The sequence below is a fragment of the Osmerus mordax genome, chromosome 17, assembly GCF_038355195.1.
Source record: "Osmerus mordax isolate fOsmMor3 chromosome 17, fOsmMor3.pri, whole genome shotgun sequence".
NCBI lineage: Eukaryota > Metazoa > Chordata > Actinopteri > Osmeriformes > Osmeridae > Osmerus > Osmerus mordax.
In genome coordinates, this window is record NC_090066.1 from 1,682,177 (window position 1) to 1,734,676 (window position 52,500).

At 44.9% G+C, this 52,500-nt stretch overlaps 2 protein-coding genes and 1 long non-coding RNA gene across 3 annotated transcripts; 2 read left to right on the forward strand and 1 right to left on the reverse strand.

Annotated features, from left to right (window-relative positions):
• Window positions 1-14,898: 14,898 nt before the first annotated feature.
• On the reverse strand, window positions 14,899-18,597 carry LOC136960055 (troponin I, slow skeletal muscle-like). Its single transcript, XM_067254372.1, has 8 exons — window positions 18,539-18,597; window positions 18,294-18,316; window positions 17,444-17,485; window positions 16,973-17,014; window positions 16,717-16,848; window positions 16,501-16,590; window positions 15,978-16,163; window positions 14,899-15,634 (listed from the first exon to the last, which is right to left on the reverse strand). Exons 3-8 carry the CDS (start codon window positions 17,462-17,464, stop codon window positions 15,539-15,541), a joined length of 567 nt encoding a protein of 188 aa, XP_067110473.1. The 5' UTR covers window positions 17,465-17,485; window positions 18,294-18,316; window positions 18,539-18,597; the 3' UTR covers window positions 14,899-15,538.
• A 3,392-nt stretch (window positions 18,598-21,989) lies between these two features.
• On the forward strand, window positions 21,990-32,750 carry st8sia1 (ST8 alpha-N-acetyl-neuraminide alpha-2,8-sialyltransferase 1). The gene is made up of 5 exons (XM_067254702.1): window positions 21,990-22,680; window positions 23,568-23,712; window positions 26,667-26,776; window positions 27,791-27,883; window positions 28,842-32,750. Exons 1-5 carry the CDS (start codon window positions 22,502-22,504, stop codon window positions 29,320-29,322), a joined length of 1,008 nt encoding a protein of 335 aa, XP_067110803.1. The 5' UTR covers window positions 21,990-22,501; the 3' UTR covers window positions 29,323-32,750.
• Window positions 32,751-40,066: 7,316 nt separating this feature from the next.
• Window positions 40,067-41,557, forward strand: LOC136960106 (uncharacterized). The gene is made up of 3 exons (XR_010878814.1): window positions 40,067-40,622; window positions 40,716-40,890; window positions 41,049-41,557. It is a non-coding gene; the product is annotated as an uncharacterized lncRNA (long non-coding RNA).
• Window positions 41,558-52,500: the final 10,943 nt, after the last annotated feature.

Consider the following 52,500-nt stretch of genomic DNA (forward strand, 5'->3'; position numbering starts at 1 on the left):
AGCCGTCTTGATTTCCATGAAACTGAAATTACACACACAGGCACTGAGTATTGAAGTGACCCATATGAGGTTGTGGAGCCAGGTGCTAAATGTGAATACGCAGTGCAGACCTAAATGTGTATGTTTGTTTCCTTCCTGTGACTACAAAATAATAATTATACTCTACATACCCTAACCTCCTCTCCCTCCACACGCCATTTTGTTTTTTGAAGCCTAACCCCAGGAAAGCCTAACCCTCCTGGCTCTCCTCTCCTGCTACACAGCCTCGGATGATATAATCAGGGGGCAGGGGGTCTGCCAGGCGAGCAGTGATGATGTAATCAGGGGGCCTGTCAGGTGAGCCAGTGATGATGTAACAGAGGGCAGGGGTGCTCAGAGCCAACACACACGCTCCCGCGCACTCACAGGCATCTGTTCCTCTGAGGCAGGGGTCTCTGACTCTAAGGCAGGGGGTCTCTGATTTAAGGCAGGGGTCTCTGACTCCAAGGCACGGGTCTCTGACTCTAATGCAGGGGTCTCTGAACTCCAAGGCAGGGGTCTCTGACTCTAAGGCAGGGGTCTCTGATTTAAGGCAGGGGTCTCTGACTCCAAGGCACGGGTCTCTGACTCTAAGGCAGGGGTCTCTGACTCTAAGGCAGGGGTCTCTTCCTCTGAGGCAGGGGTCTCTTCCTCTAAGGCAGGGGTCTTTTCCTCTAAGGCAGGGGGTCTCTGACTCTAAGGCAGGGGTTTCTGACTCTAAGGCAGGGGTCTCCAGCTTGTAGGCTTTCCTCCAAAGCTAATCAACCACACCTGATTCTGATAAACAGCTGGTTGATCAGGGTAACTAACTAGTGCTGAATCTGGTCAAATAAGTGTGGTTGGGTAAACACCCACAGGCAGGTAGCTCTCCGGGAACAGGGTTGGAAACCCCTGGTCTCAGGTAAGGCCTTAGCTCATGGGGTACGCACTCTACCCTGTGAAGGTACCAGGGCGACCCCAGGAGATTTCACTCTTAGAATGAATCTCTGCGTTCTCATCAATAAATATTATGAAGATATATACTGTATATGTGCTTCATAATTCATAACAAATATAATGCAATTTTTTCGCTCATTACCTATGTATGAAGTCTGCACTTGCTGCATGACAACCACATACGAGTGTGTGTGTGCGAGTGTGTGTGTGTGTGCGTGTGTGTGTGTGTGTGCGAGTGTGTGTTAGAACTCGAGGATGAACAGTTGTGGGAACAAAAAAGCCCGTCGGACATTCAGGGTGTATTCTGATCTCATATGCCATGCCCTGGAGCGCTATGTAGCGTAGATGCATGTGAATATTATCAGCAGTCAGACATCAAATCATAGCTGACATTTCATACGTGAGAAAGTGTTAGCAAGGGAGGCCAGCTCAGCAGTTGGTTTCCACAGCCAATATCCAGGACGGCCCGAACCTTCAAACTGGACATTTACATTTAGTCATTTAGCAGACGCTCTTATCCAGAGCGACTTACAGTAAGTACAGTGACATTCCCCCCAAAAGCAAGTAGGGGTGAAGTGCCTTGCCCAAGGACACAACGTAATTTTGGCATGGCGGGGAATCGAACTGGCAACCTTCAGATTACTAGCACCGACTCCCTCACCGCTCAGCCATCTGACAGACATGAGTGAGACCAAACCAAACTCATTTAAACTGACAGTGCTGATTATATTTTTATGTTTAATCTTCTGCATTAACCTTCTGCATAATAGCTAAAACATAAGAGGCTGGGTGCAAGCACTTACGTACACGCACACACACACGCACACACACACACACCCGCACACAACCTGACAGGAACAATGACAGTTGTTAGCTTAGAGATTTCCTAGGCCAGGGGAACTGAAATCCCTGGGCAGATGGGTGCACATTATTCTGGTGCTTGTACTTGAAAGACTAATTTCCTGTTTGAGAAAGGGCCAGACATCAGACTATAAGCATTCCATGAAACAGAAAAACCATTGACTTTGAGGAATTATGGCATAATCGGCGCTCACCATCCAATAAAAAATCTTGAACAGGATGGAAGAGGATATTCAGTATCTCAACTATGGAAAATGGCTTCCCTGTACGCAGTGAGAAGGGTAGTCCTTTAGTTAGTCACGTGTTGGCTTGGCAACTTATTTCAGTTGTGTCGAACAGAACAGAGAACTGGATCAGAGTAAGTAAACTTCCTGTTACAAAACACGAGACAAATGAGACAAAACAAAACAACACTGATTTCTCACCACTAACTCGTTTGCATACAGAATGCTTAGATTTTTCTGGGACACAATTTCCCTCCGACTGAGGGTTTTGTGGCGTAATTTAACGTATCGACGCTGCCCCCATGAATAACAACAATGTTACCATATTCAAATTCCAAGCCCATCACCAAGCGTTTCTGAATGATATTTCCATAAATGCGTTTCTGAATGATATTTCCATAAATGTGATTGTGTAATCATCTTAGGCACTATCTTATCTCGTCTTGAGAAAAAGCTGATCTGGTTTTGACTCTGCAAAATCACAGAGCCAGTGTCTGCCTCAGTCACGAACCAGTGTGACAGGATGGAAAATACGTTTATTTTTGCAAAGTCATGACACGTTAGTATGACAAATTTGACCTCACTCATGCTCAGGTTTATCCCAGAGTTCATTTCGTGACTGCGGGCCAAACAGACAAAGGACATCTCGTCCCTGACCTCTTCTCCCATATCTCTCTCTTTGTGGATGTGTGATTGAAAGTCATGCAGTTTAATGAGATGACCTAGTGTGACATCAGCTATCAAGGAAGTCCTTCACATATTATTGGTTTGAAGTTACTGTGTCTAGACAGCCAATACCCTGAGCTGTATGATGATTACAAACACACACATGTGCACACATACACAAGCCCACCAGCAAAGAAACACACACCTTATGCCTGTCATCCTCGTAATAAGGAGTCAGGTGGCCGAGCGGTTAGGGAATCGGGCTAGTAATCAGAAGGTTGCTGGGTCGATTCCCGGCCGTGCGATATGACGTTGTGTCCTTGGGCAAGGCCCTTCACCCTACTTGCCTCGGGGGGAATGTCCCTGTACTCACTGTAAGTTGCTTTGGATAAGAGCGTCTGCTAAATGACTCAAATGTAAATGTAAATGTAGTCTATGAGGGAGCCACACTTCCAGCATCTTCTAACTAGTCAGCTGCTGAGCTATGAAGCAGTGGAAAAGCACTCCCAACAATGTGATATTCATGATTTGGGTTCCTGCGGAGCCAGAGTCACGATACCCTGAGTTCACCCAGCAAATGTGTCTTCTATTCAGGCTGGTGGAGGTGACAAGAGGGGGGGGGGGGGGGGGGGATTTTAAGTCAATTTAAAATCCTGAGAGGTTCCAAAGAGCAATGTTCAGACATTGAATGTTGATTGTAAAAGGGTTATCTGTGTCAAAAGCCAACCACCTCTCTCTCTCTCTCTCTCTCTCTCTCTCTCTCTCTCTCTCTCTCTCTCTCTCTCTCTCTCTCTCTCTCTCTCTCTCTCTCTCTCTCTCTCTCTCCTCTCTCTCTCTCTCTCTCTCTCTCTCTCTCTCTCTCTCTCTCTCTCTCTCTCTCACACACACACACACACTCTCTCTCTCTCTAACATACGAACAGGCAATCACGCTAGCACATCATACGCACCCTATTGCTCGCCCGCACAACCACACACCCCTGTTTGGCATTAGACACCCGCAGCGACGCCACAAGGAGGCTAGCGCTGAGCCTAGCCGTAGCACCCGGCTGTGCCACAAGGAGGCTAGCGCTGAGCCTAGCCGTAGCACCCGGCTGTGCCACAAGGAGGCTAGCGCTGAGCCTAGCCGTAACACCCGGCTGTGCCACAAGGAGGCTAGCGCTGAGCCTAGCCGTAACACCCGGCTGTTCCTGGCAGGAGATCAGGCCTCATTGATCACAGAGCAGCAGACGAGCGCCACGCTAGCAGATCCTACAGCACCCTGCGGTCAGCGAGCAGGGAGCCATGCTAATGTATGCTAACGTTAAAGACACAGCTGGCGAAGCTCTCTCTCTCGACGGCTAGCTCCACAACCTGGCTCTCTTGGGAAACTATGTATGGTTGGCACTGGGAGTAAGGTGGCATACATTCAGACCCTGCATTGGCAGAGTGCCATGGTGAGCAGAGAGGCCAGGGAGGGAGGGATGGATGGGGTGATGGGTGCCAGCCAATTTGGGGGAAAAGCAACATGCTGACTGCCAGGTGGTGAGTGTATGTGTGTGTGCATGTGTGTGTACATGTGTGTGTGCATGTGTGTGTACATGTGTGTGTACATGTGTGCGTGCATGTGTGTGTACATGTGTGTGTACATGTGTGTGTGCAGGTGTGTGTGCATGTGTGTGTGCATGTGTGTGTACATGTGTGTGTACATGTGTGTGTGCACGTGTGTGTTGAGTGGACGCACATATTTGAGTCTGTGCCCGGCATCGATTACAAGCAGCCTAATCATCTGTGTGTGAGTATATTTGTATATGCTTGTTTATGCAATGTGTGTGTCTCTGTGTGTGTTCCTAGTCACAGACTCTGTGAGTCTATATGTGTGTAGTTTTGTGTGAGTGTGTATGTGTGTGTGACTGTGGGGGGGCAAAGAACATGAAGCTGTGAGAGAAACTCCCAAGGCTTCCCCTTAGGCTGGAAACCCACCTCAACAACAACCACACACACACACAACACAGCGGAGACACAGTGGCTGACAGCATGAGGCACTTCACTGAGAGTTAGATAACCAGAGGCTGAAGGGTCAGAGAGAACAGCACAGCCCAGTCAGGAGGTAGCGAGTCTGGGGAAAGAGGGGGAGTCAGCCTGGTTGGGGGGAAGGATGAGGGATGGAGCTGAATACTGATAAACACTACTGCAGAGGATGCTACTGTTGGGAAGTTACAGGAAGGAGGGAGAAGTTGAAATTGTGTGATTGGATGGCCGGGGATAGAGATGAGAGAGAGAACACGGAAACGAAGGGGGGGAAAGAGCGGTCTGGGTTTGAATCCGGACCAGGCCCTTCACTGCATGTCATCCCCTTTCTCTCTCTCTCTCTCTCTCTCTCTCTCTCTCTCTCTCTCTCTCTCTTTCTCTCTCTCCCCACATGTCCTGTCCCCTCTAGATTCACTATCTCTATCAAAAATAATAAAGGCATAAATTCCACAAAAATATGTCTGGAAATTCTTTTTTTGATTGATTTGGAGAGAGATCAGCAGAGGAGAAGTTGGAGCCGGAGACCGACAGAGACACAAAGGGAGTGAAGTAGAGGAGATCGAAGTAGAGGAGAGTGAAGTAGAGGAGAGTGAAGTAGAGGAGAGCGAAGTTGCCGCCTCTCCAGCAGCCTCTTTCAGATCAAACGGACTCCTCCAGACACGACGCAGACAGATGCGGGCTTCGCAGAGAGAGAGAGTGAGAGAGAGAGAGAGAGAGAGAGAGAGAGAGAGAGAGAGAAACTGTGTTTGTGGAGGAGAGTGTGTGTGTGTGTGTGTATGTGTGTGTTGGTGTTAGAATTCAGCACCATGGACAGCTCCAACTGTTAATTAAACAGGGATGGATGGATGCCATTTGATGTACAATAAAGTACATTTAAATAAAGTTTGAACTCGCCTAAAGTCTGTTATGTAACCAGTCAGAAGCACGTATCACCCTGTCAATCATGTGGCATTTAGAGCTATCACATTGTCAGCTGTATCCATCCTTCAATGGTGTCGGCTCTTTAGGAATTAGGCCTTAATGGCATTGTAAATCACTCTGGAATAAAAGCAGCCATATGGAACAGATGGGGTTTGACTTTGTATGTGTGAGCCTTGTGTGTGTGCGTGTGTATGGTGTGTGTGTGTGTGCGTGTGTATGGTGTGTGTGTGTGTATGGTGTGTATCACGTGTGTGTGCGTGTGTATGGTGTGTATCGCGTGTGTGTGCGTGTGTGTGGGGTGGGCGCAGCAAGTTTGGTCCATCAAAAGCTTTTCCTGTGGTATCAGATTGAGCACATCATTTACAGATAATACCACAATGCAGCTTTTCATTTATACAGCGTAATTCATTTGAAAATGTCTAAATAACATAATATAGATCATTGGAATATTAATGGAAACATTAGGACATTGCTGAATTAAGTAGGCCTGTGTGCAAATTCAACATCTTATGGGAGGAGGAGGAGGAAGAAGAGGAGGAGGAGGAGGAGGAAGAGGAGGAGGAGGGGTGACCATGTTTAAGTGGTCGTTGTTTGTTTCACTACAAACTACAAACGTGATTTATCGCCAGCAATTCATCTCTGTCCGTTCCTTCAGTAAACATACGGTTCAACTGTGCCACCGGATACAGCTATGCTGCTGCCACCAACAGCCAAATCCTCCTCATTGAGAGACCGTACTGTGATAAGATGAAAGTTTATCGGGGAGCCTACTTTTAGTGTTTGTGTCATTCTTTCCGTTTTTTGGTTTTGTGATAAGTCGTCAACGTTTCGCTGTCAGACCTATTAAAGATAAGAGCATTGTAGGTATTCTTAAAACTAGTGAGTATTAACGGTGAAAAGAAGGATTTCGTTTCAAGTTAATCACTAGCAATCAACATGATCCAGTTCACGTGCGGGATTGTTACCACGTTAGAGAGAATATGTTCATCTTTTAAGGGATCAAATAATTGGTAACATACTTTGGGTTGGAAGGTTTAGTTTGGGCATTTTTTTCTTTCAGATAACAAAATATGAAGCTATACGTGTTTTAGACCGCCAAAAATCGCCAATATTAGCCTTCTGTTGGTAAATGCAACATAGACGCCGTAGCCGAAAAGCTAGCTACCCTGTTAGCCTGAATACTCACTCAGCCTTCCTCGCAAGTCCAACGGAGCGACAGAGTGTGGTGGGTGTTTGCGGAACCAGGGATTTGCAGCAGGGGCTTTTCTTATCCTCTTCCGCGGAATCGGGACTGGACTGACCCGCTTTGGGAGACGGTGGAGAGGTGGGTACAAGCTGCAGCTGCTGTGGATGGTGAACTAGCGGTGCTGGAGGGGGAGGATGCTGCGGCGGCTGAACCTGTAGAGGTATTTGCTGTTGCGGGGGTTGCGGCTGTTGTTGTCCGGGATGAGCAGTGGCTTTAGTCGCTCCCGGGTGCTGGTGATGATGGACGGGAGGCTGAGGGCTGGTGTTGTGGTGGGACGGGTGGTGATGATGGGGGTGGTGATACTGAACGGGGTCCCGCAGCTGGCGGTTCTCCCCAATCAGATCTTCCACCTTCCGTTCGAGCTCGTCGATGCGCTGACGTTGCGTTTGGATCAAGCTTTGCTGGTTCTGTACAATAGTGGTGAGTTCCTTCAGGTACAGAACGGCTTTCATAGGATTATCCAGCAGGCTCTCCATACCTTCTTCCTTTCGAGTACAGCGGCTGAAATTATCGGCCTTTTTTGGTTCGGATTCCTGTCCTCCAGTGTTGTCAGTGAGACGCTCTTCCGACTCTCTCGGCTGTGTGCCGCGCGCGACGTTTGGATGCTCTCTCGACCGTCTGATAATGCCGTTCAGACTCTCTCTCTGTCTCTCTCTCCGTATAGCTCTCTCTCTCCGTATAGCTCTCTCTCCCCCTCCTCGTGCACCGTAATGATGCGTGGAGGGTTGAACTGGTGCTGATGCAAGCGGATCAACATCAGAGAGGTGGGGGAGGGGGGCGGAGGCGGAGCTGTGGGCTGGTGGCTGATGATGTCAACACGACAGCATCAACCTAGGAGCGTGCCGGCCGAGTCTCATATTAGGATGACATACCTGGGTGTTCTCATTAAGACAACACAGTAAATCTATGTTGCTTGTCACCGCACAGTTTAGGTAAAAGGGGCGTTTCATAGCTTCTTGACTGTCCTTACACAAACACATGAAACACATACACATATGCAACGCTCACACACATTCATGGGTGTAAGGACAGTCTGAATTATTTCCTATTTCCCTATTTCCTATTGTTGAGGGTCATTTCTCCTACAGAGGTTTTCCTTCTGTCATTTAAGTAACACGCCTCACCCATGACAACATCGCGATGCTAAATATATTATGGATTTAGGCTATTAGTTCACTACGTGTAGTTATTTTTTGAGGCATGACTCAAAAGACAAAACGGACACAGAAGCCCGAGGCTGAGACTCATTAAAAGTATACACACACAAATGTTCAGTCACTAACCCGCAGTTGCGCACAGTAACAGACACGTGTAGCAGTAAAATGACCCACACTCTAGTTAGGACCGCTAATAAAAAATCTGATTCATGCAAGTCAGGTGTCAGTTGAGGCCGTTGGAAAACAACGGTTAGATCCCTGGATTGAGTCAATACCGTAGAGGTTGAAGGTGCACTCTTTCCTGATGACTGATTTGTAAGAATACTGAACTAATTGGATTTGACTTTATTTACCATCCATGGGTAAACATGTTCAGTTCATTTATTATTGAAATAAACGCCAGTGAAAGATGGCTCAGTGGCATTCCCTGAATCTGACAGCAAACCCACACGATGATGTAGCGATTCATGTTCCTCAATGACACCTTTTACGTGTTTACCGTAAGGCGGCTTTTTCCGTTTGTGTGGTGCAGTTATCACCCTTTCTCTGTCGTTACCTGGGTGTGAAACTGACATATTGCGTAAACATTGGAGTCGCAACCGAATGTTCCATTCGTGCCAACGTTATTTGGTAAGCAACCACATGTGGCCTAATCAGCTAGAAGCAAAAACAAATACATTCTGAGACATGAGAAGTACAGAAAACATTCAATTGGAGACACTTTGATGTGAATTTGAACAAATTGAAAGAGGCAGGAGAGACAGCTCTTCGGTCTAGGCCCTCAAAGTCTTGATCAAAGCATGATGATAAATAAGTCAACCAGATGGATATTGTGGTCAACTAAGCATATAAAACAGATCTCCAATTAGAATCTCCAACGACATGGAAAGTAAGCTACATTAATGCATTCCGTTCCATGTCTGTGTTTTTAACATTCTTCAGTCCAGACTTAAAATATAGTATAATATAGTAGCCTAACCCTCAGCCGACTTGACGTTTGAATACCGTAAGAAGCTCTTATAAAATGGAGTACAGGGTTAAAGAATGGACAATTAATTTAGCTATTACTTGTCAGAACATGTTGTCTCAGAAAAATGATCTAACATGGGCAAACTTAAGTCACGCCCTCATGGCCTCATCTTGTTAACCAGCTTTGTGTGTCACTATAAAGCCAATGTCTTCATTAAAATGCATTAGTTATTCCAGCCCTGTCATTTCTAGCTCCAACGGCTCCATTCCCCTTAAATTGTGACCGTGAATTACTTTTAATCAGCGTCAAAGCCATACTGAAGCTAATAGTGTCTTCAATTCACTTCCAAAACAAGTAGGTTATAGACAATTTGCTACATCAACCACATCCACTTGCAGATAGTTAGAGAAACTCCCTTTTTGTTCGTTCAACTACAAAATAAAGAACGATTGAAAAAGTTCCGTACAACACCTGAGGTGAAAACCATAAAACAGCCTGACCTTGAAACTCAGTGAAGGATTAGGCCGGCGACAGCAAGCCAATGACAGTGCAGCCGGGTCCCTCGTTCCATATGGCCGCCGCAGAGTGACAAATTGCTGCCTAGACAGACTAGCAAAACGTGGCGCGAGAGAGGAGGCTAAAAAGGAGATGGCTAACGTTTTTTTTTTTTTTTTACTTTTTGGGGGTATTGGAGCCAAAGATGACTTCTAGTTTGGGAAATCCACTTAGGATGGCCCACGGCGTGTGACTGGCGACCTAGTCACACTCATTATGTACCACAGGGGGAGGTGGAACCCACCTTTCTCGCCAACTGCCTTTCTGACGATTCGGTGTGATGTGTTGTTAAATGAAGACGGTTATTCTACAACCTTGAGATTTGGTGGAAAGGCAGTACATTTCATTTCGTCATTTAGCAGACGCTCTTATCCAGAGCGACGTACAGTAAGTACAGGGACATTCCCCCTGAGGCAAGTAGGGTGAAGTGCCTTGCCCAAGGTCACGTTGTGTCCTTGGATTAGTCTGTTGGCTGAGCGGTGAGGGAATCGGGCTAGTAATCCGAAGGTTGCCAGTTCGATTCCCGGTCATGCCAACTGACGTTGTGTCCTTGGGCAAGGCACTTCACCCTACTTGCATCAGGGGGAATGTCCCTGTACTTACTGTAAGTCGCTCTGGATAAGAACGTCTGCTAAATGACTAAATGTAAATGTAACGTCATTTTGCACGGCCGGGAATCGAACTGGCAACCTTCAGATTACTAGCCCAATTCCCTAACCGCTCAGCCACCTGACTCCCTATACTCCTTATTAACACTCATTACACAGCTTAATTTTGTCATGCAAAATTTATAAAATACATCACTCTGACAGTTCCTTGGATAGTAGGCTATATTCGATTATTAGAGAATGGATGCTCTTACCTCAGATGCAAAATATCTACCTAGTAATGCATTGCTGTCCATATTAAAAACGTATATTTCAACATTTTGTGGTCCTCTATCAAATAAAGAATTTGTAGAAGTAATGTATTGTCTGGTTTGTGTGAAATCGCCTCGGGGCGTTATCCCCTCATGATATAAGAGGTGGAATGTCATAATTGAATCTACTTTGAATTATTTACACTCATTACACGGCTTAATTTTGTCATGCAAAATTTATAAAATACATCACTCTGACAGTTCCTTGGATTCGTTTTGGTGGCATCTGGCCTGTTTAGTGTTTGATTCCCGCAGTATTTGGAGTGCTCAGAACGTTAGTGTCACACAAAGATGTATTTGTTCATAAGAATACAGCAATTAACTCAATAATTCATATTTCCTTCTCACTCTCTTTCTCTCTGCCACTCCTTCTTTCTATTCGTCTTTCTATCTATCCCCCTCAGCTCTGTATTAATTATCTGCTAAAATGCATAAAAAGTCACAGGTTCTAGATTCACTGTTGGCTGTCCCCACCGTTCCGTCCCTGTGGATTTCTTTTGCAGCGCATATTTCAATACCCACTCGCTAGAATGAATGCTGTCTAGTACCTTGAATATATCTTCACATGACAAGGTCTCTAGAGAACTCCACCTTCTTTTGGTATTCCTCACAGTATTTGAGATGTGAACCGATCCAGAGTTTGGAACTGAACAGTGCAACTTTATGTAAACTCCAAAAGTGTTATAGTCAAGGAGACATTCTTTTTAATCATGAATGGCTTCTTTCAAATGCCTGTTTTTCATGAATCATAAATGATTCAAGGTACTTTTGATCTTGTTGGATCTTAAGATGACTCACCGGTTATGAACACCGCCTGTATCATCCTTGCACCCTAGGCTGTAGTGAGGTCAGAGGTTGTTGTTGTGAAGGAGAGAGGCAGGACACTGTAGCCCACAACATGAATATTTTCCCAGCAACTTTTTACCTAAAAAATGACTCAATAAATATCTGTGAGAGAATATAATACCAGTCAACAACCACTTCAGAAAACCACTTGTTTTTCCTGTGAAGTCTGGTTGCTGGTCTGTTTGTGGGTCCATTCGCAGGTCAGGTCGCGATTGGGGTCAAAGGTCGGGTTGGGTATCGTAGTATCACACTGCTGTAATTTCCCTGCAAATTTATAGTTGTTATAAATAAGTCCATGAGGAAATACACTGTTGATTCTCTGCCATCTATGAAATTGCTGAGGTGCGATCGTTACAGAGGTAGGTCTTCATCGACCTCTCGCTTAGGCTCCATCATTCAACTGTCCTCTGATAAACGTGGGGAGAAATCTTTAATGGATGCATCTCGTTGACCTCCCGTGCCTCTCTTGTACAGGTCGATACCTTTTCCCCCTCCCCCTGCCCATCCCCAGCCTTAGAGCGATCAATTAGGGTGGGAGGGAGGCGGCTGGGGGCAGGGCCAAGGCGCCAGGCAGATTACCTCCTAAACACCAGGAGAGATGGGGGAGGAGAAAGAGAAATGCTGACTGTGCCTTTCAGAGAGGAAGGCTAGCGTTGGTTCGTAATATTGCAGGGTTACAGACACAGCCAGTCAGCAATGCATGTTCGTGTCTTATTTTCCCCTGTATACTAAAAATATGTATAGGAGAATCCCTGGTCCTTGCTGGTTTGTGAGTCTGGCTATTGGCCTCGGTCCAAGTCTAAACAGAGTTATGTGATAAATACTGTAAAGAAGTGCATCTGGCTGCTGTTTCCACCCACAGATTACAGGACAAGCCATTAGAAAGGGAAGGTCAATATGGAATGATTAAACTCACTATCTGGTGTTTACCATCTTTAATAATGAATGCTTACTTGCGGCTCTCATGCAAATAGAAGCAGGCAGACACACTCCCCACAGCCACATACACACACACACCCATCCACACACACACCCATCCACACACACAAACACATACATACACGCATACACACACTCATACACACATGCACATATACACAACCACAACGATAAAATCGTTGCAGATTGGCAGAACTAAGCTCAAAATCCACAATACAATCTGACCATCTGTAAACTGGGTTCAGTTCCACCCACTTCACAAGATGTCCTTAGTACCCTGGCGATCTCTAGGGGGTTCTCCGACATACACCCCTGAAGTAGAACTGCAGCTGACAGGGGTTGGGGATGTGTGGGTGTGACAGACTCAATCAGAACATGGCCTTGTGACACCAGCCCCCCCCCCCCGCTGCCTTCTCACAGAGCACTGATGAAACAGCCCAGAAACCACTCTTGAGAAACCCAGACTCACTCTCTCTCTCTTTCTCTCTCACACTCTCTCTCACACTTTCTCTCTCACTCTCTCTCTCACTCACTCACTCACTCACACACACACACACACACACACACACACACACACACACACACACAGGCAAGTGCCCCTTCTCTCGGAATCTCATACACACACATCTCAACAGAGGCCTGAGTATATATACGTTATCCATATCTTCTATATTCATGATTTGACACTGGAAAGTCTGTTGGATGTGATGGCCTTTATCATACATGCTGAATCTAAACAGTTAAAGGGATTGTGAGTGATTTCTTGTCCAAACCTGTGTTCATATGAACCTTTGTGTGCCCCATGTGCTTAAGATCCCTGCAGGCAGGAACCCTGGAATCAGGTTACCCTCTCTATCCTCCCCTGACATCGCAGCTGCTGATGAAAATCTTAATAATAATGTCATCAAACATGTTCAGTTTACTCAAATTCATGTTGTCATGCAATACACACCTGTACTCTCTTTATCTGTCCTTCTCTCTCTCTTTCTTTCTCTTACTCACTCTCTCCATTTCTCACTCACATTCACACACACACATTACCTTTACATTTAGTCATTTAGCAGACGCTCTTATCCAGAGTGACTTACAGTAAGTACAGGGACATTCCCCCCGAGGCAAGCAGGGCGAAGTGCCTTGCCCAAGGACACAATGTCATTTGGCACGGCCGGAAATTGAACTGGCATCCTTCAGATTACTAACCCGATTCCCTAACCGCTCAGCCACCTGACTCCCACACACACATACAAAAGCGTACACTCAACTCCAGTATTCATGGAAGAGTAAATCTCTCATTCTAACTTTCGGGGGTCATTGCATTGTTGAAATAAACCCAAGGTTTCTCATGTAATTGTTTATTTGTCAGGCTCCACTCCACATTCAGGAAATCCGGTTTCTTCTACCCCTAGAGATACAGGCCTGACACACACACACACACACACACACACACTGTATTTAGTTATTTTATTACAATTGTTCTCTGCAGCGATACCTAAAGAAGCCCAGTGACTAACACAACTGCAGACTGCCATCATGTGGCTGCAACCCATGATTACAGTTCGAACGCAGTGGAACAGTCCAGCAACGCAATCTGAGGCTTTAGACTTGTGGAACACATCCCTGAAATCACTTGTCACTGTTTTATTTTAATAGTGTTGTGTGATATGAAAGGTTCCTAGGTCACGTTGAAAAGGTTATAACAAGGACGGCCAAGGAATTTACTTTTCATCTTATCAGCATGGCTACCAGCTTGGCACACATACACACACACACAGAGACACACGTACACACACATTCAAACCCAGGCGCATTAGGACGGCATGTGGGAAGCATTCATTAGGAGCATGCAGAGAAGCCACTGTGAATAGACCGTTGGTGGAGGGGGTGAAGACCCTCAAACATAGCATAACTTTGGGCGAGCCATAAACCTGTCGACACGTCCGCACACACACCTACCCCCTCACCGTACACCCTCTCCAACACTCGCTTCATATCTCCAGCAGGACGGCAACCTATTGTTGACCCCCTGTATGCCTTTCATATTCCGCATGACTTGACAGAGAGGGACAAAAGCCAGACTCGTCTTCTGCGTACAAGCTTCATAGGTGTTTCTGTTCAAGGTTGAGTTAACCACGGAGAACAACAGCCTCTAAATATACACACAGAGGATGTGAGGGAACCCTGTGGAAGATTCACCATCTGTTGACAAGTCCCAGAAACGCATTTGTTTCACCCAATCATCTGCCTGCATGTCGTTGGGCTGAAAGTTGTCATTTCTCAGACCGCGATGTTGTGTTTCTGTGAGATGAATTAGCATATTGATAAGTACTTCCATGGCAAGAGCGATATGAACCCACAAGAGAGAATGAAGGAGCCTTGGTTTGAATGTCTCGTCTGTGTTCTCCAAGCAGCATTGCTACGTTTTTCACTTTTTCCATGTCTGTCATCATTTGGAAAGTTCATCAGGATTTTTTTTTTTTTTACTCAATTTTCATCTCCACCCCCCACCCAATCTTTTCAACTACATAGTGTATAATCCAGATTTATTAATCCATAGAGTCCTACTCTTCCCGTCCAGACTACACAATTGGTGTTATGAAGAAAAAACTTTTGGAGATTCCCGTGACAAACCTAATCTGTAACCATATTTGACCATTTATTTAAGATGTGCATAATAAAACATACAATACGTCATTATAAATACCTATTCCAACTTTATATTATTGTCTATGATTTTAAGTTTGTTTTTGGTGCCACATGATTTGTTGCTTATGACAAAATGGCATTTACATGCATTCAGGATAGCTTTACATTCTGCAGTTGCACCGATTAAATATATGATGGAATTCACAAATGGAATTCACAACTGTTAGCAGTGTCAGTCTGCCTATGGATTGACATTACGTTTTTGGTAAAGTTCTTGGTGTGACACAATAAAATACATAAAACCTTAATGGGATTAAGAAACTTAATAATCATCATCTTATCTTCCCTGCTGACTGACATTTTCTGTTACTCCAGGGTGCAGTGAGTAACAGGCTTATGAATTATGAAAATAAATCATACTAATATTTTTGACCTTAATAAAATGTTGTTTAAACAGATTCAAATTAATGATGACATACTAAAACATGCGCATTTGGCAAGTCTATGGTTATAATTGTTGCAATAACCATATATCAGGAAAAACTACTCGCTTAAAAAATCCTCCTCTTCTTCCTCTTCTGCCTCTCCTTCCTCCCTCGTTCTCCCTCGTGTCGGACGGCCGCAGGGCTTACTGGCCGCTGGCGTCAAACATCTTCTTGCGGCCTTCCATGCCTGACATGGCCTCAACATTCTTGCGCCAGTCACCCACCTCAGAAGTCAGAACCTAAGAGAAGGGAGAGGATAAACATGCTTTGACTCTAGCAATCAAAACGACAAAACCCAGCGTGTTTAGATACCACCTCAAACGTGGCATCTAGAGTCAGGTGGCTGAGCGGTTAGGGAATCGGGCTAGTAATCAGAAGGTCGCCGTTTCGATTCCCGGCCGTGCCTAATGACGCTGTGTCCTTGGGCAAGGCACTTCACCCTACTTGCCTCGGGGGGAATGTCCCTGTACTAACTGTAAGTCGCTCTGGATAAGAGCGTCTGCTAAATGACTAAATGTAAATGTAAACACAAACAAAAGCTTTTACAACTGGAAGGTTAGATGCTCTGCCGGCGGCAGATACCTTGTCTCCTTGTTTGACGTCCTCCTTCTTGACAGACTTGAGGTTGGCCCTCAGGTCCATGGACCCCTTGTGTTTGGAGCCGAGCAGGGCTCTCATCATCTCGTCCGCAGAGACACGCACTTTCCTGAGCGCCGGCTTCTTGAACTTCCCCCCCAGATCCTGGACCTTCAGTTTCAACTCGTGGATCTTTGTTGGTTCCATGATGATTTGTTTTATGATTTTGACGAAGAATTGAAAAGACACAAATACACATAAATAGGTTAATGGATAAAGGGTGCTATATGATGGTAGCTTTTTAGAATAACTGAGGATGCTGTCGTTAAATATGATTATATATATATAACATAAGGATTATATATAATCCCTATATTATGTCCCTATATATATATAGGGACATATTTGCCATTTAAAAAAAGGGATCATGAAACATACGTCCCTGGAAGGTAGTAATGGTGTCTGATATTTCGTGAATTAGATATCCAATGCTGCATTCAACAATGGGAGTGTTCGGTTGAAGACTTACATCTTTATTGTGCTTGTTCACTTTGGCTTCACAGTCATATCTCTCCTCATCCACCACAGCAATTTTTCCATGAAGCTGTTTGCATAGAGCCTATGGAAACAAACGTGAAACATATCATGGTGTCAATAATAATTCCTTCAATCCTTTTGGAGGGCTTAACGGGGAGGTTTTGAAGTCCATGTGTTGACTTGATTGGTTAGCTCCCTTGTCACTCACCTGGAGCTCCTCCAATGACAATCCAGAGAGCTGCAGAGGGGGCAGTTTCTCTCCGATGTAGCGCACTTTTTCTTCATTCCTGTCCTGAATCTCCCTCTCCAGTTCCTCCATCGCCCTTGTCAGGAGCAAGATCTGATTGGATAAGAAGAGGATGGGTCAAAGTAGGCGTGATCCAGAGAAAGTGGGGCTTGTCCAATCTAAATATTTCCAGTTAAATACGAAGAACTCTTTTTCCAGGATTATTATTGTGACTCACTTTGAGGGAGAGTTTGCGCGAAGCCGATATCTTCGACTTCGGCTGTTGACGAAACAAAACGTCAGTTTCATGGTCAATGTAACGAAAACATAACTTTTTACATCTAACAATCTTACATCGCAGCAGTCTCAATGCTTGAGTCTTATTCTAGGGTTCAGCTTTCATGACTTGAAACAATAAATTCTTGTTTATTGAGTAACTTTTAAAGTAGTTTTTTTTCCAGAGATAGCTTTACACTATAATCCTTGTATAGTCTACAATGGAGATACAGAGGGTGGTGGATTATTATTAGCAAATACTCAGGGGAAAAACTCTCAACAATGCTGGCCCTCTGCAGCTTAACAGGCGATAACGGTGAAGTGCCAACCTTCCTGACCTTGCCCGCGTGCCATGGCACCACCACGGCACGCGGCTGTGTCACGTCTCTTTCAGTTTGGAGAGAATTAACACTTTAAATCACAGCTGGCTCACCTTGTCCATTTTCGGATTCATTGGTTTGGGATGGTAAACTTCCTACGTTGGTGAAAACGTAAGGACTGGTTAAAATATTGACAATGCGCATATCTATGAGAACTAGTATTGCGTTATATAAAAGAGAATTGAATGAACCTAGTTCTAATTCGTGGGCCACAGTCAATATTTCAATACAACATAAAATATCAGACATGGCGGGGTGAATGTATAAAATAAAAATTGCTTACCTCACTGCAAATATAAAATGTTTATGGAAATACACAAAAATGGAAAAACAAACATTGAGAGAAACAGACATATACATATGTTAGTGTAAACATTTTCTGTAATCCTATTGAGGAACGAAGTCATTTAATACGAGCAGTTGCCATTGAGACTCCAGGATCTCCTCCTTCGACGCAGGGATTAAAACCAGGACACAACAGCATTAAGTCCCTCAGCCAGTACCAGCATTTTTTGGTTTAGCTTACAATGACTAACAGCAGCTCGACGGAATTGTTAGGGATTATGTCAATCACAAGATCCATATCAAAAGCTGTTACTATTGCCACTGTAGAATATTCATTTCAAATGCTGTTACAGGAAAAACGTTCTGAACATTTTAAAGCTGTTGTTACTACAGAAACTGTACTTGAAAAGTATAATATTCGAAAGCTGTTACATCGTACAACTTGTGGTTGAAAAACTCAAATGGCTTGTCATCTCAAGACAATAGGTCCACTGTTTTGTTACATAAAGTAAACATATTTAAAAACACTGGCATGTATTATGAGTGCAACATTAAAGAAATAACAAGATATGTGCATTATTAATTTACAAGCAGGCCTATTGTCTCAGATAACAATACTCACTCATCGGCCATTTTGAAACCTTAGAGGGAGGAAAAATTGAATTTATAAAAAGCTGTTCTTCTACAGCTCAACTGACGTTTCAAGTCACAAGCCTTTTTGAATTACCTGACCCTGAACCAATCCTGAAATCACGACACCCAAACATCATAAAACACATTATACTTTCAGTGTAAATCAACTCAAGTTACTTCATGAGAGAAAAAACTCAAAAGATAAGTTTAAATAAACCGGTCTGAATTACCTGTAACTTGGTGAAGCCTCTGAAGCCTGTGAAACAACAGACGCTGGAGACAATGGGAGGGTTTTGTGTGGGCAGCTCAGAGAGTGGACAGCAGTTATAGAGTCGGGGCCCAAGAATGTGCTGGCGGGATGCCATGGATGAAACATCACCTCCAGAGACAAAGCTGGAGAAATGTAATAATAACATCATGACCACTGCCGTTATGGCGTCGTCAGAGACGACAAGCTCCTGTTGCTTCACACAGGTGTTGTGGGGCAAGAATTGAATTCAGACGCATCATAAAATGACAGCCTTACATTTACTTAATGCTCTTATGTCACAGTTACTGCTGCAGGCACACTCACTCTCAAGCAGCATTGGACGTGCGTCCTGTTAGGGTAAGGCCATGTATTTTTAGAAACATTTTTAATGTCTGGAAGGTTTTACAAAGATTGCCAAATGTAACATGTATGTTTGTAGGCCTACATAGACCTATGTCAATCTCCTCCATGGGTCAATGTGACAATGGGACTTTTGAACCACTGTGTTCCTTTGTAAAAACAAAAAAAGATTAAAAAATCAAGAATAATAAACAACATCAACTAATAAGAAAAATAAAACACTGACTTGAAAAAAAAAAAGAAAACTTCTGCAAAGTTCCATGTCTGACAAAACTCTCACACAAACCCCCGGCTAGGCCCAACTGAATCCTGATCTCGCTCTTACCTGGTCTAACCAGACTGTGGTGTTTGTGATTCACCCAGGTGCTCCCCAGGAGTCTGTGCTCTCTCCCTTCAGACAGGTAATAAAGCATGCGGTAATGAGGAGGACGCCTGGTATGTCAGCCTGTCACCACATGACACAGCAATGATTTTTAAACCTCCTCCACAGTCTCACCTCCCGTGCCTCTGCCTGTCATTCAGACAGGCATCACAGCTCACATAGGAAACAGGACGGCAAAGAGGGTTTTCCAACACCCTCTCTAACCAGCAAACAACCTGTGACATGAGTCAGCTGTCTACAGCTCACTGCTAATCTGTTAATAACGTAAGTAAAAACCGGTTGACCATTGAAAAGGGTTTACCACATAGCGTAACGGTGTATGAAGTATCACTCTATAAAGAATTTAAACAGTGTCTTTATTTTTATATTAAGGAGTCAGAGTGCTGTGATACCACCCTATTATTGAACGGGGGAAGTGGGAGGGGGCAGAGAGGTAGTGGGAGAAGGATTGAGGGGTAGTTGAAGAGAGGCAGCAGCAGGGGGGTAACAGGAGAGGTGTAGAGGGGTAGTTGGAGGGGGTAGTTGGAGGGGGTAGTTGGAGGGGGTAGTTGAAGGGGGTAGTTGGAGGGGGTAGTTGGAGGCGGTAGTTGAAGGGGGTAGTTGGAGGGGGTAGTTGGAGGGGGTAGTTGAAGGGGGTAGTTGGAGGAGGGTAGCAGGAGAGAGGTAACAGGAGAGGGGTGGAGGGGTAGCAGGAGAGATTAACAATATGGGGGAGGGATGGAGGGTAAAACAAATGTTCTGTCATCGTTGCCTGTGATCCTCAGCAGGTGGAGGAGCTATTTCTGCTGCAACCTAAAACCCTCCTTTTCTTCCACTCACAAACAAGCTCACACACACTCAAACCACACATACTCTCTCTCTCTGCCACACACATTGCTCTCTCATACAAACACAATCTGACACAGCTATCTTAGACTTGTTCACCATGCACTTTCTCCTGTCGTTACTGTTTCGTATAGGAAGCTGAAAACTCAATGCAGTGGTACCACAGGTCTCCCTAAAGGGCTTGTGGATCAAATCAAACGAACCGGGTTCAGGTTGGAGGGGGTGGGGGGTCTGACTGACAGACGGAGAGACAATGGGTTTGTGAGGACATGCCCTGGTCGTAATGGTTGGACAAGAGCTTATCACCACCTGTTCTCTGAGACTCATTCGTTTTCACAGTTGCCACTGTAAAGTACAGTAGGACGTGTCTTGAACCCCACAGGGATTTAAAGCAAAGTCCACAACACATCAAACCTGACCTTTTTAAAATGTGCCAACGTGTAGTTTTCAGCACAGCAGAGGCCTGGTTTGCTTTTGATGTTATTTTTAGTTGTTTATGAATGTGACAATGACTCTCACACACACCACACACACACACAAGTGCAGGTCTAACAATGGACCCCCCTGTGGTTCATAGCTGTATGGAACAGCTGTCTCAGTTCAAGCGCTCTGTCAGGGGGGCATCTCCGCCCTGGTGTCTAACCTTGATCCAGGGTTCCCCCACAGGGGTGGCAAGGGCAGGGGCACGACATGGCACGCATACCCCATCAGTCATGGCACCCCAAACTAAATATATCAGTATATATGATATATCAAATATATCATAGCCACATGCAGGCTAACGTGGCAGATACATCCAGAGGTTGATTTGGACAAAGTCTTCTGACTCCATATCTGTGAAAGGTCAGTTGATGTGAGGAGAAGGGGATGGTGTTCAAATCGGAATTGGATCTCGTTTATTTTAGTGTTTGCTTACATTTACATTTAGTCATTTAGCAGACGCGCTTATCCAGAGCGACTTACAGTAAGTACAGGGACATTGCCCCGAGGCAAGTAGGGTGAAGTGCCTTACCCAAGGACACAACGTCAGTTTGCATGACCGGGAATCAAACTGGCAACCTTCGGATTACCAGCCTGATTCCCTCACCGCTCAGCCACCTGACTCCCTATACTTGTGACCGAACAGTTTTGTTCGGCCAGTGATGTTTTGTCTTACCCGTTTGTACACAACTCGATTGTGTATTTTATAAACAGCCCACAAGATGGAGACAGAGTTTTAACACGTAAAAAAAAAAGTCAATTTCTAAACGGCTGTTGACATTTTATCCATCTAGCAGACGCTTCATCCAACGCCACGTAGGCCTACAGATAAGGCATATAAAGCGCAATTTTTCTTCTTTTTTTTACTGGCCGTGCGTTCCCCACCCCTTTTTTTTAGGAATGTATATTTTGACCACACGATGGCAGTCAATGCAAGCATCCTGTCTAGTCTGCACAAAAGTGGCCTGGGGAAACCTACGTCTGTTAAGAAGGATGAGATATTTTACACTTAATGGTAGATTTGGTCGCTACAATGTCCATCAGAAAACCCTCCCGCCATTTGCCTCGTCCAAGCGTCTGCCAAACGTATACCTGGTCTCCGCTGCCGTTGGTGAACGGCCTCAAAAGGGGGCAGCCTTTCACCGTACAACGACAGCCAATGCAAGCGGCGCATGAAGCACATGCAGCCACTCAGCAAGACAAGAAGCACTTTGTTCCACAGATACAGAAAGGGGGACGTTCAGAGAGGAGGAGGGAGTGGGGGAGAGAGAGAGAAAGACACTCAATGGTTTGCGCGCAGCCAACACTTGCACGGCCCCAAAATCCCACCCGCTAACACAAGGAGAAAGGAGAGGAAAGGAGGGGGGGGGGATAGCTGGTTGGGGAGAACGGACAGGCAGACTGTGAACTGTTAGAGACCGAAAAAAGGGATGAGTTTGCTTCTGAGACAGGCCAGAGATTTCTCACTAGACCGGTGGTGGCGAGGTGGATGACTGCAGTGGACACGGAGGAGATGCAGAGGAGGTCGGTGATGCAGCAAGACGAAAGCGGAGGATTCCAGCAACCCACGGCAGACATCGTGTTTAGGTTCATGTAGCCTGTGTGGCGCACGGATAACGGCACTATAGGCTTGGAAGCATGTTCAGGCATTGATTTCAGAAGCGGCTGTGCGCAATAAAAAGGAATTCAGCGCGCGGAAGAATCGGGGTGAAACATACGCATTTCCGTTCATTATCCACCCTTCAAAATGAGACAGTATGACGTTCAATCTCTAAATAGAAGCTCCCACGCAGGCTCGCTAAGGGAGAGGCCACTTCACAACGAAGCCAGCGGCGTTTTTCACCAGATTCAATTAATTTGAATGGGCCGATTGTGGTTCGGCCACACGCAGGAAAGATGTTGGTGAAATGCCACAAGAGCAAGCTCTCGGTTTGGGTCGCTCTGTGTGTACTGGTGCTCTGCTGGCTATACATTTTCCCGGTCTACAGACTCCCCGGAGATAAAGAGATTGTGGACGAGGTTTTGCGACAGGGACAAGTATGGCAGAAGAACCAGACAGGCATAGATCTGTACAGGTGGGGTCCCCTTCATTTTCCGTTGTAACATGTTATCCGATAAAAAAAATAACGTTTTCCACAATCATATTTTATTAATGAGTAGCCCTATGGATTTGGTAAACCATATCGAATTATGGTCATTTATTATTTGATTAATAAACAATAATTTTGTTTGTAGTTAAATGTATTATTATTATTAGGATTTTCAATTTACATTTTTATTTGGTTTCCAAAAGTGATCCACCTGTCTCCCCATTCGGATCACTGGATCTCTAGGGCACGCGGGTGGGGGGGGGGGGGTAGATACCTCGAATCAAATCATATTTCCATGCAATCTAGCAGCACAGACAAAGCAGGAGGGAAAGCCTATTAGAATAATGCGCTGAACGCAACACCTGCGGAATAAAAGCTTCAGATTAATGACATCGCAGTGTGTTTGAAAGGATGCACAGATTAGACACAAGTTTTGAAGGTTGCCCTGAAACTATTCGGTTGTGTGTCCATGGTTACCAGACAAGCAAGAGGATCTGGTAACAGAATCTCGCTGATAGATATTTACATTTAGGCTTTTCATTTTGCTCTGTAGCTCCGTTATTTCCGGTGTTTTTTGATAACCTACATTGAAACTGTGTTAGATTCCTAAATGGGCGATGAGTAAGCCTCCTAAAAACAGGCCACACTTTCTGTGAAACGATCGCAATATTACATTAAAACTGTGATTTAGGTCAAGAGGGATTGCAACTGTATTTCCCAGAATGATTTCCCCTGCATAATCACGTATTATTCAACCAAGCTGTTTATTTAAATTATTTATCTAATTTGACTTCCCACAAATCCACACAGTAGGCCTCATGATGCAATTGTTATAACGGCCCCCTGCTGTTATTGTACTTCTGGTTTCACAGGAAGCTATTGACTGAATGTTGTGAGCCAAGAAGGATGTTTGCCGTGACCAAAGACAACTCTCCCATGGGGAAGGTGCTGTGGTATGATGGGGAGCTGTATCACTCACACACCGTCAATAACGAGACCTACCCTCTCTTTGTAAAGGTATGTCCTGGCATTGGTGTGCTTGTGTGTGTTTGCATTTGCGTGTGTGTACATAATATGTGGGGAGTCAGGTGGCTGAGCGGGTAGGGAAGCGGGCTAGTAATCTGAAGGTTGCCAGTTCGATTCCCGGCCATGCCAAATGACGTTGTGTCCTTGGGCAAGGCACTTCACCCTACTTGCCTCAGGGGGAATGTCCCTGTACTTACTGTAAGTCGCTCTGGATAAGAGCGTCTGCTAAATGACTAAATGTAAATGTAAATAATATGCTGGATGACCACACCATCACACCAACTGTCAAGTTTCAAGTTGGTCAAATTCTGTCAAGGTTATTCACCACACGCTGGCACAGAGCATTTTCCTCTGCACAGTTTCTTAACAGTCCAAACTCAACTCAGCCCTATGCCGTGGTTATATCTTAACATTTCTTATATAATTATAATATATCATATTTATTTAAAAAAAATTATGGCCCACACCATTCTGACATGATCAACCACATACACGCTATCTGCATGACAAGATGGACAGTTCTTACATAAATCACACAGTTATACATCCCAATGTAACAAGACGCCCACTGTCCATTTCGTGTCTCATGGGGATTCTAGACACTTCCTAGATGATCTCAGCCAAGAGGGTTAGGGTTAGACTGGTGGAAAATGATTACTCCATAGGTCACTAAGGAGTAATCATAGCTAGGAAAACAGTTCACCCTGGAGCCAGGCCTAGTTGTGATAAAGCAAGAAAAGTGAATCATTATGAAAACCGAACCAATACTGCAGCTAGTGATCCCAGGGCCTCCAGCCCTCACCCAATACTGCAGCTAGTGATCCCAGGGCCTCCAGCCCTCACCCAATACTGCAGCTAGTGATCCCAGGGCCTCCAGCCCTCACCCAATACTGCAGCTAGTGATCCCAGGGCCTCCAGCCCTCACCCAATACTGCAGCTAGTGATCCCAGGGCCTCCAGCCCTCACCCAATACTGCAGCTAGTGATCCCAGGGCCTCCAGCCCTCACCCAATACTGCAGCTAGTGATCCCAGGGCCTCCAGCCCTCACCCAATACTGCAGCTAGTGATCCCAGGGCCTCCAGCCCTCACCCAATACTGCTTCACGTGAATGTGACAGAGTTAACTCTGTAGGAGTGTGCTGAATATGCATGTTTATATAAATGATATATCTATATGTTTATTTACAGTATACATATATTTATGTATATTCATGTGTGTGTGTGTGGTTGAGGGTTGTATGTGTGTGTGTGCGGAGGGGGTTGGGGGGGGGGGTTGATGGTGCATTGATGTGTGGATGGATGAGAGATGAGTGGGGCCAGAAAAACCCCAACATCAAACCATCAACAACAGAGAGAGAGAGAACGAGAGAGAGAAAGAGAGAGAAAGAGAGACAGACACAGAGCGAGCGCAGAGAGAGAACGAGAGAGGAAATGGAGAGAGAGAGCCGTAATGAGAACGGAAAGACAACAATTGTCTTCAATGTGGTTGCTAGTCTACAGCCTCATTGGGAGATTTATGTTGACCAGGATTTTACATCCTTCAGGTTGTAATGACCCTGCACATAAACTAGGAAATTATAACATAGTACATGAGAAGGGTGTGTGTCTGGGAGGAGGGGGGATAGAAGGAGTTGTGTCTGTGTTAAGGTTGTAAAATCTGTGTCGTGACCTCATGGTTGATTAGATGGCCACAGCCTACAGACACCCTGACAATAGAGACAACAAGAGAGAATGTTCTTTCTCTCTTGTTGTTTTTCTCCCCAATTAAAAGCTTAGAAATTATACCTCCTGTGCTATCCCTCTCTCTCTCTCTCTCTCTCTCTCTCTCTCTCTCTCTCTCTCTCTCTCTCTCTCTCTCTCTCTCTCTCTCTCTGTCTCTCTCTCTCTCGTTTTGCACTCCCTCCCACCCTCACACACACACACACACACCCAGGAAGGCACACACATTTTCATTTCCCCATTCAGATTTTGGCACCGTGCCGCTACTTCACTTACCTTCCAGTTTGCGCCAGGATGCTGATTGCAGGTCTGGGTTTCTACGGTTTCTACCTTCCCAGCTCAGACACAAGGACCTTCTGACCACACAGTGGAAACTGGCAGTGCCCACTTCGAAAGAACTGGGCCAATAATGGGTTCGCTGTCTAATTGAGATGCTTTGAACACAGCGAGACTGTGATCAGCTCTCATTTTAATTATTTTTTTTCATTTTAGTTCCCTCATGTGCATCATGTTGTCCATAGGGTTTATTTCATACCTGGATTGCGTTCATAAATAAAAACATGGCTAACAACTTAAAAGTATGTGGAGAAAAATAAGTATGATGACCAATTGAATGAATGACTCGACCATATGTGTAACATGAATTACTGTCCCCACTGCAACCACGACCTTCCCTGTCAGGGTCCCGTCTAAGGTCCACTCTGTGAGCAGGGGAGTGTGTCTCCTGGCTCAACTCTCTTTTACGCTCCAGCGGAGACCCTGGGCACACACAGAGGTGTGTGTGTGTGTAAGTGTGAGTGTGTGTGGTGTTCCAAGGGGAATAATGAGTGCAGTTGTTTTCATCCATCCATTGGTACGTCTATCTCGCCAACTCCTTACACCAAGTACTAAACTGCTAAACACACACACACACACATACATACATGTCTGAGCCAGAGGGCCTCACAAACCAACAAGCTTGTCCTATCTCTTAGGAACATGTGTACATCTGAAGCAATTTGATAAGTGTTGTAGGAGACACTAAGTCTCGAGTTCGTTCATTTTTGTTGTTGTTGCCGTTATGAGTGTGTGAGTGAGTTGATACAAACTCAAACACCAGTAGTAGCAAACCGGGAAACAACACCCTCCTCTGTTAGAACACTCCCAGATGGTTATAGAGTGATGACGGACGTCTGTGATGTGTCTTTCCCCGTTACACGTTGATGTCACTTCCTGACTTCTCCTCAGCGGACACCTCTGCCGCTGCCCCTGAGGAAGTGTGCCGTGGTCGGGAACGGTGGCGTCCTGAAACACAGCAGCTGCGGACGCGACATCGACCAGGCCGACTTTGTCTTTCGGTAAGAGAGAGAAGAGAGAGAGGGAAAAGGGAGATAGAGAAAGAGAGAGAGGGGGGGGGGAGAGAGAAAGAGAGGAGAAGAGAACGGGAGGTCTGTCTGTTCTGGTGGCCTTGCATATTTCAATTTGGCAGTCCCACATTCTGGACCAGGCCGGAACAAGCGGCCTGGAACATAAACCATCTGGGATCCTGAGAGCCAATGTTTTCACGTCTGTTTGGGAAGAGGGGGGTTTGCAGACACGGCCTCCGTCTCACTGGCAGAGAGAGAAACGAGAGAGAAGAGAGTGATACAAAGGGAAGGAAACAGCAAAAGTGTCAAATGAGGTTGAAGAAGTACAGAGAGAAAAACAAGAATGCTGCTAGCCACCGGGGGAACATTAAGACATAAAACTAGGGCTGTCAGACACGGGAGGGAAAGTCAGACGGATGACTTTCAATGATGTTCAAACTGCTTCTGAAGTGGTTGGTTTTGAAGATGGTGAAGTGGGTTAGACCCAAGAGGAGGCAGTAAATAATCTATCATTACCACACTGAGCCCAAAGGACAAAGCTCGTGATTCCAGCTCCTTCAGCCTGGCATCAACCCATAGCTCGCTCCGACTAGCTCAGCTAATACAAGGGAAAAGGAGGACTGAAAATAATAGGATTAGAACATTTGAGTCCAGCCAGAAGCTTCCACAGGGATTGGAAGTTTGCATTCGAAAATTATAGTCATTAATATCAGACTGTAGCAGGGAGGGAAACTGTATTAGGCTCAGGTGTGTTGACAAACAAATATTTTCGAGGAAAAAAAAATTACAAGTTTGAAAAAGATATTTTGAAAAATGTTTTTCAAAAAAAAAGCTTTGAAAAGGTTTTTTAAAACAAAGTTTCAAAAAAAAGGTTTGGGGAAAAAACAGATGTGTGAAAGCTGACAAAATATCTAAAGGTTGAAAAAATATTTTTGATTGAAAAGAAAGACAAGCAAAACGTCCTTTCATGAACCTACAGTGAACCGCCAACGTCTGTGTTCCCAGGTGTAACCTCCCTCCTCTGTCCAGCCAGTACCTAGACGACGTGGGGACCAAGACCCACCTGGTGACAGCCAACCCCAGCATCATCGAGAAGAGGTACGCTAGCTCTCCCTGGCAGAACGCGCGCGGGGGGGGGGGGGGGGCTTAGGCAGGGGGCAGTGTGAAAACAAGCCTTGTTGCCCTTCTAAATGTAGAGTCTGAATAATTATAGACATGGTATTAGGCCTTTTAATGCTTACAATGCACTGAAGAAAACTATATGACTACATTAGTGTTTAATGTCCCTCTGGTCCCTCTGGCCCCCCAGCTTGCCCCCCCAGCTTGCCCCCCCCAGTTGAAATGGTCTAGAACAGCCACTGCTCCCTGGGTGTGCTAGGTCTTCTTGGGGGTGTTTGTACTGATATCAAACACTGTGTGTGTTACCCTGTGGGAGGACTGCTTCATTATTTCTATTATGCGGATTCCTTACTGTTAACGGTCGCCATCTTTTTTCTCTCTCATCTTAATGGTCTCATCTTCTCCTCCTTCCCCCATTTACATTCCTTTCTTTTTCCTCACCCATTTCCATCGCTCTCTTTCCACTCTTTTTTCTCTGTCAGAGCCGTCTTATTCACTGTAAGATCCTTGTGCTTTCAAAAGACATCAGTAGCTTCTCTTGTTCTCTGTACGTAGATGAGGAGTATCTGCATGTATAAATAGAGACCCTTTGTATCCCCCTGACAACTAGCGTATGCTGTCTATTACACATGAGATAAACCAGCTGTTTCCTGTTTTTGTCTGACTAGGACAGTACTGGTGAGACACACACACACACAAAGACATAGGTCCTTCCACTCCTTGAGGTGGAGCATGTACTGTTAGACTGTCTAAGATCAGTCTGTTGTCCAAAGATCCTCATTGGCAGATAATCTTTGTATTTAGCCTGGAATGCATGATGTAATTGAATCAATTAAATCAAAAACATATTTCGTTAATCAAATCGTTTTTACTGTAGCAAACATAACAGACAACGTGAATTTTGACCTACACGTCTCAATCCCTGCCTCCCATATAGATTCCAGAACCTTCTGTGGTCACGCAAAGCCTTCGTAGAGAGCATGAAGGTGTACGGCTCCAGCTACGTCTACATGCCAGCCTTCTCTATGAAACCAGGGACCGACCCCTCCCTGCGGGCGTACTACGCCCTGGCGGACACCTCCTCCAACCTCACCATGCTCTTTGCCAACCCCGAGTTCCTCCGGAGCGTGGGAAAGTTCTGGAAGGCTCGCGGCATCCACGCCAAGCGTCTGTCGACCGGCCTCTTCCTGGTCAGCCTGGCTCTGGGGCTCTGTGATGAAGTGACAGCTTACGGGTTCTGGCCCTACTCCGTGGGATTGGACGAACAGCCTGTCAGTCACCATTACTACGACAACATCCTGCCCTTCAGCGGGTTCCACGCCATGCCCGAGGAGTTCGTTCAGCTCTGGCAGCTGCACAAGAGCGGCACACTCCGTATGCGTGTGGGACGCTGCCCCCATCAGGACGGGAGGAGTTAGGACAGGAGGACGGAGGCGTCTGGAGGGATGGATGTGAGGTTTAGGGCTACGAGAGAGAGAGGGGTTCTGCTTTAGGGTTCATCTGTTGGTTCATACACAATGCGCACCTCCCTGGAGACCTGGCTTTACCACCCCTCACTCCTCTTCCCAGTACCCCACCCCCACCTCCCCCACCACCTCTCTCCTTGCTTAGCATTAGAATGACTCCCTATGCCAACCCCCATCCCTGACAATACACATCCTCTCCCATCCCCCTACACACTTTCAGTGAATTTCTAATGAAAGTGTGTGTGCGTGCTTATGCGTGTCTGTGTTTGTGTGTGTGTGTGTGTGTGAATGTGTGTGTGTGAATGTGGGTTGTTCAGAGGGGCTCTTCCTCATGCTCCATACTGTATGAGGGCAGATGGAGCAGATGGACCAACGCCCCTACTGGGTCCTTGAGAGTCCAGACAGAAATACTGAACCAAAAGGCAACGCTTACATTGAAGCTTGAACAGACGCTTGAACCACTGAACTAAACAGAGATAAAAAGATGAAAGGGCGAACATTTTGAAGAAGGTGCCTTGGTATTTTGCTTGTACGGAAGGATTTTTGTTCTTGAACTGTTCAAAGGACATCAAGAAGCTATCAGTTGTTTTGCTTTACTGCTGTAGATGGTGTAGTCTTAACCTTCTGAACATAAGCTTCTAGAATGTTCCACTGTACAGCCAAGCTGAAACCCCACAACCTTGTTCATCCAAAGGGAAAATGTCGGTTGGCACTGTTAGTCATTTTTAACACACAAATGTTGATCAGTGAGTACTCGTATTCAATTATATTCACAAAGTCAAAACAAAAGGGGAACATCATAAATGACCACCACGTGCTGTATTCATCAGCAGACGCTGGCATACAAATGATCAATTTATTGTACGAGTGCCTAATGGGATGATCCAATGGCAATTGAAATAAAACTGGGAGATACCATATCATAATTGATATGGGGAGATTGAGTCATCCGTCAAGTTGCCAGTGAAGTGAACAAGGGACTCTTGTGACATTTTTGTGAGAAAGCACTCGCATTCTCAAGTAGCTTAATGGAGAGAAAATTAGAAAGTCTTTAATTACATTGAAGTGGCATTTTGTTTCCTTTTAAGGTGCTGGACACCTGTCCATATCAAACTGTGTTCGACTTAAAGATCCCATGACATGCTGTTTTTGGATGCTTTTATATAGGCCTAAGTGGTCCCCTAATACTGTAGCTGAAATCTCTTTCCCGAAATTCAGCCTTGGTGCAGAATTACAGCCACTACGAGCAGTCCCACAATGAGCTTTCCTCAGGACGTGCCGTTTCTGTGTCTGTAGCTTTAAATGCTATGAGGAAGAAAGAGGCGGGGCTAACTCCCATGCTTCGGTCGTTTGCAAGCCATGATGTCTCGAGGAAAAAACAATATCACGCTCGCACAGTCGTAGCTCATTTTTTAAATAGGCGGGCCAAATTCTCTGTTGCGGGCAAAGCAGATAAAGGGGAGGTAACCTTCCCTATTGTGACGTCACAATAGGAACATTTTCAAAACCGAGCGTTTGAGCTTTCATTTTCTCAAAGACGGAGAAGAATACCCAGGGCTTGGTTTACACTCATAGAAATTCCTAGCCACTAAGGGACCAAAGGCAGGCCAGGGGAACTCGTATTAATGTTAAATAACCTCCTAAAGTGAACATTTCATGTCATGGGACCTTTAATCTTGATCAACATTGATGCCATCATTTTTATTGTGTGTTTGAATGTTAGGACAACGACTGAGCCTACCTTTCCTGCATTCCTTAATGATCTGTGTTGAGTTTTTCAGTGTACTAGACGCTTAGAAGGGAAGTAAGATGTGGCTCCACCAGGTTCTTGTTATCCTGTCATTAGCATGAAGTTGGAAGACAATTATAGTACTTACTGATTTGTTGTCATTACATTCCTACCAGATAATAGATTGTGAGAATGGAAGATTGTTGTTGTGCAAATGCACAGTGCCATAGCTTAAAAAACAGGTCCATCTGCTTGGATGGTGCATGCACATCCTGCAAACCTTTACTCAATGTTCAAACTATACACGTCAAATGCATCATCAATGTCATATCTATATTACCAATAAAATTAGGGTTTAGTGCCTTTAGTAGCACCAGGGCAAAGGGAACAAAACAATTTCATAATGTGACATTTTTGTACAGTTAAAATAAAAATAAAACTGAGCTGATGACGTGAAAATAACCCCTTGACCTCAACAGAGAACCATGTGACCAAGGAGGAACCATGTGAACTAGGAGGAACCATGTGACCTAGGACTCACCATGTGACCTAGGAGTCACCGTTCTCTTAAGTCTTAGAACGATCTAGTCGGACCAAGTTCAGTTATCGAAATCCAATGATCCAGTTGAGAACTTGCCCCACTTAAAGCAAATCTGAATATTTCAATGAATGAATTTTAAGTGATTATTGTAAACAAATGTGATTTCATTGACTTTATTCTTTGCACCTTTGATTTACTTGCCAAGTATTGTGAATGAGTGAGATGTACTTTAAATTGCTTTAAGCATGGCTGTTGTATTTTTAGTTTGTTTGTTTAGTTAGTTTAGTTTGTTTTAAAGCTAACTTAGAATCTCCTTTGCCACAGAGTCCCTACTGTTTTCAACGCATACACTGTTTAAGCCATATTAGGTTGTACAACCTGACTGAAGCAGTTAAAACAGTAAAAACTCAGTACTAACAAGGTAGACTCAACATTTTGACATCATCATACCCCAGCTTCCAGCACCTGGACAGTGAACCGACTGGCAAAAACAATTAAACAAACGATGCCACTTGTCTCTGTAGTGTTTGGACACTGAAGCAGGAAGTCAACCAGTTGTGTCTGATGATGTCACATCGCAGTCAACCTTTAATTCCTATAACTTGCAATTGCTAGTAAGTCCTTTACCAGGCGGCCGGTGATGTAAACAAATGTGAAAAGTGGGCTGTTTTGTTATCTGTGGGATAATAAGCCCTTTTATTCTGTGGTACGAATGAAAGGATGAATTCGATGTTCTCTGATGAAAGGATTAGTTAGATGTTCTCTGAGGGGCTGTGCATAGTGGTACCACTTTCCTACGCATATTTAAATGTGAATTAATATGTACTTTGTTATATGCCATGCCTGGTTACTTTTGACATTTATTTGTGTTTTATTTGCCTTGACTTGTGGACTTTAAGAAACAATTGAATTTTCTTTGTAATGTTTGACAGAAGTGTCAATGTGCGACTACCTTCCTGTGAATCACATCTTGTATTTTGGGGATATCCTTGCCTGAGCATGTTAAAAGTACTTATTTTTTATGCCAACTGAACAAACAAACAATGCATCCAAAAACAGGGCAAACACTGGTATTCAAATAAAGGAGGAGAACACAGAATCACATGTGAAGTTATGTTCAACACAAACACTTGTATTTCCACACCTTGAAGCAGCGAAACCGTGAAGTGATACTGTGCTACAACAGCAGCTAAAACAGCTCAGCATTGATATCCGGCTTCTGTTGATCTTATTGTTAGTTTGACATTTAAAAACTTACTGTAAGTCGCTCTGGATAAGAGCGTCTGCTAAATGACTAAATGTAAAAACAGTTTCTGGTTGGTCCTGTGAACCAAGCTAAAACCAAGATAGTTTTAAAACCACACGTTGGTATAACAGCTCCAGTATGAGCATGACTCACACATTCACCCTGATGCTCATTTACTGTCTCTCCATTGATCTGCCCCAAGGCAGATTGTATTCTTCAAAGGATTCTCTCCCTCTCTCCCCCCCCCCCTCTCTCTCTCTCTCTCCCCCCCTCTCTCTTTTATCCTCCATCTGCTGCAACCCCACTCATTCTTCTACCTCAGACCACTTTTTCAGCTCTAAAGCCTCCTTCTTAATTTTCAGTGGGCTTCAATTTTGCCAACATAATTTGTAAGTTGTTTTTACATCGTTGCCAACATAATTGTTTTTAATGTATGAGATTCAAATCAAGGAAAGAATAATCGATTGTTCCATTTCCTTAATGAAAGTCTCGTTAAAGCTTCCCTTTTGGGGATTTGGTAATCACTCTCTTTTATGATTACGATGCAATTTGAACTTGGTAGTATATCCTGTCTAAACAGGAAGTCACATGTTATCTTAGGTTTGTGACCTGTTTTGGACAATCTAGGCTGCAATCTAGTAAATATACTAAAATTACATTTAGTCATTTAGCAGATGCTCTTATCCAGAGCGACTTACAGTAAGTACAGGGACATTCCCCCTGAGGCAAGTACGGTTAAGTGCCTTGCACAAGGACACAACGTAATTTTTCACTGTCGGGAATCGAACCGGCAACCTTCTGATTACTAGCCCAATTCCCTAAAATACACATATTACTGTTGATGAGTCTTAATTGCAAGGCACTTTCCCTTAAATATCACCCCCTAATATGGCCCATAAATTGAGTAACATAGCACACACAAATCAAATCTCCTACAAATATTTCTGTATTTTTAAACAAAGAAAAACTACAAACAGAATGTGTCTTACTTTATGTTAAATTGTTTGTATTGTATCACTGTGTTGTCCTCCTTGGATTTGTACAGTTGGTGTTTTTGTCAGTTAGTCCCCTTTATACAATGTGAAATGGACAGACACTTATATATTTGATTATATTGTATCCTATATACGGCGGGGCAGTCGGCTACATGTGGGCTTAAGTAAATTTGTATCGTTTCAGCTGTTTCTTCTTTGATATGAAAATTACTTTAACCACCCTCTAGCTAGCGATTAGATGGTGTGGCTATATATAATTTACATAGAAGGAGTGACAGTTGAATTCAGTTGAAGTTATCTTTTAGGAGTGTTCGATAGTGAACCTATGTTTGTTTATGAAATATTGTAAATTGAGCATTTGGTCTGTTTCTAACCCCAACATGTTTTTCTCGCAAATGTTGTTTAGCGTACAAACAATAGGTGTGGGGAATGTCAAAGCTCAACATAGTTTTATGTTTGTGTACTGACTTTCCCAAGGTGTGACTAAGTTTCCAGGAAAAACTCAACTGTATCAGCGCACCCCTCTTCTCTCTCGGTTTCTTACTTTCCATCCGCTAATTACAGTGTCCAGCAACAACCTGACTGTACCGCCCTGCAGCTAGGACTCCACACTTTCGTTTATTCATGCTTCATTTCCTAGACCTGTTGACCACCACCCCCAGCTCAGTGTGATTTTGTTGTTCTAGAGTCGGTCGCTGGGACGAGTGTATTCAGCTGTTGCTAGGTGATCTGCTTTATCGCAGCCCCAAGCCCAGCTCACAGCTCAAGGAACGTTTGTGTGATGCCATGTGCTTGAACTCTTGTTTTGACTTCTGTGGTATACTTGTCTGTACAAGGTTGATAACGTGAAATGTCTTCTGACGAAAAAACCGTTGGAGATTAATTGACGTCACGCAAACACCGAAACGAAGATACGGTACCAACTCCTGTCTCAAGAGCCGCTGTTTTCTGTTCTCTGTGTTTCTGTCAGAGGGAACTCTGGAGGTAGAGAGCTGTATCTTTCCCATCAGGAATGTTTTGTCAAAGAAAAGAACAGAATGAGGACTTAATGTTTTTCCTACATTAATATTTAATTTGAGCTCTCGCTCGCCCTCTACTGTCTCTCTCTTTCTCTCTCCATTTCCCCCTCTTTCCCCCTCTCCCTCCCCTTCTCCCCATTTCTCTTTCTCTCCCTCCCTTTTCTTTCTCACTCTTTCCCTCTATCCTCTCTTCCACTCTCTTTCCCTTCCCCGGTGTAATTGACTGCAAAAGCGTGAAAAGGGAGGGCAAACATGCTTCTCCCCAAGGCGCCCAATGTCAACTCTCATTACATCTAGCCACAGAGCCTTGGGCCAATTAAGGGAGAGGACTGTGTTCCTACAGCTTTGGGATTGGTCGTCCAGTGCCGCCCCTTACCATTCCCACTGTTGACATTATGGGGATAATGATGAACCAGTGGGAGGTTAGAAGCAGGGAATGTTTTGAGTAGTGTGCAGTTGGGAGAGCAACTAAGGAGTCTGTTTTACTGTATAAACATTAGGCAGGCTCTAAATCTAAACCAAGCATGTTTTAACTGGTAAGAAGGACAACTGCCTGTCATCTTTTTGTGGAGTCGGTGGTTTCATGAATGTGTTTCATGTGGGCCTGTTTGTATCTCTCAGCCCACACCAAAGACAAAACACTGTTTCCAATTGTTAATTCGGCTTTCATCCTCTGAATCCAAACCCATGAATTTGGCACACAATGGTTCCCAACCCTTCCACTTGTCCTCCTCCACACATGCACTTTCAGAGGAAAGCAATTCATTATGCGCCAAATGGCCCATAGAAAGGGTTGTTTCTTTTTGGAAAGGGCCCACATTACCCATTTCAAATGATTGAATCTCACAATGATTTGAGGTTAGAGTTTTTAAGCCTCGGAAAAGTACATGACACAGCAAAAGAGTTTTGGATGTAAATCTTGTGAGGAGGTTATGGGGGAGGGGCTGACTGTATTGACTTGCAAGCGAAAGCTGTAATTTCACCTGGACACACCAAGATTTGATCTTGTCACCCTACTCTTCCAACACTATAATTTTTTTGTTGCAATCATAAACTTTCAAACCTCTCATAACATCTTATACAGTATATCGGCTCAAAGCCAGTTCTGACTATGATATAATCCCTTTTTCAACACCCGTCTCTCTCTCTCTTTCACTCTCTTTCTCTGTCTTTCTTTCTCTCCCTCACTCTTTCTGAAAGCCCCCTGTCCTAATGTCCTGATGTAAATCTAGGCTGTCATTGAAGGTTATCTGTCCTGGAGGAGAGAGAGATGGAGGAAGAGAGGTCTGGAGAGAGAGATGGAGGAAGAGAGGTCTGGAGAGAGAGATGGAGGAAGAGAGGTCTGGAGAGAGAGATGGAGGAAGAGAGGTCTGGAGAGAGAGATGGAGGAAGAGAGGTCTGGAGAGAGAGATGGAGGAAGAGAGGTCTGGAGAGAGAGATGGAGGAAGAGAGGTCTGGAGAGAGAGATGGAGGAAGAGAGGTCTGGAGAGAGAGATGGAGGAAGAGAGGTCTGGAGAGAGAGATGGAGGAAGAGAGGTCTGGAGAGAGAGATGGAGGAAGAGAGGTCTGGAGAGAGAGATGGAGGAAGAGAGGTCTGGAGAGAGAGATGGAGGAAGAGAGGTCTGGAGAGAGAGATGGAGGAAGAGAGGTCTGGAGAGAGAGATGGAGGAAGAGAGGTCTGGAGAGAGAGAAAAAGACGGCACAAAGCAGATTACCTCAGCCAATCTGGCCCTGCTCCATTTGGCACTTGGCCCATTCGAAAAAGAAGAAAAAAAACCCAGCCTTCCTGGATTTGAACCAATCAGAACAGCGTTTGGTTGGTGCTATGCAAAGACATTGAAGGAGTGGGCTTAATGGATTGGGTCATGGCCGTCTGGGAACTGACATTAGCTAGACTGCAACCTCTTAATGTAAAAAGATCTGCTAGGCCCATCTGGCCAGCTGTTCCCTCAGATCAATGCATTGCTCTTACATCATTGATCCTGTAAGAGGAGGAGGATATTACTTTCTAAAGAAGCACATGGATTGGCTATTGGGGAACAAGACAGTTGACCCATGTTGACCAATCTGTATTTCAGTGTTTCGCATGTAAAAGAGCCAGTGTCTTTTCCACACGTCATACTGTACATTTTCAAATACCACACACTCACAGTGATAGCATCATCTGTTGAATGAGCCTGGTTTAAATATCCCAGAATGCACTGGGGGCAACAGGTGCTGTGTGGGTGTATAGGGGATGCATAGTTAAGTGGGGTTGACTCATTTACTAACAAGGTCAGTTGGTACATTAGTGAAACCTTTTATACATGTGCATGTTTACGAAACAGCATCACAACTGCAGTGTCAACATTTCTGTTCTCAGTTTTTCTCAGTTTAAGTTTTTCTCAGGGGCTGAAAGGATGTATACATATATGGAATGTGGTGCCTGCAGTAGAGATGAGACGTGTACATGTGTACCAGGATAAGTAAGTTAGCATGTGTACCTACCAGGTATGTACGTTAACATGACCAGTACTAGATGGGATGCCTATATTAACTTACATCCTTGAGGATCAACTTGACCATTTCTGTGTATCTTCTCAGAATGTCAAAATGGAGTTTTCCCTCACCTAAAATGAACCATAGGCACAGACAGTCATGTTTATTTGTTTATATTTTTCTCTGCAAGTATTACTATACAGGTCTGTAAAAAGGCCCACAAACCATTTTTGGGCTCATCAACCGTACCATCAGACTGTCCTCGGTTCATTAATGTCCATCCTGGTATGGATTTTTGGCCTGCTGCAGGTAATTTGCTTTGCTCTGCTTGGCATCATTAACAGCTCCTCAGTGCAACACAGTCTCTTTAGCTCCTCCATCTTTGTGTTCCTCCGTCTATCTGTTCTCCTTTTCTCTGCTCTGATGTTGGGTTCCCTCACTGTGAGGGGGTCACAGAGTGCTGCATTCTAGATGCATTAAACGTTGATTACATGTTGCCATGTTCCAGCTTAATTATATTGGTGAAGTGGATTGTGTGTATGTGTGTGTGTTTATAGTAATACTACACTTAATATTATTACTGAAGTTGTTCCTCTTCCTGCTGAACTTGGACTGTCTGCAATTATGCAGCATACAGCTGGTTACCTCCAAAAACAAGGCTCTGAAGAGAGACCTCTGTGGATATTATTGAAGGGATGTATCAAACAGGCAAGCACTGTCCTATCTGCTGACACAGCTACCTCTGCAGAATAGGAAATAAATTATAATGTGTGTGTGTGTGTGTCTGGAAGAGAGAGAGCGAGAAAGCAAGAGAAAAAACGATGACTGAAACAAAGACGTAGAGAGAGTGTTCATGCATGCCTACGAGTGTATGAAGCGACAGGAAGCAGGAGCCTGCAGGCGTGGGCTAGCAGGTAGGTGACTTTCAGCCTCCCAGGGAGCAACATCCTCCCCCTCTCTGCAGAGTCACTGCACTGCAGAGGAAACTTGAACTGTGCACAGCGCCCCTGAGCATGCTTCCTCCATAACACATGCTCCCCACGAACAGACGGCCCCACGTCACCCGGACACCCTCCACGCTGTGGAGTCCCTCCCTCTGTGATTGCACATTTGAATCCCCAAATCCACTCTCCGGACTGATTGGGACGTGTTATGGAGTCAGGTGGCTGAGCGGTTAGGGAATTGGGCTAGTAATCAGAAGGTTCGATTCTTGGCTGTGCAAAATGACGTTGTGTCCTTGGGTAAGGCACTTCACCCTACTTGCCTCAGGGGGAATGTCCCTGTACTTACTGTAAGTCGCTCTGGATAAGAGCGTCTGCTAAATGACAAAATGTAATGTATGGGTGAATATGTGTACTATTTGCACCATTTTGGCAATATGATTTTATTAAAATGATGAGTCATGGTAGATTCAGGCATGAAGGTTATCAGTCTCAACCTTCTGTTACTGTCAATATACGTAATGTAATCATATATACATAAACTAGGTAAAAGAAATCATTTAAAAAAAGCTAAATATACACTAAAATGTATGTGTTTTTGTTCAATTCAGTGTTTAATACTTTTACTTCGCTCTGGATAAGAGCATCTGCTAAATGACTAAATGCACTTCAGTCCATGTTGCAACATCTACTAAAAACAAACAGACATTCATATCTGGCTGTTCTTTTTTTACAGGAAGTGTACATTATTAGAGAAAGTATCATTATCACAAATCGACTATTAATAAAAGCTATTTACATTTTGTGCTGAAGACGCAACCTAAAATATGTCTTGTCTGCTATGCCACAATCCCATAATAGTTGTTTGCCAAGAAGTATATTACATATAGCTGACATAATATCTAGGTAGTTCAATATATTATTACTGAATGTGTGTGTGTGTGTGTGCGCGTGCATGTGTGTGTGTTGGGTGGGTCTTTCACCTACTAAATATTTCACAAGTGAAAGATTGATAGTAGAACGGCAATACATACAATAAGCGTTGCCATTCTTAGGTTTCTGGTTTGTGTCTATTTGTCGTTTGGTCTGTCACACACACAAAAGTATTTGGGTCCATTATTAATAAAACGTTGGATTTGCTGACCTCGTGTGGCCTCAAATTGAACTACACTGAGCAGTTTACTGGTCAACGAGGATCCAAGGTCAGTTTAGAGGTTTACTGATGGTGTCTTTGGTAGGTAGTGGAGATAAAAATCTGATTTGGGATCAGGGTAAAGACATAATCTATCGTAAAAGCACGATGGCGTCACTTGGCGGCAAAAGTCAGTAAGTACAACATATACACATTATAACACAGAACGCAAGAAATAGCGATGAAAGGAAGAAAAAGATTTCAGCCCTGCAATTATTATATATATTTTTTACTTTCAGACACATTTGTAAAAAAAACAACAACAAAATCTAGGGTTAAACTCTTTTTTTAGAAACATTATTATTAGAAATAATCATGATTTGTTTCTAATTATCATTGTTACAACAACACATGACAATGTCACAATCAGGCAGCAAGCAGATCCAACCAGATCATTAGCTACCTCGTCATCAGACGTTTGGAGCTAATGCAGTAGTTCACCAGTAAGAGGTGCTATCTTTTTTCGCGTGACAACAAGTTTGCAGTGGATTGTGGGTCTTTCTGCATTCATGTACTATGAACGTGAAAGTCACGTTGCTGAGTACCATTTTGAGCAACCATCAGAGAGAGAGGCAGCGTCGAGTTGGGCTCTGTCTGTTTCGACGAACTGTATAAAACTACTTAATATTTGTTGACGCTGATTAACTGCTATTCGTTTTAAATCAAGTCTCCTGTCTCCTGCATACCAATACTAGCCATTAGCTAGTTTGTTTTATTTCAACTTTTTTTTTTGAGAAATGTGTGTTGAGCTAATGGATACTAAAATGAAGAGGGAAGTGATCAGACTAGGAGCGGGTTGTATGCAAAAATCTACAACGAAGCCACCGAAGTGGAGACTAAGGAATCTTCAACATTTTAACTCTGAGCAAGAGGCCTTCAAACCGTTGCGTTCCAACGCCGTCAAGACCACGATCCGAAAGTACATTCGTCATCAACAAAGGAGGCAACTAGTAAAACTCTCAAAGGGAGAACGTGTTGTTGAAAACTGTGAGATGATGGCCAGAAAAACGACAGAAGAAAAACGGGAAACCCCTGAAAAAGTTGCTGAACAGCCACGTCCACAAGGAGCAATGGCGCCGATGAACACGACGCAGTACTTAATGGACCTTGTGTATGACGATTTACCCCAGACGCCCAACATGTCTACCGCGGTTGCAGTTTCATGTGACATGTCTGTATTTAACCATGAATCTCTTTTATCCAGGGGCGGGTATGTGTCATTGGACTACGAAAGCTCACTGGTTTTCCAACAGACAGACTTCGACGAAATGTTTCGCCATTTTGGATCGCACTGATCTGGAGTGAACTGGTTTTGCTGAATGAGACAATCCCCCAGTATTCCCGTTTACGGTGACTCGAAACTACCAGTTCGCTAAAAGGTGTGCAAAGGTCATTGTAATTGCCACAGACAGTACACTGGTTTTATTTTGGCGTTTGGTAAATTGTATTCTGTGCTTGGAAGTGTTCGAGTTATTCAAGTGTGGTCGAATTGCACAATCATGTTACATGATTCATTCTCGGGCTTTCCTTCTCACAGCGACGCACCGGACGCTGCCCGCCTGTAGGGGGCGCTTCCCCTCACAGCGTCGCGTCCCATGGAGACCGATCACGGCTTCTCGCCTCTGCGCTGGCCGCCATTTAGGTACTCCAGGTAAAGCCGTTTTACCATCAGGTGAATGTGGCAGGTACCGGTCGCACTGTATGCCTTAGCGTTTGAATGTGCATTTCACCATGTTTTGATTGAACGTTTCAGAACACGCAGTAGACCAAACATGTCGGAAGTGCCCAGTCGACCTGAAATGTGAAGTTCTGTTTTACAGAGCTATGTTATTGAGCATTTTCCAGGTTAATGTGTTCTCAGAGGCGTGCAGTCCAAACAAGGAAACGAGGAGTCAACTCTCCGGAGCACAGTGGATTGGTTTTGTTTTACGTCATGGGTAATTCCGGGTGATCTTTCATGTTTATATATAGAATTGTAAATGATTGCGTGAATGTTTGTGTTGCGAAGCTTCCGTCCCTAAATAAAAGCTCTTTACGGAAGTAAAATGGCTTCTGTCTCCATGTATAAGTTTGGGAACGAGGTTTTTACCCAAATGCACAACACGCAAGGTTCTGGGGTAATTAACATGACTGTCAAAGGCAGGTATTTTGGGTGGGGATAGTTGGTATATATCAGCAGTGGGGGATAATTTCCTCTTAATGAACATGTGTACATTATGTGCAGTTAAAAACGGGGCAAATCTCTTCAATTGTTGCCTATAAGAATCGAAATCTGGGTTATAAATTACAGGCGGTGTTTAAAAGAGGCTCAATGTTACTAGTAATGGCCGGGTTTCCCAGATTAGTTAAGAAGCTCTTAAGCGCCAAGAGCTTCTTAGGAGCGTTCTAAGAGCGCTGTGAAAGAAGGACGTGTTTCCCAGAGTCGTTCTTAGAAGGAAATGTAAGATCAGCCTGACCCACTCTTAACAGCCTTCTTAGCGACCAAACGCTCACTGCAGCTGCATCAGGGAAAGTTATATCTGACACAAAGGAATACTAAAACCATGCGTGATAAATGTGCGCCCACAGCTGCAGAACAAGAAAAATAATAGCATAAGAAGAAAAATAAAGATATACAAATAAGTAATTGCCAATGTGTTCCTGTAGCACATTAATCATGTGTCAAACATGAATCATCATTACTATCACTCATTACGTTTTCAGAATCAGAATCAGAAAGGGATTTATTCGCCATGAAAGTTTGCACAGACAAGGAATTTGCTTTGGCAGGAAGGTGCATACAATAAACATATACCTAAAATTTAAATTAGTGGACTAACTATACTAAGGGTACATAAACTAGCAGTACTAAGTGTGATTAGAATATAATTAAATATACAATAAAATAAAATATAAGTTGCCATAAAATATAAGTTGCCATAAAAATACAAATATTACAAAAAATACAAATGTACAAGATACCATGTTGTAATGCAGTGCAAAAAGCAGAGTGTTTTAGGCAAGAAGTCATTTGAGTCAGTGTGGTCCCTTGGCCTTGTTGAAGAGGCCAACAGCGGAAGGGAAGAAACTGTTTTCACACACATTCGGCATCTGCATATGAGTTTACATTAGCTATAAAAACATCAACAACCCTGTGGTATTTCACAGATACCTGGGAAACTGACAGGTGTAATTGAACTCGGTTGGAACCTCATCAAGAGAGGCTCCACCTGCTAGTCTATATAAAGGCGTTGCTGAAGTCCACGCGTGAGACACCATGGCTGCAATACAGCATATTCTCGCTGCTAATCAACAGCGTCGCCGTGCGCGAAGCCAGACAGTTTATATAAATGCCTATGTGCGTCAGCACTTCTCCCCACTGAATGTGCTGTCGGACCGGGCTGTCCAGTCCAAGTACCGGCTTCCCCGTGTGGAGATCCAACGCCTCGTCAGAGGGCAACCCGATGCAATTTTGCCCTCAGCCCGGAGGTGCAGCTCCTGGCCGCGCTGCGTTTTCACGCAGTGGGGAGCTTCCTGGAGGTGGTGGGGGACGGCACCGGTCTCAGCAAGGCATCGGTTTCACGGAGTGTGGCAGCCGTGACACCGATCCTCCTGCGCCATGCCCGGACACACATCAGAATGCCCACCATACGGGACGAGGTCCGCCAGGTCCACCGTGGATTTCATGCCATGGCTGGGATCCCCCGGGTGATTGGTGTCGTGGATGGAACACTGATCCCAATCCACAATCCCTCCCTGGTGGATCCGTGCTGGATTGGGAGGAAACATTACGCTGCCATCAACATAGGGTGCCACCCCCCTACTCCCAACATTAAACCCACTACCATCACACAACCCATACCAGCTATCATGTAGGCTATAGGGCTTGAAAGCTAGGAAATGACGCAAAATGATCCACAGAACACATGGTTGAAAAGGAAAAGAAGTTTATTTAAAAAAAAGAAGAGAAACAGGGTGTTGTGTGTGATTTATGCGCTGATAAAGTGGTGGGTGATCGATTTGCCTGGCATCGATTGACTTAGTTTCAGCACCACGGCGGTGGGCAGCTCCCTCTAAGAGCTTCTTAAGAAGCTTCTTTGGCGGGATCTTAAGAAGGCAGTTAAGAACGTGTCTGGGAAACACCCCTATCTTAGCGCTCCTTCTTAGCCGAACCCTTCTTAAGAGCCTTCTTAAGTCCTTAAGAACGATCGAATCTGGGAAACCCGGCCAATGTGGATTTCGGTCCAGTGTACAGCGGAGGGATATATAGTTCTTGACTATCGCGAGATTGCCATGGCCACATCCTAGCGACATTTTTCACTCCCGGACAACGTTTTCAAAACGGCATACCTTGATCCTAAAGCCTTAAACTCTTTCAATTGCAGTTTGCGGAAGTCGCCACAAGGTGTCACCCTAGTCCAACACAAGGTAAGTGGATTCAGAATGTGGTCAGGTCAATGGGATACAATGGTTAAAAGTCTCCAGTTGAGGTGTTGATTATTAGGGGTCCGTTTTTAGCTAGTGGCAGCGTGTTGCATATGTCACACGTCCTCAGGGCCACTGCTTTAAACTTGGAGGCTGGTTGGCAGGCAGGCACAAACGACTCGGGTTTCACTCCTTGGGTGACAACATCGTTTCTGGAAGATTTGTTATGTGCGCCCGGGGATTGGGGAAAGCTACCAAGCTAACAGACCTTTGCTTATTCAGTGGAGCAATGGCAGGGCTATGTAAATACTATTGTGGCAATTGTACAGTTTTTAGACTGGCGTGAGAATATCTGTATGCTAAATCTTTACTTTCACGGTCGTAACTGAATTAAAGCTATTTGATCTTCCAGTGTCTATTTCTCCTTTACAGAACTAAAGCACTTGAGAGATTGTTTGTATTGTCAACACTGCCACTTCTCCCAGCTAAATCGTGTTCTGAGTTCGGTTTTCTGCGTGAGCATGTCACTATCAGGGCCTGGTTACGGACTCCTAGCGGGAACACGACTTGCTTGTCCTTACAGGAAGACACAGACAGCCAGAATGTACATACATTTCTTTTAACTGGACTGATTAAAAGTGTTGGATGTGAGTGAGTCAATGTTTAAGGCTGATCTTATTTTGTTTTCGTTAGTGTGCCTCTTGTAGTGAGAAGACTAATCAAGAATCCCCTTCCGTCAGAATAGTCTGGCGGTGCTTCGTGAATTAAAGGGGTTGATATTTAAAATCCTCTTCACACAGGAAAGCTGAAACATCTTGAAAACATGATGATTATCTGTCAGTGTTGATGGTTTGGTGTGAGCTCGGGAACACTCCCTTGCGAACAAAGAGATCAGATTAGAAGGTTCCTAGCCGAATCAAAATAAAGGAAACAGTTGCCAGTCGGACTCCTGTGAAGGGGGTTTTGGTGGAGCTCTCGTGTTGAAATACCTGGCCTCAAGTGAACATCAAAGTGTGAACATCAAACTCTTCATCAGAAGTGAAGAGTTCAGTAGCTTACTACTGGTGACAAGGAGTAGGAAAGCCAGTTATTGTGTTAACACATAGTTTGAAACTAGCTGGATCCTCCTTTAATATAAACGCTGGCTTTCCCAAGATGTATAAAATAGTTTGTGTGGTTGACAGCCCCGAAATAGCTCCCCGATACCACTCATTGTTCAGCAGTTTCTCACTTGGGTTGTAGGAGCAGACATTTTGATAACCTGAGCCAGTCAGCCATCACGTTTACATGAGAATATAAAGGTGAATCTCTATGAAGGTTGAGTACAAAGAAGAACATCCTTTTATTCCAATCTGACCTTCAAACTGAGCATTAGAGACTTATTGAAGGGGCACTTTACATTTACATTTAGTCATTTAGCTCTTATCCAGAGCGACTTACAGTAAGTACAGGGACATTCCCCCGAGGCAAGTAGGGTGAAGTGCCTTGCCCAAGGACACAACGTCAGTTGGCATGACCGGGAATCGAACTGGCAACCTTCGGATTACTAGCCCGATTCCCTCACCGCTCAGCCATCTGACTCCCACTACTTTGATGGGCACGCCATCTTATAGGAGACACACATACGGAGAAGAAAACACACTGGCAACTCCAGGGAATACCGGATGGCCGCATGATCATTGACACACAAACACACAGAGGCCACCCCTTGAGGGACACCGGAGGGCTGCACACACAGACAAAACACACACCACCCCACAAGGACATGAGCCCTGGGCATAAGCCAGACAAAGGTCACTCTATCTTGTCACCATTTTGTTTGATCGCCAGTAATGAAAGGAGGCAGGCCCTTGGTAGTTCTGTGTGTAGTCCTGTTCACTTTTCTCTACAGCTTCGCATAATCAGTTGATTTCCCATTTGTGGTGGTATTGATGTGACAACTAGGTCTTTATTAAATAGACCGTCACTCAATTTCACTCTTTCTCTCTGTCACTTTCTCACAAACTCTCTCACAAACTCCCTCCCTCTCTCACATTCCCTCTCCCTCACACTCTCTCTCCCTCACATTCTCTCTCCCTCACAGTCCCTCACACTTTCCCTCACACTGTCTCTCCCTCACACTCTCTCTCCCTCACCTCACACTCTCTCTCCCTCACACACTCTCTCCCTCACATTCTCTCCCATTCTCGCTTCCCCTGTTTCTCTCTCCATGACGAGTTGATGGCAGAGTGTTAATAGAGAAATCTAAGCTACAGTCTAGGTCACAGGAAGGAGAGCACTACGGCGGACCACCATTTTCTGACGTTTGCAGGGTGACCCATTTGAAAGCTCTCACTGTTCTCCCCAGTGCAGGCCACCACACACACACACACACACACACACACACACACACACACACACACACACACACACAGCATACTGTATGTATACACGTACAGCGCCATACACACACTGACAGGAAGTAGGGCAGGGAGAAGGTAGGAGGGAGGGGTAGTGGTGTACCTGGGGGGGCCTGCGCTCCACGCTACACCAGCTCATTAGTCCAGGCAGACCCAGCCAGTGCAGGCAGCGCCCGTCTATTTCAGTACCCACCTCTCTTCGTTCTGGTTCGCCACAGAGACCCACAGCGGAACATTAAATGTCCGTTGACCCGGCGTCACCAGCGAAACGTAGACGTAGACAGTTCAGTAACACCGGAGCAAGTGATGGTGGGTTCTGTCTCTCTCTCTCTCTCTCTCTCTCTCTCTCTCTCTCTCTCTCTCTCTCTCTCTCTCTCTCTCTCTCTCTCTCTCTCTCTCTCTCTCTCTCTCTCTCTCTCTCTCTCTTGCTGTTTCTCTCTGTCTCTCTCTTCCTCTGTCTCTCTCTCTCTTTGCACCCCCTAACTGTGTCAAGGACACAAGGAGCCTGACCTGTCATAGACAGACAGAGAGTGTGTATTGACGTTGTGTTGAGAGTATGTTGACACACACATCTCGCACGCACACACACACACACACAGACATACGCACAAGTAACCTGACCCACATAGTGCACCTGTCGCTCTCATCAAACACTCTCCTGTAGAACCGTCTCACAAATAATGAGTTTGGTCACATGACCCTGTTCTTATTCAGAGGTGATGAGGGAACACATGGGAAAATCATGTCCTTGTCTTGACATTAGTATAATGTCGCTGGCAGCAAAGTACTGAGCTCTCTAACCCATGGGTGGTGGGTTACCTTGAGAGCTGTCTGACCAATGTCACACAGGAGAGCATTGTACTGTAGCTCATTAAGCTGATATTAAATATGGAAATGACTTGTCATCAACACCATGAACAGTTTTAACAGACAGGTGGATGGTTTAACTTTGTAAGCACCCGGAGTGTCATCTCTCCAATGGAGGCATGACTCATCCAGTTTTCCTTACACCCGACTAGCCACTCACCACCTTCATACTTGTGTCATCTTAGATCCAGACGGATGGCGGTTGCCCTTATGGGGGGCTTTTCTCCATTGACTGACCTGTTTGTAATGCTCACTTCCTGGAAACTGTCTCAGGCCAGTGGAATTTCCTGGAAACAACCAATGACTACAAAAGGGTGTTCAATATACCTACATACCAGCTGAACTGGCCCCTCACCGCTGAGGCTAGCTAAACAAACGTCTTGGATCATGGTTAGGGTTAGTGTGTGTGTGTGTTGCGTCAGCAGTGCTGGTGTACTTGCTGTAGCTGAGCAGTGTAAAGAGCCTGTATTATGACTGCTGTAAATCTATTGTGACATTAACCTGCATGTCACAGTATTAATGATGTCTGTGGACAGGCCGGTCTGGGGCACACGCCTCACTCACAAACACTCACACACCGTACACAGATAAACAAGGTTCCTTGATTCACTCAATGTTAATCAGCAGTAGCAGCACTAATGATGATTAGCTCTCACACACACACACACACACACACACACACACACACACACACACACACACACACACACACACACACACACACACACACACACACACACACACACACACACACACACTGTCTCTCTCCCCTCTGTCTGAACTGGCTGGTTGGGGCACTGTGGGTGACAGATTGGACTGCAGATTCCCATGATGCACCTGGTTTCATACAAGGTCAGCAGGTCAGCGTCCCAGGTCGATACCCAGGTCCTCGTCTCTGATTGGAGGTTTGCTCTCCGTGGGGCTGTCATAGTTCCACCAACCGGTACATGGAGATGCTGTCTGTGGCTTTGTACATTTACATTTAGTCATTTAGCAGACGCTCTTATCCAGAGCGACTTACAGTAAGTACAGGGACATTCCCCCCGAGGCAAGTAGGGTGAAGTGCCTTGCCCAAGGACACAACATCAGTTGGCATGACCGGGAACCGAACTGGCAACCTTCGGATTACTAGCCCGATTCCCTCACCACTCAGCCACCTGACTCCCATAGCTTTGTAACTCTACTGTCTCACAGACATGGATGACTCTTGGAAGAACGCGTACCCCCCCCCGGAGAACATTTGAATGACAGTTATGAATACCGGCATAAATACTCAAACGTAAATCCATGAATCCAGTCGTTCTAGAGCCCGTCTCTCTATCCCCTGTTGCAGTGGACCGTAGCTTGTGAAACACACACACATACGTCTGTGAAAAGCAGAAACACTGCGACACCTCGCAGAAACACTACAAACTCACCAGAAACACTACAAACTCACCAGAAACACTACAAACTCAGCAGAAACACTACAAACTCAGCAGAAACACTACAAACTCACCAGAAACACTACAAACTCACCAGAAACACTACAAACTCCCCAGCTCAGTTGCTGTGTTATCGTTCCGGCGGCAGCTTCAGTTCTGGCTTTAATTGTTTTTATTTTTTCAGTGGCACTGGTGAGTGTAAACAGCAGATGGCCGTGTACCTGAACAGCGTGATATCAGCTTCATCACGCACCACTAAACAGTATCAGTAACCAGCACAGACATGCAAATATAAACACTTTTGCTGCATAGCTTCAACATGTCTTGTCATCCCAGACCAGAGTCGTACGTGTTGGATACAAACATGCACACTGTCCACTTCCTTCCCCTGAAGCCTGAGGAGATAATGAACAGCTTTAAGTCAGAATCTTGCCTGAATATTGAAATGTAAATAGTTGCAGCCTTATCCACACAATGAGATAATGATTGTCTTTAAGTCTGCAGTCTTGGCTGAATATTTTATTGTAAGTAGTTGCAGCTTTTTCCAGGTGAAGCGTTAGGGTGTTAGCCTGGGGTAATGAGTGAGGAGTGTCAGGAGCTGTTCGTTAGAGGAGTCACACTCGTTAACCTGCCGGTAATCACCTCCGCTGCTCTGTCGGACCTTCTAACCCCCCACAGCAAGTCACAGTCACTGACACTCACCCCCCACAGCAAGTCACAGTCACTGACACTCACCCCCCACAGCAAGTCACAGTCACTGACACTCACCCCCCACAGCAAGTCACAGTCACTGACACTCACCCCCCACAGCAAGTCACAGTCACTGACACTCACCCCCCACAGCAAGTCACAGTCACTGACACTCACCCCCCACAGCAAGTCACAGTCACTGACACTCACTCCCCACAGCAAGTCACAGTCACTGACACTCACCCCCCACAGCAAGTCACAGTCACTGACACTCACCCCCCACAGCAAGTCACAGTCACTGACACTCACCCCCCACAGCAAGTCACAGTCACTGACACTCACAGCAGAAGCACAGACAAGCTGACCAAGGAGACAGCCTGCGGCAATAACAGGGAGGTGTGTGTCAGGTAGCGTGTGTCAGGTAGTGTGTGTGTATTTACATGTATGGTGTGTGTATGTGTGTACACGTATGGTTTGTGTCTTGGTGTGTGTGCAGGTGTGTTTGTGTCTTAGTGTGTGTGTGTATGCCCATGCTGGCGTGTGCCTTGATGTGTGTCTGCTTGCCTTGGGGTGTGTGTGTACATGTGTGTGTGTGTACATGTGTGTGTGTGTACGTGTGTGTGTGTACATGTGTGTGTGTGTGTGTACATGTGTGTGTGTGTGTGTGTAGCCGGCCCTGAACACACCTGCTGAGCAGACCTATTTTGCTGTTTGAAATTTCCATCCTGCCACACTGGAACGACAAAGCCTTGGGAACAGTTGCTATGACGATGTCGACAACAGCCAAGGAGGAAGGAGGGGAGCCAGGCTGGTAACGCAGTGGCTGGGGACGAGCAGGGCTCCTGAAAACAGGCCTGTGTGCTGTAGTCTCCCTTCTCCTCTCTGCTCTGCCTCACCAGCCGCGCTCCAACTGCCGGCGTCAGGGAGCCGTGTGATTGACTGCAGTGTTTTTGGGATGGCTTCCATGTCAGAAACATCCCATCATTCAAGAGTTCCTCCAGGGACTGTAGGCCCAGAACTGGGACACGGGCGTTGTGGGAGAGACCTGAGCAGATTCAGAAGTAGAAACACAACCAGGGTTTAATCCAGGGTCCACAGCCCCATCTGTCAATGTGTGGGAGGTTGACAGTCAAACTAAACACAGATCGCTTTTCAAACTTCACGTCTGTTTTGGGTTTGTCTCTATTCTGTCTCAATATAAATCCAGATTTCTCCAGAAGCGCCCCTGCTGGATCTGTATAGAGAACCTGTGCACGTCTTTCCCGGCATTTCATTAGTATTCTTTGAGCGTGAGATCGATATGTTTGGATGGTAAACACTTGCTAGCGAGCATTTTACCCAGTGGAGCCGTGTGTTGTTTAGCTTCAGCTGTGTGGTCAGGCTGGAAGAGGAGTAATTGGCTTGTGTCGATACTGGGCTCTGGAGTTTTGGCAGCAGCTAAATAAGGAGAGAGATCGATGTGAGCCGCAGAGATACAAGGACAGCTATTCCTCACCCCCTCTCCCTCTTTCCTCTCCTCTCTCTCCACTCCTCTCCCCTCCTCTCTCTCTAACTCCACTCCTCTCCTCTCTCTCTCCACTCCTCTCCCCTCCTCTCCTCTCCCCACCTCCTGCTGCCTGATATTGCTTGTTTGCTATTTGTCACCCAATGCATGACACACACACACAGTTACTGATATCCCATCACGTCCCCTGAACAGATCATGCACATGCATATATGAAAACATATGCACGTACACACACAATCACATGAACATACGCACTTAACGTTTTGTACTGTGAAGCTGTTTACACTTTAATATCTAATCTGATTCAAACACTGAACAAGACAGGAGGCTGCCACGGTATTGATCTCTCAGTCATGTCTCAGAATGACAGTGGATAAAAAGTGTTTAGTTTTTTTCCACAGCGGAGAGATGATTCAGTTTAGCAGCTGCAGAATGGTCTACAGTGTAAACTAAAAGGAAAAAAAGTCGCTCTTCAGAAAATGACACATTACACATCATAGATGTGAAAGGTTGGATTTCAGGCCATAATGGTGGGTGGGTATGAGTTTACAGGAAGTAAGAGGCATTCAGGGGGAATGATATAGAGAATAGTGTTTTATACACGGCAAGTGTGTTGTTTTGTGTTCATTAAGGTGGTCGCTTTTTATGTAATGGCTATTGTGCTACTTGATGTTTAATTGTCAGTCTAACTCAAAAAACTGAATGGAGTAGTCCTACAGTTTAAATTCAGCTCATTATAGCTTACTGATAAAATCGCCGATAAGATCTTAGCAGTCCAAATGTGGGTAACACGTGTAACCTTTCAACAAAACGTGCTTAAAATTAACTTAAATGTGCAATTTACTTCTTCTGCCGTCTAGTTATTATCGAATACCAAGCGAGAAGCGGATTTCTCATGTTGTCAAGTCGCTTCCTAATGCTACCAGGCTGTCGTCCCTGACAACCATATCTCCTCCGTAATTATGCAAATGGTTTGATGCCACTGCACAGCAGGTGCTTATAAACAAATAAGCCTTTCTCCAGAGAGGGGCTGTCGGCCTGTCCATCCACACATCTCGAGTGGCCGCGATTACCGTTGAAAGTGGAAGCGCGGACTTAATTGAATTTCATGACTCATTTCTTTTGCTTGATTTCCGAAAGGTCCGTTTTTTAACGAAGCCGGCTACCTCATCTGGAAACACGAGACGGTTCTCCGTTTATTTTATTTTACCAGAAAATTGTTTCCTGTGTTGAAGATACTGAAATAGGCTAAATAGTGTTCTCTCCCCAGAGGATCCAGGCTCTCTGAGCGTGGATGTGTTGTTCATTAGTCAGGTGGCTGAGCGGTGAGGGAATCGGGCTAGTAATCCGAAGGTTGCCAGTTCGATTCCCGGTCATGCCAACTGACGTTGTGTCCTTGGGCAAGGCACTTCACCCTACTTGCCTCGGGGGAATGTCCCTGTACTTACTGTAAGTCGCTCTGGATAAGAGCGTCTGCTAAATGACTAAATGTAAATGTAAATTAGAGATTAGTTGAAGATGTTTTCACATTAATAAAAAGCCTTCAGATCACAGACAGTACAAATGCAAGTACTAGGAAGGGAAAAAGGTATCAAATGCACCATGTTCTAATGTTTTCTTTTTTTGCATCCTTTCCCAGTAGCACTTTACCTTCTATTTTCAAAAGGTAGCTAGAACAAACTGTTCTCCCTCCATCCC

Bases quoted from the DNA above. Each gene is read 5' to 3' on its own strand.
- LOC136960055 (XM_067254372.1), bottom strand. From the start codon at position 17,464: ATGAATCCGAAAATGGACAAG. The intron at 16,164-16,500 runs GTAAGTCTTCAA...GAACCAACAAAG, and splicing joins TGAACAAGCACAATAAAGAT to ATCCACGAGTTGAAACTGAA. The intron at 15,635-15,977 runs GTATCTGCCGCC...CCCTTCTCTTAG, and splicing joins ACGTCAAACAAGGAGACAAG to GTTCTGACTTCTGAGGTGGG.
- st8sia1 (XM_067254702.1), top strand. From the start codon at position 22,502: ATGTTGGTGAAATGCCACAAGAGCAAGCTCTCGGTTTGGGTCGCTCTG. The intron at 23,713-26,666 runs GTATGTCCTGGC...ACTTCTCCTCAG, and splicing joins CCTACCCTCTCTTTGTAAAG to CGGACACCTCTGCCGCTGCC. The intron at 26,777-27,790 runs GTAAGAGAGAGA...CTGTGTTCCCAG, and splicing joins CAGGCCGACTTTGTCTTTCG to GTGTAACCTCCCTCCTCTGT.